This window comes from Cricetulus griseus, chromosome 2 (genome assembly GCF_003668045.3).
Source record: "Cricetulus griseus strain 17A/GY chromosome 2, alternate assembly CriGri-PICRH-1.0, whole genome shotgun sequence".
Taxonomy (NCBI): Eukaryota; Metazoa; Chordata; class Mammalia; order Rodentia; family Cricetidae; genus Cricetulus; species Cricetulus griseus.
In genome coordinates this window covers 135762944-135835032 of record NC_048595.1, presented here as the reverse complement: position 1 = coordinate 135835032, position 72089 = coordinate 135762944, and the positions used below count along the sequence as shown (strand labels likewise).

Genomic DNA, 72089 nt, shown 5'->3' with positions numbered 1-72089 from the left:
TATAAATGAAGTGAGTGTGATAACCAATGTGGCAGTTTGGATGATCTGCACTGGATCTGGCATCATAATGAAAGGACAACCATCTTCGACATCCTAGATATCTTAGAACTCCTGTTTCTATTGACTCTTGCCATCATACTTCTTCCATAGCAATGCCCAAACACACCCTAACAGACACCTGTAGCGCGAACGTTCCTTACAGACACCCATATGTTGTTCACCTCTTAAGCATCTCCAGTTTTCAAATGTGGAGATCCAGGTTTTCTCTGTTTCATTTGTTACAGAGGTGTGACATTAAACACCCTTACTCATGACCTATATAGTAGCAGGAATTTATGGTGCAAACGCATGAGTGCCAGTCCTCTTCATCCTCACTTAAACTAGTACCAGCCAGCTATGGGCATTTGACTCTCATACCTTTGCTAAGCCACTGGCATAGATCTTTTCCTAGGCTAGAAGAATGATGCATGAACAAACATGATGAAGATCTAGGAATACAGATTCCAAGATGCTGTTTAATTTGAATTATTATAACTCTTACCAGAATTCTCATAAAGAACTGACTATCCCCTTTACCAGGTAAGGAGCAAGTTTACTGCTCATGAGAACTAAAAAACTGAATAACTTTTGCTTTTTGTGTGGCAACTCAACCATTGTAACTAATCTTGCAACAATGTCTTCATACATTTTTTAAATCAAAGAATAATTTAAAGCATATGAAATTCCTTTCTTCTTCCTATATTTTATCCAAGAATATCAACGCTTGTCTTTTCCTGATAAAAGTCCAGTGGCTTTTTGCTGTGAAACTTCCATGAAGGAAAGTAAAATTATTAATCACTTAGGGCTACACTTTCTGTCTATGAGAAATTTACTATGTAGTACAAACCAGCCACTAATTTTGTGGGCCAACCAATATAATTCTTACCATGATGATTAGGACAATAAGAACATTAATGAGAAAATGAAACCAAACAAACAAAATCATTATGTAGCAAAAGTAATGCAAAATGGCTAAAATCTAAATGTGATTAATAAGCTGCTGAATAAACACCAGTCTTTTTCCTTGAACAGGTACAGTTCTGTGGCTCATAGTGATGACTACAGTAAGAGGAACATCTGGTTCAGACAGCTATATATTCTCGCAGGAAATGTTCACACTATCGTGCTAGTATATGTTGTTCACATTGATTTCAATTTAAAATAATACATGATTTATTGAATGAGCAAAGTATTTTATTTGACCATATGCTAACAAAAACCCATTAGTATAATCAGCTGATTTTCCCATGACAAAAATTAAGCCTTTGAATGTTCAGAAAGTATGGTGAACCTGGAGAAAAACTCTTCTACAGTGTTCAAAAAAATCTCTTAAGTGTCTATAGTTAGCACATGTGTCCCAGGGCCCTCATGGCATCATTGACCAAAGTTTCTAGGTGAACTGAGAAACCATAGAAAATACTGAAGACTCCAAAGGTGAGTCCATGTGAACATTTGTACAGGAAAAATTGTGAAAAAGACAGACAGAAATAAAATGACAAATTAAAAGTTTGGAATAGGAACATGGTAGTTTCTGTAAAGATCTGAGAGCCATGAAAACCCCAAAGGTGCCAAAGAAAAGCCAAGAGTTAGTAGAGAAAATATAAAAAGAAATCAGCAATTTCCAAATAAAGGTAAAGGGATTAAAGAAAAAAATGGCTAAATATTTACTGATTAATATTGTATCATATTATTTAAATTTGCAAGTGGTTCTTAGTCTATGCAGAGAGTACCAGGTATCAGTCCTCCTAAGCTTGTAGAACTATGGAATATCAGTGAGTGTAATGAGAGCCTGTAGGTTTAAGATATCTTTATTCAGATAAACACCAGCCAAATGCAAGCCAGAGTGTGCCAGGGGCAGCAAAACAGCCAGGCCAGAGAGAAGGGGCACCCATGTGCCTTGCTGCTTCTTAAAAACCCATAATGTGTCAATCTGACCTCACCGTGACCAGGTGGTCAGGAATACCTGTAGCCAGCCCTTAGTAGGTGTGGTTATGGTATCTCCCTACAAGTGAGTTTCTTCTTTCTCTTATCTATTTCAGAAAAAAAAAACTTCATGGAAACTTTACAATTATCAAATATCTAACAGAATGTAAGGAAAATCTGAGCTAACAACCTACAGACTGGATAATTATATAATAGAGTCCTTTGATAGAAATATCAAAAATAATTCTTTCAGTGTGCTACTATGAAAAGTGACTAGATTAATACATTCTTATTCTATACTAAGTACAATATTTTATAAATTACAACTGTAGGCAAATATACAGAGATATTTAAAGCCAATAAGTGATTTCCTAGTACTTATGGTAGAGGTACAGAGACGGCAGCTATGTTTGAAGCAGAAAATATTTACTGATTTCTATAGATTTTCTATAGTGGTGATGAAAACCTATCCAAATTGATTGGAATTCTTGTCATACAACTCATTGCACACAATGAAAATGTGTATTGGAATATGCACTTTCATTCGGTGAATTACACCCTCAAAAATGTTTTTTAAGAAAAATTCTTCTTGCACATCTTAGACCTTCCTCCTCTTACATAATGACAATTTCACAATCATTTTAAGGAAAGTGTTAAATATAATTTATAATTGACAGTTACAGATATTATCAAAAAAATAAAATAGCTGAAGACTTCTGGAAGAAGAAAGGAATAGTATGAATAGAGAGTCACCAAATATTCTACAAGGTCTCATGTGGTAGTGATTTGTGCACAGCTACATTTGAAAGAACATATCAATAGCCAATTCACATTTAAAATTATTAGATGCAACAAAAAATCCAAATGCCAGTTTTGAAACTAAGCATTTGTTTTTACTGTGTGCTATGTTCATAGAATTAGCAAACTATAATTGTTTTCTCCTCTATGAACTTGTCTTTTAAAATCTAAGCATAGTTCTCCTGCTTTTAATGTGAAATATGGTCACATCTCTTTGTTATTTGCAATTAGTTAATTTTTAAATAATACAGATTTTTTAATATTTACTCAGCTCTGCTTAGAAACATTTATTTTATAGTGTTATAGTTAGCATAAACATGTATCTTTTATTTCCTTAAATCAGTCACATGTCCTAAAAGGTAACAATTTCATAATCATTTCTTTCAGCTTTAAGTTACTAGCAGTACATTGTTTTTATCAATAGCCACCTTAATGTGCAACCTCACCAGAAATCATTCTATCTACTTGTAAATCAGTACCCACCCATTAACATTTCCACCAACATGTGCAATATGTTCACCTCTGATTTAGCATTCAATTGTCTTATTCTCTGATAGCAAACTTTTTTAAATTCTATGCATGAGTGAGATCATGTGGCACATGTCTTTCTGTTATTGGCTTATTTTAGTAAACCTAACAATATGTAGCTCCATCTGTGATATGGTAAATGATTTGATATCAGTTACTTTCACAGCCAAAATTTCAACTTATAATCAGTCATTCATTGTGTATATCTATTGCATTTATTTACTGACTCTTCAGTTGATGGACACTTAAGTTATTTGCAACTGTTGACTAGTCCAGGCATTGCTTAATGAACATGAGAGTGCAAATGTCATCTCATAATACTGATTTAATTAAAAGAAATATCAAGGTGTTCTACAAATGAGGCAATGAGGATGTTATGAAAGCAGATAGTTGCTAACTTTATACATCATATCTATTTATTCCACAGACAGAACCTCAAATAATCTACATATGTAGCATACATATATACATGAATAATATTTCAACATAATAGGTTTTAATACTGTTGACCCCTTCACATTCCCTATCCACAAGTGCTTTTGGATGAGTAGAAGAAATATTACAATACATCATTCTTCAAAAGGGCAAAGATTTGTGTGGATGTGGACATGCATGCATACACACATGTAAAATGTAGGTTGGGGCAGGGAAGAAAGAGTTATACAGTTCTCTGGTCATATATACCCTTCCATACACACATAATTTTATGTGATAATATGAAAGATGGTATCTCAAGAGTCTGATTGATAATGATTTCTATTTCTCCATGAATTATTTTAACAAATAAAATTTTAACAAATTCTGGTAAAAACAAATAATTTGAATCCAGACTGACAGAAATCTATGGATCAATAAATAAATCTAGAAGGAAGTTGAGATAAAGAATAATTCTAACTGATTCATATATATACTTTCTGAGATACTAAATTTTATTCATCAACTTGCCTGGGCTGAGAGATGTTCAGAGCACTGATATTGCGTTATTTATCAAGATGTCTAAACAGAAAATTCTAAACAGATTAACATTTTGTTAATTATTGTTAATTATTAACTATTAATCAAGTTAGTTGATTTTTTAAAAATGGTGACTCGCCTGTTAAGACCATCCAATTTCTTGAAGCATCATATAAATCAGTAAATTATATAGAAGAATTATTCAGAAAAAAAGCAGTTATGTGGTATACATTTTGCTCAAGGATGTAAATTCCCAAATTTTAGGCACACTCTTTATTTAGCAACTACCTTTCAAATAATACAGCATGGTCATTAGAATTAAGAATATCTTTTTAGAGAGGAGGATAACAGGGGGAGAGGAGGACATGAGAGATCAGGAAGATTTAGTCAGGGGAAGAACTGAGGAGAGCAAGAAAAGAGATACCACAGTAGAGGGAGCCAATATAGGTTTAAAAGAGAATTCTGTCACTAGGGAAATGTCCAGAGATATACAAGCATGACACCAACTAACAATCTAAGCAATAGTGGAAAGGTTAACTTAAATGCCCTTCCCTGATAATGAGATTGATGACTGCCTTATACACCATACTAGAGCCTTCATCCAGTAACTGATAGAAGCAGAGGCAGAAACCCACAGCTAAAACAGTGATGAACTCCTGGAATCCAGTTGCACAGAGGGTGGAGTGATGAGCATAGGGCTCAAGACCAGGCTGGAGAAAGCCAAAGTAACATCTGGCTTGAACAAGGGGGAGCTCATTGATCACAGACTGACAGCTGGGAAACCAGCACAGGACTGATCCAGACCTCCTGAAAGTGGGTGTCAGTTAAGAGGCCTGGGTAACCTATGGGGCTTCTGGTAGTAGATAAGTATTTATCCTTAATATAGGAAAGGACTTTGGGAGCCCCTTCCCCATTGAAGGATACTCTCTCAGCCTAGACATAAGGGGGAGGGCGAAGACTCAGCACCAAATGATATCACAGACACTGAAGATTCCTCATGGAAGACCTCACCCTCCCCAGGGAGCAGAAAGTGGATGGGATAGAGGGCCAGTGAGGGGGAGGATGGGAGGGGAGGGAGAGGGAACTGGGATTGACATGTAGAACATGTTTGTTTCTAATTTAAATAAAAAAATAAAAAAGTATAATTATGAAACCTAAATAAACCATGGGGCTTATTAATGGCATTGTATCTTAATGACTTATTAGTTGGAAACTGGCAAAATCAGGTATGATGATAATAACAACTAAGGAAAAACTATGTAGTCCTTTTCTAATTTTCCTTTAGACATAAAACAAAAATACCATCTCCTTAAAATTTATATACAACAATGCAAAGCAAATAGTTCTCTCATTCCCATGCTAAAGAGGACAGGACACTGTCCCTAAATCCTTTTCACAGTGTTCTTTAGAACACCACAAAATTTCCTTCTTGAGGAAAAAAATCTAAACCTCAAGAAAGAGTATAACCCAGCCCAACAGCATACTAAAAGTTGCCGGGAGTGTTTTTGCTATTTAGCTTCATTGCTTAAATATATATATTTGTAATGGCTGAATATAACCATCTCAAAGAATGTCTAAATTTTGACAAATGGTCCTTATTCAGTACAAAATTACAAATTGACATTAATCCAGTGTCCGTGTGTGTGTGTGTGTGTGTGTGTGTGTGTGTGTGTGTGTGTATGTGTGAATATTTTTCTCTATGCATAACCTGCTTGATAATATCACTTCTCTATATATTTTTAGGTCTGAGCATATGGCACTGTAAAAACAATTGGTGTGCTCTTCCCTGGGGATAGACGCTTCCAAGTTCTTCAGTTAACCATATTTCTTTGTGTAGTGTTGAGGTCTTATGGGCATTTCTCATCCATCTTGATATTTCCAATAGTGTCATCCTTCTTCTCGTCACATTTGTACAGTCACATTTCTAAAGCCATACGGATTTAGTCATTTTTAAATTTAGCTATAAATTAAAAATAAATACTTTAGTGGAGTAAAGCATAGTAGATACTTTGCTTTGTTGGTGCTAAACTTTGAATTTTTAAAAATACTTATATATTTAAATATATCGCACATGGAAATGTAGGTTTAAAACCTTTATGATCACAATAAGTAATATGAGAACAGGATTTTTAAATTCCCTTTTTTGAAGCCCATGTGTATATTTTCTATCTTGATTTATGACATTGGTCACTGCTCTACATCTGTGGGAAATGATCCATGTCAGTCTAATGCCTCCTACTGTCTGATTAATTGTCCTCATTACAGACACTAAGTGATGTGGTGTCAGCACATCTTCACCTGAGAACCCTTAGTGGCTCTGACACCAATATTGATCTGTCCCTTTACTGCTGTTATGAAATTTGTCCCAGTTTGCTTTGTAAGTTGTGGATCACCTAGAATCCTTTCCCTCAGCTCCTGCCAGTTCCCTTCTCACACATTGCTTGTGGTGAGCTTTATGTGCATGGCAAGTGGTCAGCTGCTCTATTTATTGGTTTTCATTTATTTATTTATTTATTTGCCTTGTTGCATTGATTGCTTACATCTTGCCCTTTGTATTAGATTTCTGGGAAAAAGATTTCAACAGCCTTAGCTTTAATACCTCTTTCCAAGATGAAAACCTGGATAAATTATACCACTAGTATTTGATCAAGTACTTTTCCTCTGACCCCAGGCACTTTCATAGGCTAAGATAATGCAATGTTCTTGTTTGTATTTGTGTATAGTTCAAAACAATTTAACAATTTTAGCACAAGTAGAATGCTAAAATATAGGCCAAGATAGTCTAACAGTGGAGCCAGTGTTTATCCCTAGAGCACAAATGGACTTTGGGAGTCCATTCCCTATGGAGTAATACTATTGCAGCCCAGATGCAGAAAGAGGGCCTGGACCCTCCCCCAAATAATGTGACAGACTTTGACACCCTCCATAGAGTGCCTCACTATCCCTGGGAAGTGTGTGGGTATTGTTTTGGGGGTGTTGGTGGGGAGCATGGGAGGATGGGAAGGTGAGGGAATGGAGGATGGGTATGTAAATAAGTTTGCTTCTAAAACTAAAAAATTTAAAAAAAGACCTCAAAATTAACTTTCAAAATTAGTGGTAGAAATGAGGAGAAAGAAAAAGTAAAGATTAGTTTTCTTAGGATCAGAAAATATTTTTAGGAAAAACATTTTAGCAAATGAAAAGAATGCCAATTAAGACTCCTACTTATTGGGGGGAAAGTTCTTTTCTTTTCATGAAATGCCATCATCTGGGAAATGGACTTGAAGTTATAAAAATCACTTACCATAGATTTTGGCATCTTAAAAATTGTTACTTGATATTTTAAATTTAAAATAGAAGAAATAAACCAAGTGAAAAAGAGTGTCTCTGAAAGACTGACTTCCAGCCCAGAAAGATCCTTTCAGTCCTCTCAAAGCCATGGTGGTTTATCTTGCCAATGCTGGTTCTTTTCAGAGCTTTACCTCATTCTGTTATAACTAAGTTGTGTGCCTGATAGATATTTAATGAATAAAGGGATCTAATACAAACTTATACAGGAGGCTATACATCAATTAATAATGTTCATAAAACATTAAAGGAAAAACAATCATCTCAGTATTTCTTTCCAGTGACTGATTTCTTTTGTTATTAATTAGTTCTATGAGTGTTTCACATTAAATAGCATTGCTTTGATAATATTTGTCATCCCCAAATTTTCAAAGATTCCCTCATTTCCCTATATGCTCAACTTCATGTCCAAAAGTGCTTAAGATAAATTTGTACTGCCCAAAGTACATATTCTTGGTTTTGTGCTTGCCATTGTTATGTGACCAACTCTTGTCTTATAAAATAACTCAATTTATCTAGAAAGCATTTAATCATGTATGACAAAACCACTGTGTTTTACTCACTCTGGAGCTTTTTGACATGAGGCTGATTTTCATTTCTATATAACTGAAAGGTCACAGGGAACAATGTGAATAGAGAAGTCTGAGTAACAATCTCTGTTCATGGTTTTCATATTTTAATTTGATTGAAAATTAGATGCAAATTACAGACTACCAAAAAATTCACATCTCTTTAAGTGTTACTTTAGAATGAAAATGGTTTTCATTGTTTTTCTCCAAATAATATAATTTTACAGCTCTTATTGATAAGATAGCAAAATAAAGGTATGAAAGTGTGTTCTAAGTTCATTTTTGCCACTCACTTGAAAATATGTGATTTTCTCACAATTTCACATAAATGTTAGAGCACAAGAATTTGATAATCTCAAGTTGAAGCCAAGGACATGGCTATATTATCTTATAGACTGTGATCATTCTTTGCATTTTGGAAAAATATACCTTGAGCTGCAGGACAGTCAATCAACAAAAATATTTTGATATTTTGTCAATCTTCTTTTTGCTTAGACAATGATTCTTTTTATTCAATTATAATTTTATGGAAGACAGTTATTAGTCATTTTACTTTCAAGACATTTTGGTTTTAGTGCTGTCATTTAATGGAATTTTCTCAAATGAGGTCTCACTATGTTTCATTTGGTAGCCTGAAATTCTCTATGAAGTCTAGACTGTCTTGTTTGCCTGATATTTCTTCTGTTTGTATTTTGCTCAAGCACTTTGAACATAGGTACAACCTCAATACTAAGAAAACGTTCTTGATGCTTCATTTGAGAAAAAATGCAATGACATTGATTCATTTGCTAGTAATGTTACCTTTGATCTTTTAAATAAAGTAGTGTGGCAGTTAGCCTGGAATATTGAAATTATGAGAGAGACAGCATCTCAGTTCCATACTGAGTAAAAAGGAGAATGTAAGAAGGAGAGCAGCATTCATTTCTCTTTGGTTTCTGGCTGTGGATTCATTGATCAGACACTATTCACTACTGTTGCTATGCTTTCTGCTCCATGATGGACTGAACCCCAAGTAATGATCCAACATAAACCCTTAATGTCTTGGGTGACTTTTGGAATATTGACACACAATGAGAAAAATAAACAATGCAGTGTTGTCTACCAGGTTTCTTCTCTAAGGAACTGCCATTTTCCACTTGGAATCAGTTATTGATTTGAACAGAAATAGAGTAAGTCTATACAGTTACTGATATCCCATCAAAATTCAACTACATATGTTAGTAGCTATTAATGAATACTAATTAAAATGGACCAATTCAATAATTTATCATGTATAATTAGGTATGTGTGTCCAACAGTAAAACAAAAATGCAGATTTATGAAAAGTACTATATATAATATAAAATTGTAATCCTATATGAGCAAGAATGTCAGAAAATTTAGGTGTGATTTCTTTTTTGAATTTTGAGACAAGGTCTCATCATGTTTCCTTTGGTAGCCTGGAATTCACTATGAAGTCAGGATTGGCCTTCAAATTCTAGAAATCTGCTTGCCACTACTTTTCTAGTGCTGGGGTTAAAGGTACATAACATCATTTCTAGCAGTTTGGCTCAAATTTGAGATTTATTCCCCTATGCAGATTAAATATGAGCTGAAAACTTAATGGTAAGTATCAATAATACATAATCTGATCACCAGTTTCCCAACTATTAATAAAAGCAAGAGGGGTAGATCTTCTTTCTCTCATAAATCTTCATAGATGAATAAATCTCAGACAGAAAGAAGAATTAGGCTGAGTCATAAATTAATAGAACTGTAGGATGTGAATAAAGAAGTAAACAATTTATGTCTACTAAGACCTTGGTAACTACCATAGATTTTATTCTATATTCCACTGAAGAGCATAGAAGTATACAAATGATGTGAACAGTCTAATCTGTTGATATATGGATATACTTTATTATAAACTTCCATTTTATTTGTTTTGTTTTGTTTTTCAAGCAAGGTTTTACAGTGTAGCCTTGGCTATACTGGAACTCACTCTGTGAACCAATATATCAGGCTTGGCTCAAAATCACAGAGATCCAACTTCCTGTGCTTCTTCAGTGCTGAGATTAAAGGTTTGTACCACCTCCCCCCCTGCCATTATTATAATCTTATATGAATAGAAACTCTTATGAAAATGTGCTTTTATTATTTGCCAAGTTTTATCACTTTTCTGAAAATTCTTTATATATTTCTTCATTTTATATTTGTAATACACATAATAATCAAGGGGAAACAAAAATATATATCATAATTTAAGTTATAATATTGCAATCAATACAGTCCTGACTAAGCAATGCATGTACACCACCTAGTCAAGTGTATAAACACAGTAATAATTAAAACATGAAAAGAAAAATATGGATAAAAATGACTGACAAAATATTCAGAATAATCATTTTCAAAGTCTCTTTTGTTTCTAGGTTTGAGAGAGTGATTGTTAATTTTACAGTTCTTTCTTTATGTTTCTTTTGAGGCTCATATATTACATGTTACTTAATATGGGATGAAGAATGACGGGTTCCCATATATCCTGATGGCTATTTCCCTTTCCTTGGTCAGTCAAGGTGAGTCTTTGCTCATCCATCATTGGCTTTACAAATCTAGGGCACAGTTTCTTCACAGCACCTTTAGTGTTCTCTCCTGCATGGTGATCATGTATTTTACAATTAATTGGGGGGATAGTATCAGCTTAAATAAAATTTTAGAGCCCCTAGTATGGTCTGACATCCCACGAAAATAGAAAGCATGGCCAGGGAAAAGATAGCTTTGTGTTTATTGCAATTTACCAGGGCAAAATTATTGCAGCTTATAGAAATTATTGAAAATGAATACAAAATACTTTGCTTTCCCACCAGTATTTCTTCAGCAGACTAGAAACTTAGTGCATAAATTAAGTGAAGTCTGGTGTCAAATTTCCATAAAATGTTATGGTATGGAATAACAACTTAAATATTTCCAAACTAAAGTCAATCATCAGAGTTTATATTTTATTATTTGTGCAAGTAATTTGTTTAATATTAATAATCATAATCAGCAAGCAAAAGTCACAGAATTTTGTATGATCATTTAGACTTTTACACCTGGAGAAAAAAAGTAAAATATTTTGTAACAATGGAAGCTGTTTTTTAAATTCAATATTTAGCAAACTAATGGAGATTTTACATATGAGAAAAGGAAGATAAAGAGAAAGTGAGAAAGGAAATTAAGGAATGACAGAAGATATTTTACAAATAAGCATAAATATGATAAAAGTAGAATGTCAGGAAAATGTAACTCAAACATTTTATTCTCTAATGTACTATCACATGATAGAGGGAAAACAAAACTGTAGTTGGAGTTAGGACTGTGTAGCAATGTAGCAATATCTTATTTATACTTCAAAAAATAAAGCTTGACTGAATATCACAGGGAGGAGCTAGCCACTAGTTAACCATAGAGGTCTGAATGTATGTACAGACAGGAAGTGATAATGGTTGGGCAGAGAGAGGAAGTGATAAGGCTGGAGGAGACAGGTCCTTGGTCTCTTTCTGGCTGGGAAGTTAATGAGGTAACTTGGTCCTTCATTTCTCTTATCTTTCAGCATTTTCCCTTATACGTGACTCTGGGCTTTTATTATTAAGGTCTATTAGAATGCCTGTGACATAGCAATGTCATATCAGCTGCATCAAACAGAGATAAGACAGCACACCCATCTGTAAAAAAAAGTGTGATTTTCTGCCCATCACCATGTCTGAAAAGTGAGAAGATGACTTAGTTATATTGTAAAAATTTGTCTTCTATAGTATGGAATGTGAGCTGCACTGTTACTTTAGGGAAGAGGTGCAGCATGTTTATGACACAGCTTTTATGTATGCCCTAAAATCATTAGTCATCTAAAAGGACAAAGACTCTGAATGTCCAATGAACACAGAGAAGAAACAAACCACATCATTTAACTCCTCTACAGATTCCTATAGAGTGCCTGGAAACACCAATCTGTAATAGGCCCAGCTGTGGATCTTGCTTCTTACTATTGTGGCCTGAGTGTTGTCTCATCATATACTGTGAAATTTTACATAGCCACATTGTTTTTGAGCCATATTTGATGCATTTCCATGCATAATGATCTCACAAGGTGGCATACAGCAAAATGAAATTAAATTCTTCATGTCATGGTCTGACTATATTTAGCAATGTTTTTCAAATTCTTACTTTGTCAAATTTCTAAACCCTGAGGATCAAAACACAGGATAGTAGGACAATGGACTATTACTTATATTGAAATGATAAATCATTTTTCATACACTTATGCTTACTGGCCTGTCTTGACTTAAATAATACACAGGTATCCCACTAGCATGTTCTATGTGCTCTCTTAAAATATGTATGATCATATTTCCATTTCTGCAAAACACACATTCAGTTTGTATGTTTCTTATGTTTTCTGTTCTATTATAACAACATATCCACATTAGGTAAGTTTTAAAGAATAAAACCTTCTTACCATCCTGGAGTCTGAGAAAATCAAGGATGAGACACTGCAGGTGCTGAAGATCTGATAAAGACTACATATTCTAGATCTAGAAGCTAAAAATCAGCCATGTGGGAAGTTGCTTGATATTATTCAAGGGCTGATCACCCTTTAAAAGCTTCCTGCCTTAATGTCATCACATTAGAATCACCTTAATTTTTAAAGAGACACCTTTAAGCTATACAATGTATAGAGCAAGGGGAAATACAAATCTAGAGATCTGTGTGTATAACAGACCATAAATTAAATGCTGCTGGAAGAGGATAATGATAGTGTTCTTGATAATGTTCATTTTTTCTGAGGCCAAGTTTTTATGTCACTGAAAAGTTTAATTCAGATAATATGTAAAGTGTTTAGAAAACTATTTGCACATTTAAGTGTCATATTATTAACTATTATTAATATTATTCTCTATAGAACACAATAAAGATGAAGTTTATAAAGTTGTTAATATGACTTTCAGTATTACCATCATTGAATTGTTAGAGATAGAATGCAACAGGGTGGAATGTTTTCAATATCCTCCTAAGTGGGGATATTTATGGGAGAAGGGAGGCAAAATAGTAGCATGTCACAGGAATAACACCCTACCAATATCTCTTCCCTAGAAACTAAGTCACTGCTAATTACAGATGTTATAAAGGCAGGTCTTAAAACTTGGCATCACAGTAGGTTATGCTATTATTACAGTTATGAAATACTGCTAGACTTTTACTGAAGTAAATAATGGTATTTACAGATTAATATTCATTTATTTAACTCATGATAGCATAAGACAATCTAACATGAAACCTTTTATCCCAGAGCTTCCATCCTGATATTAATTTCTCCCAATGAATAAAACATATTATATTTGCTTGCAGCAGAAAACAAAAATGTATGAAATCATAAAGTTTTTGTTTTTGTTTTTTGTTTTTGTTTTTTGTTTTTTCGAGACAGGGTTTCTCTGTGTAGCTTTGGAGCCTATCCTGGCACTCGATCTGGAGACCAGGCTGGCCTTCAACTAACAGAGATCCGCCTGCCTCTGCCTCCCGAGTGCTGGGATTAAAGGCGTGCACCACCAACGCAGGGCCAATCAAGGTTTGAAATGATGGAATGTTTATTTTCTTATTTGGAAGCAGTCTTTTTGATATTGATTAAATTTATATATCCTGTGGTTATGTAAAATCACTTTCAGTAATTATAGTGGTTTTTACAAAAATATTATAAAAATGAAATCACTCAACGTAAGTAGCAAGTAAGGGTAGGCATTGCAAAAGGGTTAGCATTTAGACCATACTAAGAAATTCAAACACTCATTAGCTATGCAGGTTTGGAATTCCCCAAGTCCCCTCTTGCCTGGCCCTAAACACCCCACCCCCACTACTTGTGATCTCTCCTGCTCTACTCCTGCTGTGGCCACTGCTGCTGCTTCTGAGTCACTGAGAGGCCCAAGTTAACTCACAGCAAAGACTGCTTTTGCATCTGATTCAGTTTCTTAGTGGTATTTTTGGGTTCTGTACTTGGGGCATAACAAGAAACAAATAAAAAAATAGAGATTTAAAAGCCCACTCCATATGGTGGGATACCTTGATCAGGGCTTGGTTCCCCCTCAACTTAGTATACCAGAATTTGTTGACTCTACAAGGAAGGCCTTAACCCCTCTGAGGAGTGGAGGTGGGAAGAGTGGAGGTTGGGGGGGGGGGGCAGGAGACAGGGAGGGTAGCAACTGGTGTAGGTATATAAAATGAAAAATATTTTAAAAATAAAAACCAAAACCAAAAATGTCATATATACTCTCTTGTTTATTATAACACTACATACAATAATAAAAATGGAAATAATGTCAATGTCTGTGAGTTGATTACTAGCTAACAAAGCACAATTATATGCATGTTAGAATATTCTGAAAACCAAAGAATGTTGGGTGGGGCTGAAGATTATTATGTGAAATTAATTGGACACCAAAGACAAGTATCCAGGGACCCATGATTCTGTTTGAATGCATTATCAAAAAAAGGTGATACCTTATATTTTAGGGTCCAATAACTGATTTCACAGAATTGTGACTAGTATAAATAATATAATATACACATATGTATATATGTACTTATAATATTTATAATTGGGTAATTGGGGCTTAGAATATTGCATTAAACTTCATCAAAGAAAGTAGTCTGGTGTGGGAATATGCATTAGAGTGACTATAATATTAAGTATGTGCAGCATGTCTCAAAATGATGAAAGAAGTTGAAAATCTTCAAATGAAAAATATATTCTATACACATATCACAACACCACATATTATCGTGTGTGTGTGTGTGTGTGTGTGTGTGTGTGTGTGTGTGTGTGTGTGTGTGTGTTGTGTGTTGTATATGCATACATATGCATACATGTTTTGGGGTTTTTTTATGTGTTGGTAAACATTTTCTGAACCAGAAACTATACAGTATAGCCGATTCCTTTCTTCCTATTACTGCCATCTGTTATCTTTACTTTCCTAAGAACATACTATGGATGTAGAATCAAAGTTGAACATTTTATTTCCTATTCTCTCTTTCTATGCCAAACATACTTTGGCATTTTAAGTACTTTATCTTTTCTTGAATAAGTTGTGGAGATTTTCCTGCAGAGGTTAAAAAAGTTAAAAATTGTGGCAGCAAAAGTTGAAGAGTTTAAATACATTAACTATGTTTAAAATTAATTTTGTATATTTAATAAAAATTATTTATTCTTCTTTTCAAGCAAATTTTGTGTCAGGGATAAAAATCACCCTTTAGCCCTGAATGAATAGGAATCCTTGCCTGTCTGGATTTTTTAAGCATTCAAATAATATTAGCTTTTAAATGTGGTAATTAGCTCAAAAAAGTTGTCTGACTTCCAAACAAAATATTCTGCAATTACACTTTATTTACTTTTACTAAATGATCATGAGTAATATACTAAAACAGTAGGTGCCATCTCTCTTTTATCATGGGTGATGTGGACTCAGCATAGCAGAGCCTCTGTAAATGAATGAGATGTGATTCTGAGCTTAGGAAATGCCCTGAGACTGAGATGTGGGCAGGTGATCATTACTTGTGTTCCCTACATACACAATCTCTGGCACCACTAATTGCATTGTTTAGTTCACTACTCTTCTTCTTTTCTTCTTCTTCTTCTTCTTCTTCTTCTTCTTCTTCTTCTTCTTCTTCTTCCTCTCTCTTTCTCTCTCTCTCGTGTGTGTGTGTGTGTGTGTGTGTGTGTGTGTGTGTGTGTGTGTGTGTGTGTTCCTTTCCTGGTTCTCTGTCTTTCAGCTATGCAAACTCCAATTACATATCCATTTGTTCACATGTTAAATTTCTCAGACTTGCTGTAGCCATTGACTTTATGGGACAATTGATACATCAAAGAACTGAGTCAAGAGGTCAGATAAAATTTCTCTTCCAAAGTTTCACACTGACTTTACAGAAAGCTGAAAGGATTCACAAAATAAATCTAGCCAGATAGCTTGAATAAATTCCAGTATTCAAATGCATGCTGCTATATGAAACTATTGAAAGCCTTTTATTCTTATTGGAAAATAATTTTTCTTCATGTAACCAAAGACAATTTTCTGCACTAAATATCTAAGAAGTAAAATCATCCTTGTCTAATGTTTACTATGAGAGATAATTAAATCTTAATTAGCTTCATCATGATACTGGTGAGTCATTCAAGAAATATAAAGTATTCTTTTTGATTGCTCTTCATACAAAATTATAACATTTAATCTTCTTATCCATTTTTAACATTTCAAAATTTGGTGATGAATTTAACAGGGGAAGATTAGGAAACACACACCTGATGAGATAGCAAGAACATCCACAGAAATATGTTTCATATGATCACTGAAGTAATTACTTTGAATTACAACCTGCAATTACATTCCCCTCCAACCCCAGCCATCTATCTGTCTGTTGTAAAGAAATTTCAACTCAGCAAATCAGAAAAGCTTATTGCTAATTAATTTCTTGCACCTATATTCTCCAATTCAATTATAAAAGTTCCATTCATTCCATCTCACCACCTTGAAATCCTTTTGTTTTACATCTAATTTAACTTGTGACATTTGGCAATAATTGTCAATTTACAAAATTTAAATAAACAAATGCCAAATGTACTGTTATAGAACAATTTCCCAGATTGTATGAGATCTTGGGTAAACTTCTGAGACTCTCAAACTACAAAAATCATTTAAATAGTTACTGGAAGTTTTGCTAATTGGTAACATGCTTGACTCACAAGCACCGAGTTCTGTTAGAAACATTCTAAAATGCAGGGCATGGTGGCTGATGCCTGTAATTCAAGAGTTGAGGTAGTTGAGACAAATGATCCCCATGGTTCTCACTGACAAGCCAATACAGCCTACCTTATGGCTTCTAAGAGTCATTATCTCCTAGGAGGTAGATGGTATTCCTGAGGATGACACCTAAGGATGACCTTTCTTCTTCTTCTTCTTCTTCTTCTTCTTCTTCTTCTTCTTCTTCTTCTTCTTCCTTTTCTTACTCTCTCTCTCTGTTTCTCTCTGTCTCTCTACACACACACACACACACACACACACACACACTTCAAAATTAATAATTTAAAGAGAGGAATTCCATTTTATTTTACCTTAAATCATAGATTTCCCGTACCCAACTTAAGATGTTACCTTATTTTGAATTCTGTCCCTCAAGTCATAGTTTTGTACCCAAGAAACATTGATCTGATATATAACTCAATCTAGTCATCCTTGCCACTCATTGTTTAAATATATATGTAAATTTTTATGATTGCTTGCAACTAAATTATACTGTTTCCTGTCTAGACTCAGATCTTACCATGTATCATCTGCTTTACACATGTTCTGCATACATATTTTATAGACACTTTTGACCATAGACAGAATAAAAGACAAAGCAAACTTAAAGGTTGGATCCTTGATAATGTTAAAATGCAGTTTTGAGAAGTATTCTATGATGGGGTGATGCAATACATGGCTATTTACTTCAAAGAGAGAGCTTACAACAGACTAAAGTAGGAATACTACCAAAGTCAAATTTGGTGAACCAATCAGTTTTATTGAGAGTATGTATGAGAATACGGAAGCAGGAAAGTCTCAAAGATAGCTGCAAATTACCAAAAGCCAATCCAAGTATGGGTGGTAGTTGTCAAATGCTTACAAAAAGAAGCATACTTCACAGCCCGCATGCAGCTCAAGGTTGGAGAGTATTCCATTCCTCCTGGTCTAAGACTCTTCCAGTCACCTTGGCTGGGATCTACTTCCTTCAGACTCCTCACCTTGTCTCAGAGTTTCCTTTGCACTTTGGCTCATCAGAGAGTGACTTTCAGTACTTTTTATTGTTTACTTTTGGGTGAGAGGGCTGGTAAATCTGGTTTGTTTCAGGAACTTCCTGAAAATATGTTGACTTGTGTACTTTCTGTTTTAAGCTTCTGGAAAACATGGGATGTTTCAATCTTGGAAGAAACTGAAGCTAGCTTTAGATACTTTGTTACAGGAAGTCTGCAATCATATTTTACAGGTCTATGAATGAGAAAAGGCTGCTTCTCATTTTATAACTTTAGCACTAAATATACTTTTAATAAAGAGTGTGAATGGATATGAGGTAATAGTAACTATGAAAAAGTCTAAGAATTATTATTGAAAATTTTAATAAGCATCAAGTGAATGGATGTTTATTTTCAGTGACAGGGTTTAACATTTTGTCTCAGTCCAAAGAGTTGTTTACAATTAACTATCGCATTTGATTCCCCCAACAGACTCACCACTCCCAGGAAGATTAAACCTACCATATTCCACATTTGCAACTTTGTAACAAGTGTGTCAGACAGCATAGCCCTTGGCCTTATTTGAAAAGGTTTGTTCACCGGCATTTACCAGCTCCCATCAAGCTTGTCCCTATCTTGCATGCCTATGAAGCTCACTTTTCTAACTCTTTGCAGGATTCATATTCTTTCTATCCCGAGTAAATCCTGGATGATTTAATAACAGCCTTCCCAGCAGCACCTGGCTCATTTCTTCAGGCATATTCTCTTTCATTCTGGAAGTGAATGTGGTTGGATGTATATAGGAATTTTTGGGAAATGAAATTTTAGTTTGTTTTCTTTTCTCTTTTGTTGCCCCAGAAGAATATTTCATGGAAGGCAGGTTACCTATTATTCCATAAAGATATACAAATAGAGACTAGTGATACAAAACTCTAGAGATATTTAATTTGTTTACTAAAATATGCTGAACAAAATATTGACAGGCAGAAGGTTTCACCTAAAGAGAAAGATGAAATTATCAAGCAAGGAGTATCCTGGATTTAGCTAAATAGTAGAGACTCACAAGGCTTGAAATAAACATGACATTGAGTACAATAAGAAACCTTAATTTTGGGAATATTAGCAGCTTTTTACACACCATCACCCTGTAGTGGAATAAAAATAGTACCAGAATAAATGCTACTCTGTATTGGCAATGCTGAAATCCATCAACAAAACCCAGAAAGATCAAATTACCTTTAACTGCAAAACAGAATTAAAAAGTAGCTAACACCTCAAGGTTTGGTGTCATCAAAATAAAATGTGCAATATTTGCGGGGCAAATTTATAATTGTTATTCATTTAGAGTAGCAGTTAACTAACTGCAACTAGGAATAAAAGCACTCAGTAAAAACAAACCCAGAAACTCAGAAAACAGATACTAGAAAACAGGATTAGTAGGTAGAAATATTAAAGGGAAGCCAAGGGCCTTCTAAGAAACTTTGCATGGTGCTACTCTGTGCCATTTCTCAGGTTACATAAGCACCAAGGTTACCTTAGAAAAGTGGTGTTGAGGAAGAAGTCAGTAAGTAAATAAAAGGGGAAAAAAACTAAAAGATTAGACCATGTAGGGAAAAAGAAAACTCATCAGTGCTAAGGTATCACAAAATTCTATATGTAGCCTAAACATTTAATACATACACAACATGACAAGAATTTCAGCTATGAGAAAACATGGTGTAAAATAATAAAATTATGTGTGTTTCCAGACTATGGCAGACAGGATTGGAGTAGTAGTACTGAGAAGAATGTGTTCCGGTTTCATGAATTACCCTAGTCCAACATTATCAAAAAGAATATATTAAAGGAATATGATATTAGAACAAAATTTTAATTTGGAGATAAAGTGAAGATATACATCATAACCAAATAAAAAGAAAGAGGTAAATATAAGTTCAACTGTAAAATGTATGTGTATTTCTTTTACTTTCATTTTAATTTTAAATTTTTACCTAATATTGTTTGAACATCTTTTTCCATGAAGCAACTCCTGCCAGGATCTCCTTATTGCTCTACTTACCCAAATTTATGTTCTTTTTCTCTTTCAACATAGAAAAAAATCCACAAAATCAGTATACATCTAGGGTCATGATTTAGAATTTTAAAGTACTAATAATCAAACTAAAAAACAAAACCCTATAAAACTTTAATTTTAACGTCAAGGTTATACAGTCTACTGAAAATAAAGAGCAAAATCTCAGGGTTAAACATTTCTTCCAAAATTTTCTTCTCCTAGAATTAGAATGGAAGACTGAGTGAAGGGTAGATTCTGCAGGGAAATATTGGAACTGATGTGGTCATTTCATATTGCTCATGGCTCTCTCCAGCCTTGTAAATGAACTCTTCCCACATGCCAGGACTGACAGATCCAAGGCTTCATCTTACTTTTTCCCACAGACCACACAACTAGAGGAAGTAATATAACTGTAGAAGAGATTAGACTTATGCAAAATATATACACATTTTTCTTGATAAACTTCCTCAAATGATACCAAAAAGGAAATGAATACCATAGAGAAGATGGATCAAGTGAAAAGAAATAGTGAAAAAGAGACCTTTAAGACTAGAAATAAATGGAACAAAATAAAAATAAATGAATCAGGGCAAGCAGCTTTAAATGTCCTGGAAAAATAATTAAAATTATATAGAGAAGACAATATACAAAGTTATTGTAATGGAAAAATTGCACAGAAATTAAAAGTGATTTTGATTATGATCAGAAAAACCAAGAAGTAAGTAATAAGGTGGTGGGATTTTAAGAAGAAATTAAAAATTGAAGATCATACAGATTATGCAAACAAAAGAGAAAACATAAAAAAGTGGGAAAATTTTTTTTGAAAAGTGTGGCAGCATAGAAAACACACACAATCAAAGTAAAGGAATGGTAGAAGTAGAAGATAGGGGGAAAACAAAAAACATCCTTAAATTAATAAGGACAATCAAAATACTTAAACTAAGTTTGAATGACTGATTTGTTAGTCATATCAAACTAAAGGACTCCATGAGTCTACAAGGAAAAGTCAATATGTGCCACACATTAAAAGCTTCAATTTTATACTTTTGTTACTGAAGCTAGTGGGAATATGTTTTCCTATATCTGAAGCAAATAATGAGTTGAAAAAGATTTATAGCAGAGAAGGAGATGAAATCATGCTTGGTTACTAAGAAGGAGTCTGGTAAAGTGGCAGACATAGAAGATATTTGCAGATGATGAACTTTTGGGATCAGAAAGAAAGAAAAATTGATGAGAGAGGTCAAAGAGCAAAAGTACAGAGTAGAGACATGTATTATATTCATTTCCAAAGAAATGATAGCTGTATGAGACATTCACCAACTAGAGTAAAACTCGTGGTCTACTGCACTGAACATGGATCATTCATTTTTGCTGGTCTAGTCATAGAGTACAGACTCAAATCAGGCTATATACCAGGAAGTAGCATGTAAAGCTAAACAAGTACCAGGCTACACAATGACAGAAATAATGTAAGAATGTAAACTAAAAATTCATGGCATAGAATAAGAATAAGATCATAAGGTAAAAACAATATTATATGAATAAAAATGAAAGTGCATTTTATGCTTGAAGAAAACTGAATTATTTTACATCCTTTTATCTTAGTTATAAAACTGACTTTTATGAGGCTGTTAGCTTAGTAATTATCTCCCTATAGTGAATAAAGATGTTTTATATCTAGTCCAATCTATACTACTAATGCTTCTAATAGAGTTCTTGTCAATAGGAAAGGGAGAGTGAAAACCTAGTTTTCCTTTGATTCTTCAACTATTGGATTTTTTCCTGGCTGTTTTATTGTTCTGTTTTGTGTTGTTTTTAATATTATTAGACATTATATGTTATTTAGAATTTATTTAGAAAACTTTCTAAATAATGCAGGAGAGCAAACTAAATGGATTAGTAAATGAAAAATAGTATCCTTATTCATATCATCCCCAAACTGTCCCATTCACTTATGACATTTTACTGATGGGCATATTTGATTTGGAATGAGAAATGTTTTTGATAAATGTTAGTGCCATTTCTGGGTAGGGGAAAGAAATCCTCCACAATTGCACTGGAGTACTGTAGCCCCATGCTGCATCCTATTCTGGGCTCCAAGCAGAAGCCAAGACTTCTTGACTCTAGAAAGACAAATGGGTCAGAGGAGAGAGGAGACAATCCACTTTCTGTTCCTAGTGCTCTCAGAGTATTCTAACTTCTCCTGGAAGCTCACCAGATAAGTTTTCTTTTTCACAACAGTCTCCATAATTCATCTCCCTCCTCATGGCTAAATGTAGTATATTCTTCTAGAATACAGGGGCTGGTGAGCTGGATCAACAGTTAAGTCTTGCTTGGGCAAAGGATACAAGTTCAGTTCTGAGCACCAGTGTCAGAAGCACAAAATGGCCTATACCTCAGATGCAGAAGCTTCAACACTGTCTTCTTGCAGATACATGTACACATACACATACACACAAATACCTAGACACACACACACACACACACACACACACACACACACACACACACACACACACTTAAAGTAAATCTTTAAAAATTATACATGAAGTAAAAGTACTCATCACTCTACAGTCACTCTATCAAAGCCCTGAATCAGTTGCTACTGGTTAAATTGGAGGAAATAGGCAATAAGGCTCAAGATGTGGAAGTCATTTGTCTTGATTGTCTTCATCATCTTGTAAATATATTTTTTGCCTTGTTCCTAATATCCCTCAGAGAATGTGACTCTCATGTTGTGGGCTTTGTCTGCAGAGCTGGGGAATTCTCTTGTGTCTCTTCCTCAGTATAATTGGTTCATGGGGAACAAAGAATTCTTTTCCTTCAGTAGAATTTCATTTACTGATTTGTAGGTGCTCCCTTGTGATCTTTGTGTGTGTGTGTGTGTGTGTGTGTGTGTGTGTGTGTGTGTGTGTGTGTGTGTGTTGTGTTTCCCACAAGCTTTTTAAATGAATAATTAAGCAGAACCAAATAGAAGGCATAGAGAGGGGATTCTGATGGTGGGCAACCCTTTCATAAAGAAGTAGACTAGTCTCCAAAGTGATTGACATTACACTTCCAAATGGGGCTATGCCCAGAATTTTCCTAATCCCATTTATAGTTATGCACCAAGCATGGCTCACATAGAATTCAAATAAAAGTGTCACAGTAAAAGCCTATGGGAACTTTAGTCTTTGAAGTATCAAGTTTCATAAGTTATGGGATTTGACCAAATTGCAGATAGAATGCATTGTTTACTAAAATTTAAAATAACTGTCTTTATGATATTAAAGCCATAGTCATTATTCTAATGAATCTTGCATTGTGAATTTTTTATGAGTTTTTATTTTAATATAACCAGCTAGGAATCATTTTAATTGTAGGAGAATAATAATAAATTATTCAAGGTCAATGTTTAATTGTTCAGCCAGCCATGGAAGCTCATGCCTGTAATATCAACACATGGGAAGTAAAAGATCAGGAATTCAAGGATAGAATTGTGAGACGTCAGACCATGTTTAGCAGGGTGAGAAAAAAAAAAAAAAAGCAGGTGCAAGCAGGGCGGTTGAGGACTTCTCAGAAACAGTCCCCTGCTCATTATACATGGAAATACCCTAACATTGAGATTGCATTGGGGAGGAGGAATGTTTCCCCACCAGATGATTACCAAAAGATAGCCAAATATGGAGCCAGCCAATCTTGATGAAGGGTACCGTGGGCCACCAATGAACTCAGCCTCTTGCTTGAATCTGCCTCAAAATGCCTAAAAAGATGTGTGATTTTGTTGATTGTGGTCGTCCTGTCTAGAGTACAGAAGATCCCAGTGCTCGCTGGAAATAAACCTAATGCTTTTGCAGTAGTTTCAGTCTCCATGTCTCAGTGAGTGGGCATTCATGGTTTAGGTCCCCTACTTGGGCCCTACAGCATGGGATGCATGAGACCATGCTTCATACAAACAAAAACTATAACCACTTAAAGTAAATTAAGCCTTTGCAAGATCTGCACACACTTTCTCTTTTAAAAGGTCATTAATTGACTTCTGAAACTTTTACAGTAACTGAGTTTAAGCTGGGCACAGTAGTTCCACCTTCCGGGAAAACTAGAGCCCAGGACTCAAGCCAACTTCAAAGCCACCACCTAGAACAAAATACAAGCCCCTATTTCCTTTTGTTTATGTGGCTTATGTAACCATTGAGTAAGTTTTCTTGGAACACTCTCTTTAAGAAAAATGCTAATGGCTTGACCACTATCTATACTTATGAATGCTGGGAAAATTAATTCGTGATCTTTCTTTCTCTAGCTCCACGGCTGATATGCTCCTTTGTGACTACTCACCAGTTTTCAGTCACATTCTGAGCATCCCCATCCCTGTTGGGACTCACTATCCTAATAGTGGGTAGCAGAACTTCCCTGGGGCTACTGAGTAAAAGAAGACATAGCTCTTTAGCACCCACTCCCAGGCCTACTTATCAATCCTCTACACTTGCCCTTCATTGTAATTAAACAGGAAAGAAAGACCATGAAGAGAAGGACAGTAAAAAATGTTTTAGCCGGGAGGTGGTGGTGCATGCCATTAGTCTCAGCACTCGGAGGCAGAGGCAGGGGGAGTTCTGTGAGTTCGAGGCCAGCCTGGTCCACAGAGGGAGTTCCAGAACAGTCAAGGCTACACAGAAAAACCCTGCCTCAAAACAAACAAAGAAAAAAAACCAAAAATGGGGGAAGGTGATTTTAAGTAATTTTTTTTTAAAAAATCACCTTCTTAAAGACCATCACCATTTGATTTTTCGAGGGTACACCCGGAAAGGTTCAGTTCTGCTGCCTGGGATTTCACTTCAGATCTAACCATAATGATGTTCGGGATTGACCCAAGGACTTCAGACACTCAAGAAGCTTCGTTTCAGCCTGTATGGCTCTCAACACATCTGTATTACTGGAAGGGAGTTCAGGAGCTGAAATGCTTGAGGAGATTCACATCTGTAGGCTTTAGAGTTTTTGTATCTGCCACATTCACCACCCAACCAGGAACAAGACCAAATAAAATATGCCTTGGATCCTTCCCACTGCTGAGCATTCTCAAAAGTCCATGTTTTGTGATATCGGGAAGAATATAGCTACACTTCATGGCGATTTCAAGTCTTGCTTGGGGAAACTTGGGAGGATCAGCCAGGTACCCCTGTTTTTTTGCATCTGTGTAATACAGCACCAGTGCTTCAGTTGGGAGCATTCGCTTTGGAATGGGCTGTCCCGGAAGAAAGAGAGGAACAGGATTGCACAGGATTTCCGTATTTCTTGGGTGATAGAAGGTTGTAGTAACAACACCTTCATTTCTTTCAATTGCAACAATTGCTAATTGTGAAGCCAACTGCTCATCAATATTCACCTTTGGCTTGAAAAGTATCAGTACACTCTTCAACCAGCTGGACCCCATAATCCCTTTTAAGTGGTTGGATAGTCACACCTCTCCAATTTACAAGGTAAGTCAATAGGTTGCCTTGGATCAAATCACCCTAAAACACTGAGATACTGCAGTCTCCAGAGACTCAAAGGTTGATACTGATGCCTTCATGAAATCTGTATTTTGGGATTCAGATGTAGAACAGAAGTCTGCCCTCCCTCAAAGCCCAGCCAGGACCGAGTTCCTCTCTGTGTTTCTCCTCTATGGCCTCTACCACATTTCCCACCTCTCGTCTGATTTCTTGGACATTGTTCCTGTTTTCTGGAGTCAGTGTTGAGCTTCAGGTTGGCCAGTCTCACTCGCGGCAGGAAGCAGAGCATTTTCATAGTATGTAATTTTACTGCCAAGGGAAATGTTGAATTTTTCCATGGGTTTATTGATACCGTAAAAACCATTTTAAGAGACTTTTGTTTTTAAAGAGAAAATAATATATACGTGAGTCTAAAGTCACAGTAAGGGAAGTCTTCTACTTCTATATATTGATAAGTTAAGGAAACACTTGTTTTCCTTCCACTTGCAAAGAGACTAGGAAACTTCATTAAACACTGGTTTGGCTCAAGGAAAGTGTCATCAACTCAGCAAGATATTTTGCTGAATCATCGAAATGCACAGAGCTAAAAGCATTAATTTTCCCTGAAAAGTATTCTGGAAATCTGTGCTGTTACAAAAACAGAAGCAAAGTCAGCTGAAAAAGTATAACTTTAAGTGGAAATATCTATATATATAAAATCAATTTTGAGTAAAGTGTTGTTATTTATTATGGGACAGAATTTAATCCAACTGGGTTTTTATGGAGGCAACTTAATATAGTACTTGATTCCATATACCTTTCATATTGAAATGTTAGCCCTACTTCTACAGTTCACTAGACCACTTCTTTTTCTCAGTGGTTCCAAGGAATGCATTCCAGAAGCCATGACTTTCTATAATATAAAGCCAAAACAAAACAAAATGACAGAGACAGAGACAGAGAAGCAACTTTTAAGTGATAAAAAATAAAGATGACAAAGTTCTCATTACTGTTATTCTCAAAGTTTCTATCCTTGCTTGCAATACAAAAATAAGTGAAATTTAGTTTAGACTACTAATAATGGTGAGTAATTTACACCACTTCCTATTTCCTGTAAATTCAAAGCAATTAAGATGAATAATATTTCTTTTTGTTTGATTTTAGCAATTTTCTCTTGTAATTCTGATTACAATCCATTTTAATCTCAGTGGCTTCTGTCTGATATGGTTTTCCTGAAACAACACAAGAAATTATGTAAAGGGAAAGAGGAGGTGCACAGCATAATTTCCATAGACCTATAGTCACATAAAGAATATTTGGATCATGATGCAAAATGCCTTATTGTACTTAAATAAGAATATGCTCATTTCTGAAAATTCAGTGTCTATACTTAGTAGACAATACTTGTGTCAGGTTAAAGATAAAAACCTCCATGAAAGGTTTTGGTTTAAATAAATCCCTTGAAACCTGGAAAATAAATTTACATAAAGTCTTCATGCAGAGGTCCAACCTAGGCTCAGGTTCAGGTATTGACATGGGAAATGAGTGTCAGTGCAAGGAAAAATTCAGACCACTAGGTGGATTGTAGTCATGTGGCCCCAAATAGCTCACACCATCTCTTTTTATATTGAAACACAATTTTTGTTACTGGAATTACCTCAACAGTTTTGTTATTGTCTTCTATCTTTGATTTTAAGAAATACATCATATTTTAAGGAATACATCATAATCATTAGAAAAGCCTCCATTGCTCCCTTATTTTGTAATTTTTTTATTAGTTCAAATTAGGACCAAGCTTTCATCATGTGTCAATCCCACCTCTCTCTCCCTCCCATCCCCCCAACCCTCCCCCAACCTCCCAGCTGCCACCCCAACCCCAGCTGGGTAGGGCTCTTGATGGGGGACTTCCCAAAGACAACCATATCATCCTGGGCCCAACCCAGACCCTCCCCCACATGTCCAGGCTGCTTCTTGAACATAACACCAGTAGCACAGACACTGAGATCAACAATTAATAAATGGGACCTCCTGAAACTGAGAAGATTCTGTAAGGCAAAGGACACAGTCAGTAAGACAAATAGACAGCCCACAGAATGGGAAAAGATCTTCACCAACCCTACATCTGACAGAGGGCTGATTTCCAAAATATACAATGAACTCAAGAAGCTAGCCACCAAAACATCAAACAAATAATTTAAAAAGTGGGGTGCAGAACTAAATAGAGAATTCTCAAAAGAGGAATCTGTAATGGCTGAATGACACTTAAGAAAGTGCTCAAAATCCTTGGCCATCAGAGAAATGCAACTCAAAACAACTCTGAGATACCATCTTACACTGGCCGGAATGGCTAAAACCAAAAAACACCAATAACAATCTATGCTGGAGAGGATGTGGAGAAAAAGAAACACTCCTCCATTAATGGGGGTTGTGTTGAATCTGTAGATTACTTTTGGCAAGAGTGTTATTTTTACTATGTTGATTCTACCTATCCAAAAGCATGGGAGATCTTTCCATTTTCTGTATCTTCTTTAAATTCTTTCTTTAAAGACTCAAAGTTTTTACTGTACAGGTCATTCACTTTTTTGGTTAGAGTTAGCCCAAGATATTTAATATTGCTTGTGGACATTGTGAAAGGTGATGTTTCTCTGATTTCTTTCTCATAGAATTTATCATCTGTATATAGTAGGACTACTGATTTTTTTGAGTTAAGATTGTATCCTGCTTCTTGACTAAAGGTGTTTATCAGCTCTAGGAGTTCCCTGGTAGAGTTTTTCGGCCACATATGCAGACAATCATATCATCTGCATATAGTGAAAGTTTGACTTCTTCCTTTCCAATTTGTATCCCTTTGATCTCCTTTTCTGTTCTTATTGCTCTAGCTAGAACTTCAAGTACAGTATTGAAGAGATATGGAGAGGGTGGACAGCCTTGACTTGTTCCTCATTTTATAGGAGTCACTTTGTGTTTCTCTCCATTTAGTTTGATGTTGGCTGTTGGTTTGGTGTATATTGCTTTTATCATGTTTAGATACGTTCCTGTTATTCCAGTTCTCCCCAAGATCTTTATCATGAAAGGTTGTTGGATTGTGTCAAAGGCTTTTTCAGCATCTAGTGAGATGATCATGTGGTTTTTCTTTATGAGTTTGTTTATATGGTGGATTGCATTGATGGATTTTCGTATGTTGAACCATCCTTGCATCCCTGGGATGAAGCCTACTTGATCACAGTGGATGATTTTTCTGATATGTTCTTGGATTCGATTCACCAATATTTTGTTGAGTAGTTTTGCATCAATATTCATAAGGGATATTGGTCTGTAGTTCTCTTTTTTAGTTGAACCTTTGTATGGCTTTGGTATCAAAGTGATTGTAGCCTTGTAAAAAGAGTTTGGCAATGTCTCTTCTGCTTCTATCATGTGGAACAATTTGAGGAGTACTGGTATTCGCTCTTGTGCTCTTGTTTGAGTTTTTGGTAGTATTCTGAAGTGAAGCCATCTGGCCCTGGGCTTTTTTTGGTTGGGAGTCTTTTGATGGCTGCTTCTATTTCATTAGTGCTTATAGATGGATTTAAACTGCTTATCTGTTCTTGGTTTAATTTTGGTAAGTGATATCTATCCAGAAAATTGTCCATTCCCTTTAGATTTTCGAATTTTGTGGAGTACAGATATTCAAACTATGACCTGATGATTCTCTGGATTTTCTCAGTGTCTTTTGTTATATCCTGCTTTTCGTTTCAGATTTTATTAATTAGCACGCTCTCTGCCTTTTGATTAGTTTGGATAGAGATTTGTCTATCTTTTTGATCTTCTCAAAGAACCAATACTTTGTTTCATTGATTCTTTGTAATGTTTTCCTAGTTTCTACTATATTGATTTCAGCCCTCTGTTTGATTATTTCCTGGCATCTACTCCTCCATTGTGAGTTTGCTTTTTTTCTCTCTAAAGTTGTCAGTTGTTCTCTCTGTTCTCTGTGTGACTATTGTCCAGTTTCTTCATGTGGGCACTTAGTGCTATGAAATTTCCTCTTAACACGGCTTTCAGTGTGTCCCATAAGTTTGGGTATGTTGTGTCTACATTTCATTAAATTCTAGGAAGCCTTTAATTTCTTTTTCTATTTTTTCCTCTACCCAGGAATGGTACAATTGGGTGTTATTCAATTTCCACGAGTTTGTAGGTTTTCTGCAATTTGTATTGCTGTTGAATTCTAACTTTATAGCATGCTGATCTGATAAGATACAGGAGGTCATTTCAATTCTTTTATATCTGTCGAGGTTTGCTTTGTTGCCAACTATATGGTCAATGTTAGAGAAGGTTCCATGTGGTGCTGAGAAGAGGTATATTCTTTTGTGTTTGGATGGAATGTTCTATAGATATCTGTTAAAACCAGTTGGGTCATGACTTCTGTTAGATCCTTTGTTTCTTTGTTAAGTTTCTGTCTGGTGGTCCTGATTAGTGGTGAAAGCAGGGCATTGAAGTCTCCTACTATTAGTGTGTGTGTTTTTATATGTGGTTTGAGCTTTAGTAATTTTTTTTTTTTTTACAAATGTGGAAGCCTTCATATTTGGGGCATATGTGTTCAGGATTGACTTAATCTTGATGGACTTTTCCTGTGATGAGTATGAAATGCCCTTCTTCATCTCTTTTGATTGATTTTAGTTTGAAATCTAATTTAGATATTTGAATCCCAATTTAGATATTAGGATTGCTACACCAGCTTGTTTCTTGGGCCCATTTGATGGGGAAAATTTTCCCAACCTTTACTTTGACGTAAGGCCTTTCTTTGAAGTTCAGTTATGTTTCGTGTATACAGCAGAAGGATGGATTCTGTCTACGTATCCATTCTGTTAGCCTGTATCTTTTTATGGGCAGTTTAAGACCATTGAGGTTGAGGGATATTAATGTCCACTGATTGTTGGTTCTTGTTTGTTTTGGATTTATTTTTGTTTGGTGGTATCATTGTGTATGGATTTTGCCCTCCTGTTTCTTTTAGTGTTTTGTAAAATTGGATTATCTATTGCCTATGTTTTTATGGGTGTAGTTATCTTCATTGGGTTGGAGTTTTCCTTCCAAAATTTTCTGTAGTGCTGGATTTGTGGATATGTATTGTTTAAATCTGGTATTTTCATGGAATATCTTGTTTCTCCATATATAGTGATTGAAAGTTTTGCTGGGTAAAGTAGTCTGGGTTGGCATTCATCCTCCCTTACTGTTTGTAGGATATCTATCCAGGACCTTCTGGCTTTCAAAGTTTCTATGGAGAAGTCGGGTGTGATTCTGATATTTCTACCCTTATATGTTACTTGGCCTTTTTCCTTTCTGCTCTTAAATTCTATAGGTTTGATGTTTTGATTATTATTTGTCGAGGGGACTTCTGTTTGTGGTCCAGTCTGTTTGGTGTTCTGTAAGCTTCTTGTACTTTCATAGGCATAACCTTCTGTAGTTTGGGGAAGTTTTCTTCTATGATTTCGTTGAATATGTTTTCTGTACCATTGATCTGTATTCCTTACCTTCTTGTATACCTATTATTCTTATGTTCAGCCTTTTCATAGTGTCCCATATATCCTGGATGTTTTGTGTTAGGGATTTGTTGGACTTGAGATTTTCTTTCATTGATAACTCAATATCCCCTAGAGAGTCATCAACACCTGAGATTCTGTCTTCCATCTCTTGAATTCTATTGGTTATACTCACATCTTTAGTTCCTGATCATATATCCAGCCTTTCTATTTCCAGCATACTGTCATTCTGTGTTTTCTTTATTGTTTCTATTTCAGCTTTTATGCCTTGAACTCTTTGGAGTGCTTCCTTCACTTGTTTGGTTGTTTTTTCTTGGCTTTCTTTAGATTCTATAAGAGATTTGTTTATTTCTCGAATATTTTATTTGTCTCTTCCTCCATTTCATGTAATGTTTGCTTGTTTTTCCTTCTATTTTTTAAGCTTTTTTCTTGTTTCCTCTTAAAGGTCTCTATCATCTTCCTATGATAATTTTTCAGGACCATCTCTTCTTCATCCTCTATGTTGGACTTTTCAGATCTTGAAGGTGTGAAGTAACTAGATCTGGTGGTGTCATATTGGTTTTTCTGTTCTTGAGTGTTTTCTTGTTCCGTCTTCTTCCAATGTCTTCTTCAAGTGGGTGGAGGTGGGTATTATCCATCTTCTCTTGCCACCTGGTGGTGTGTGGGGTCCCAGATTTCAATGTCTGCACCTCTGGATTGTCTTGCCTCTCCTGGTACTTTCCTCCCTTGGTAAGGGTTGGGGAAGGAAGAATTAGGTGTTTCCAGACTCAGGGAGGTCCTCCCTTTCTGTGTGGGTCTCCTCTAAGCAGGCACAGGCCCTGAGAGATCCTGGGTGAATGGGAAGTTGGGTAGGAATAGGACAGGAGCAGAGGGTACACTCACCATGGTAAGGGTCAGGCTGGCAGAGTCCATTGTTCCCTTATGCTTCCCAAAATGTACTTTTCAACCCCATACAAATGTCAGTCTGTGTATGTTTATCCTATTAGTTATTGAATAAAGTACTGTTGGCCAATGATGAACCAAGTTAGGAGGGACTAGGAGTCAAGGAGAATTCTGGGAAATATAGTAAAATATTGTGACACACACAGGAAGTGGCATAGTAGGCAGACTCAGAATATAAGCAGGAAATCTCTCTTGCTCTTCCTCTTCCTGTTGGGCTGTCTTCTCTATGGAGCCACCATGTGATCCACCAGCAAGAGAGGGAGTTTACTGCCAGCATTCTCCATAAGATAAGTCTTATGTTTATGTCTGATAATTAAGACTGAGCTAGCAGATAAGAAATCCTTGGCCCAGCAGCATTTGAAACTAATTTAAATCTCTATGCAGTATTTGGGGCCCTAACACTGCAGGCAGTACTTGGGTGGAACCCGGGCAGCTGGCAGAAAGCACCCACATGGTGGCAGGGCTCTGGCCACTTGGCAGAAAGACTTATCCTTACAACATCCAGTTCAGTATTTTTTCAGGCTTAACTAAATATCAAGCCAGACACATACTGCTCTCACAATACTTATGCCAGCTTGCAGCTGTTGTAGTTACAAAGTTAAAATGTAATATACATAGGCACAATGCTTTAAGGAAAATAATATTTAAACTCAAACAATTCTTTCTTGTCTGCAAGATACACTTTTATGGAGTTCACTTTTCTACAAGAGGATCCTATGTCTCAATCTCTCTGTAAAAGGCAGACTTTGATAAGGCACCCTTTTCCCATCCCACTATACCTTCTTTCTTTCTTTCTTTCTTTCTTTCTTTCTTTCTTTCTTTCTTCCTTCCTTCCTTCCTTCCTTCCTTCCTTTCTTTCTTTCTTTCTTTCTTTCTTTCTTTCTTTCTTTCTTTCTTTCTTTCTTTCTTTCTTTCTATGTCTGAGGGCAGAAAACAAGGCTTCCTGATCATGAGAATCCTGATGAAGATTCTCCTCATAGATTGATCTTGGCCTCCAGCCTTGGCTGAAGAGGAACAGGATTCCCCACAGCCCCATGGAAAAAGGTCCATATACCATACTTCTTCAACCAGTATAAACTCCTGTGTATGGTAATGATGGATCTCTCCATCCTATATTTTACATTGCACTTCTCCCATTGGATCATACTAGATTTTGTCTATGCTTCCATATGCTTTGTGATCAGAGAACTTACTCTCAATTGTTGGCACAATGCATATTCCTGAGGCTTTCCCTCTATTCTGTATATGCATGCCTTACTCTCCTCACCAGTACTGTGAGACATGGTCAGTGTTGCAAGTGTTATTTTCTATTATATACCTGTCTATATTGAGTCAGAAAAGTAGGGAATTAGGAGTTGTAATTAGTAATTCCAAATAAGAGATTTGAGAAACATTATCCCCCTGATAAATCTTAAGGAAAAATATTCAAGAAACAACAGGATTTCTTGGGAAGATTTCAGCTATTGCATGTGTGACTGACAAACTAAAATTAAAATGTGCCCAAAGAATGGTAGTATAATGACAGAGAAAAGAGTCTGGAAGTTGTATGGATTTTCCACATTCCTGTGCTGTCCTGTGGACTACTTGATCCTTGCCACATGAGAGTCTGATTCCATTGGTGCCTCGCCCCAAGGAAACCGGTGAGACAGGTTGTCATATGTCTATCCCAGACTAGGCTGCATAGCTCCCAACACCTACAGATGGAATATTTTAAGTAAATCTATGCTTGTTTAACTCTTTTGGTCATGACCATGAAGTAATTCTCTCTTTATATGTGGATGTAATATTTAATATATTTATCTTTTTAATTGATGCATTTTTTCAACCTGGATAAATGCATAATCAAAATTATTTTTATATGACATTAAGTGATATTCCTTATTTTGTAAAAATGTTAATTACTGTATGGCTATATCTCTTGATCTTTGAAACATAGTCTATGGCACTCCTGAAAATTTGGAGAAAGTTCTTGAAAAATATTTTCAATAGCAATTGAGACCAAATATTTCAAATAAAACATCTACTTTATCTTTTTGCTAGAGCCTTTCATAATTTTTTCTAGCTTCCACAACATGAATATTTAATTAATAAGTTTAGTGTATCATTAAAATACATTCCGAACCTGAAAAATAAATCATGAGATAGGAACTTAGCCATTAGCAGTGGCTACCTTAGCCATTAGCAGTGCTACCTTTCAAGCATGGATTCTGGGTTGGACTCCTAGAACACAGGTAAAATTGCCTAGATGGTGATATGTGTTTGTAATTCTGATACTGGGCAGAGGAAGAAATAATTGATCCCTGGGATGCACTCATCATTGAGTCTAACCTAATAAATTAGTAGCTTTGGACAGTTAAAATCTCTATATCCCAGATGATGTGAATGGTGTCTCTGAGGACAACACACTAGGTTGTCTCCTGGTTCCCATTCTGACAAGAATGAACACAAATTCACACACACACCCACACCCCCCCACACACACACACACACAAACTCTCTGTCTCTCTCTCAGGCATACACACAAGTTTTAAAATATTTTTAAAAGAAAATAAATGCATGAGGGTCTCAAAATAGAATATATCTTCTTTGGTGATTTGGGAATATGTCAAAAAGAAATCTCTATTTTTAATTCAGAAGATTTTTTAATTGTTGTTGTTGCCTTGTTTTTTTAAGACAGAGTCTCTCTGTTTAGCCTTGACTGTCCTAGACCAGCCTGGCCTCAAACTCAAAGAGATCCACCTGCCTTTGCCTCCTGAGTGCTAGGATTAGGTTAGAAGATTTATAAATGTTCAGGAATGTTCATTCACCTTTGAATAATTCCTCCAAGTGAGGAATTAGCAACTCACCTCAACCAGAGTAGAAATCATCCTTTGTTCCATCATTGTATAGCAATATTGTTTGCTCTGTAGATGTGTTTTTTAGACATGCTGTCCTGTTCTTGTTATATGAATAAAGTTGACTATGTTGTACATTTTCTTATCTATCTTATATTTTAAATAATATATTTATTATTTGGTAAATTCATTTAATAATGTAGAACTCAATTTGATCATAATTGTCTCTAAAGTCTCATACTCTCACCCTCCAGCCTACCCACTCCTTCTAACTTTGTGTCCTTTCTGTGATGAAGGGTATCCAATTTGTGTTGGCCATATGCTCATAGGTGTGGACCCATCCACTGGACCATAGGTGATGCACCAGGAGTTGCAGCTTACTGAAAATGGACTCTGTGTTCCCCAGAAGTCTGCAACTGTTATAACTATACAGATTACTCTGGTGGGGGGTGTTCTTTTCATCATATATTTTCATTATTCATTTATGTAAACAAATTACTGAAATACAATTGAATGTTACCTTGAAAATACCTTGAAATACAAACATACTAACAAATCAGCCATCTAAGAAGTGATTATAAATACCTTCTGTATGTCCAGACTGGCAGGGCAAGACAGATTTGCAAGGCATCAGAGCTTGGTGTTTGGGAGTTTTTCTTATGTTTTCTGGATGCTGAAATATCTGTTGAAGCATACTCACTCTCCATCGTGAGGTCCACTGTCATCCTCCTTTGTCTGGGTCTGTGAGATTCTGATTGTACAACCTCATGCAAGCACCTGCCATGTTCTGAATACTTTGATTTTCTGAAATCCCTATCTACTGTGAGTTTTGTTTTTAACATCTATTTGTTCCTTGAAAAAATGATCACATTGAGATAGAATGTAATTTTACTTAATATCCTTTAGCAGTTTTTGAACATATAAGCTGAATCCAATATTACCTTTGTGGCCACAGAAATTTTACCCAAGTTGATTTGCTTGGTATTATTTTAAACTTAAAAATGCACGTCATATACGAGTTGTAATTTATATTACTTGTATGACACATTTTATTAAAATACAGGAAAAAAGTAAGTCTGAGGAAGTTAAGAGCTTGCCCTGAGGAATATACCAGACACAGTTATAGTTGAAATTCTTACTTGCTTCTGGCTTTCTATTTCATAAAAGCTGAATTGATTTTTGTATATTTTCATCTTAATTTTTAGAAGCCTTCGACTCTCATGTGTGTTAAGTATTGCAGCTCTGAGTGGAAAGTTTTCTCTGAATGTTGCAGCTCTAAGGGGAAATCCCCCAATGTACATGTCTGAGGGACAGTTTCTCCTATATAACTGTTGTGGCTCTGAAGGGGAAACTATCTTGGCAGTTGGAAGCCAATGAATATCACAAAGTCATACCCCAAAACAAACCTCACACAAGAGGGTGAAGGAAGTGGCTGTCTCTGGTCTAGCCAGCCGGGAATTCATTAGGGGACAGACTTACATAGGGTTTATTGGGGAAGGAGATTTCCAGGGTGGAGGTTGGGAAATTTCAAGTCCTGTACTTGGAGCAGGGCCAGGAATTGGTGGGTTTTTATGCTCAGATATTGGTAAGTTTTTTCACCAGGAGGTGAGCTTTTATCCTAGAATACCCTAAAATATGTAATGTGTATGTATGTAGATACATAATAATAGATACATTCTAAGCCGTTATTATCTATCAATATAGTGCTCTATTTTAGAATATTCTTGAATTTTTATTTAAACAAGTGTTTAATATACCCAAAATATATTGAGAAAGAAAACATTTACTTATATAAAAGGTACATTTTTCTTTAAAAATTAAAAAAAAATGCTTGTGAGCCTAAGAAAGAGTAAGTACCTTTAACAGAAAGCAAACAGATGCTTTGTAACAGCAGGAGATGAGAAAATGGCAACCAATTTAGATGCTGCTTTTATCGGTACCACTTGTACTGGCCTGAGGGTCGAAGGCCTAACTCAAAAATGGGAAAATTGGAAAGCCTCCACAGGGACCATGAAAATATGTGTATTAGTCAGGGTTCTCTAGACAAACAGATCTCATAGAATCCTCCCCCTGCATCTCCCTTTCTCTTCCCCTCTCACCCCTTCACAATATATATATTGTGACTTGACTTACAGGCTGTGATCCAGATAATACTGGATCCATATAGCTGACTATGAATGAAATGTCCAAGAATCCAGAAGTTGCTAAGTCCACGAGACTGGATGCCTCAGCTGATCTTCAGTAGATGCTGGAATCCTGAAGAAGTAGGATCTAATGTGCACAAGACTAAAGTAAGCAAAGAGCAGAAACTCCCAGATTCCATATCCTTATATAGGCTTTGAGCAAAAGGTGTGTCCCATAATAAAGGCCTTTGTCTTTCTGCCTCAAGATTCAGTTTAAAGGTGTGTCTCTTCTAGCTTCAAGGTCTGGAGTAAAAGTGGATCTTCCTACTTCAAATTAAGCAAAACAAATAGATAAATAAGGAAGTAAACATACCTCATAGGTGTGCCTCCATTTTTACATTTAGTTAATTCCAGATGTAGCCATCTTCATGACCAAGAATAGCCATCCCAGGGTGATTCTGGGAGAAATTCCAGAAAACCACTGGGCACTGCATTGTTTGTGATCCATTTTCTGCTGCCTCTCAAATTCAGTTACTGATTCCCAAGAAATAGCTGATGCTATCACTTACCTGCTTGGATGCCATAGTATAGATGCAACTTATGAGCCTCCATTGGTACATAAAACTGACAGTTTCTTTAAAGATCTTTAAGAAGTCATGATGGCAAGAAATACTGCAAGTTGGAAATCCAAGAAAACAGGCAGGTGTACTCAGTTCACAGTATGATGGCAAGGAGGTCCTTTTCCATTATAGGCCTGGGAGCTCAGAAATTTATGGCTATGTTGATCCAACCTATAAAATGGACAAGCAAGGAAGAATGTCTGCAGTTCACTTTCAATGCTCACATTTCTGGATGGAATCAGAGGTCTCTAATGGAAGGATGATGTTTGGCAGGCATTAAAGAATCAGGAGTAAGCCAGTTGTGGTGGAACACACAGGTAGGATTTGCTGAAGAATCAGGAGTACATTGATGAATACTTTTAAGAGGTCAGATACTCAAATTAACCATGGCCACTTTACCAGCTCCACAAATACTTGTAGTCTAGGGTGCAACAAATGATACTCATACTGATATAAAATAAGGGAGTTTGACAATCCAAAAAAACAGAAATGTATTTATTCACAGGATTGTGAGAAGTCTCACAATTGTGACACAGACGACAGGTGCCTGAAACCATTAGAATTGATTCAGGTGACATTTACTTTACCCTCAGACATACAATGGTAATTTGTGTCTACATGTAGGTACATTATTTCCCTATGGAGCTAATGGGAATCATTCTTTATCAGTATTTTTCTGAAGGAGTTGACTATACTTCTCCCCTTGAAAGAATTTCAAAATTATGCAATAATTTCATGATCAGAGAATGAGAGAGGCCCTAGTGGGAAGGGAAGGGAAGGGAATGCTTGAAACACCAGATTGTAATCATAGATTAGTGACAGCATGTACCTGCAGGGTAATTTTATAGAGATATCCATTACATTTCTTTATTATATATTCAATAGATAACAAACTCTTAACTTCTCCTGTCTGGGTCACATTTTATTTATGTGTTTAGACATAATCACACACATACGTATACGCATGTAACAACAACAGCAACAACAAAAAAGAGGCCATAAATTAAGAGGGCAAGAGCATATGGGATGATCTAAAGAGAGGAAAAGGAAGGGGGGATTATATAACTATATTAAAATCTCTAAAATAAAAAAATTAAAAGTTACTAAAAATTTTAAATAATAAAGACAACTCTGAAGAGAAACCTATCTACATCCCTTTGGCAAGAGTATTTTTGAAAGTAGAAATGCACATATGGATATTATACTACTTTAACAGTATAATAAATTATGTTCTAAGTAAGAGTTTTTTGTTTGATTACTTAAGTATAAATAATCTTTTTTTTTTCAAGACAGGATTTCTTTGTGGCTTTGGAGGCTGTCGTGAAACTTGCTCTTGTAGATAAGTCTAATCTTGAACTCAGAGATCCGACTGCCTCTGCCTCCAGAGTGCTGGGATTGAAGGTGTGAGCCTCCACTGCCCAGCTAAGTGTAAATATTCTAAAGGTGTTAAATACTGACAGTCAGCATACAGACTACTATACAGTATATGGTGATGTGTGGTAGAGGTTGTCACTGGACTTTGTCACTTAGTTAATTCAGCTAAGAAAGTGGCACAGCCTCGTATTTATTTTGAATGCTCCCTGTGAATAGTTTGAAAAATTAACTTTGTATCAGAAGTTTCAACATTACCTTTCTTAATGAAAAATAAAAATGCTTAATTATTCGTCAATACCAGCTACAGCATATTTTTGAGAAGTAAGCACATAACACCCATTTTAAATCTAAATACCCACCTATACTAGTAAAATAGATGAATATTTCATGCTAATTGTGTCTAATTATTAAAAATATCTGGTAAATGACAATGATTTTCAAAGCATCACATTTCACATTCGTGCATTTATAAATACTTCATTGAAATGAGTGGCACTAAGCTGATGCAAATGGACTAATATTTATAACTGAGAAAAGAAAGATATCTATGTCTCAGTGCATATACTCTAAGTGATCTTATGCCTGCATGTCAATTATTACATAAACTATGAAGATGGTGATTTGTGACTTGAAATGAAGATGTCAGGTTCTATTTGTTTTGGCTTGTAAGCATATTGTCTCCTATATAGAATATGCTGCTACTTGCAGTTACTGATCAGATGTGGACAGTATCTCAGAGCATCAACGCACAATCAATCAGAGTACTGGAGATGAGACCAAATGGGATAAAAGGAGCATGAAGTAAAAATATTATAAGGATGACTTTGAACACTACTTTTTTACAAATTTTCACTTTTAGGTAAATTATTCTTAATTTCCCCTATTATAGATATGCCAATATCCATGCTTTTAAAATAAAATTGGGAAGATAAGAATTCTGGCTCAGTGGCTAAGAGCACTGACAGCTCTTCTAGATAACCTGGGTTTGATTCATAGCATTACATAGTGGCTTACAATCCTCTATAGCTCCAATTCCAGGGGAACCCACACACCCTCTTCTGGGTTCTGTGGGCACCTAACAAACACACAGTGTGCAGATATACAATACATCAATGCACATAAAATAAAAATAGCTTAAAATAAAATGAAATAGATAAGGTTCTTTTTTCCTGATGTCCATGTGGTATTTCTCGAATGTAAAACCATCCACATTGGGCATTAGCCTTTAGCTTGTGAGCATATTTCAAATTCTTCAGTTGTTTTAAGCTTTCCAAGCTAGTTTCACTATTTTATACCAGGAGTGGCTGTGTGTTCTTTATAGTTTAGAATGTTTCCAAAGATGGTAACATTGTTTTGTGGTATTTCAAAATGTGGTATTGTGAACTAAACACTCAGCTCAGCGTTTGCTGTTTTATCTCACTTCTGATAAACAAAAGTTTACAATATGTTTTTGTGCTTATAGGTCACATACTAGTAGGGTCACATACTAGTAAACTTTACTACTGAATAACATCATAAAAAGCCATCCAAGAACCTTAGTGTTAAACAGGCAGTTATTTCATGCTGACTTTAGCTCCCATTTAGCCTCAAGACTTGGATTTGTTGTCTGTTGCAATCCTGTGGAGAAGTGGTCCTTGTGATATATTGGGCAGCAGAAGCTCTTCATAGACAAGGTAAACTACTAGGTCAGTAGCTCCAGACTCTCAAGCCTCTACTCTGATATCTCAGGGTTTCTTATGTATATTGATCCAGCATTTGTTTAATGAAAACCCTCAAAAGATAATTACCTCAAAGTGGCAAAGGACCATGTATCCTTTTCCTTTAAGTGTCAATTTGTGGTGATATATTGTTGTTGATTTAATTAAGCTTGCCTGGGATAAGAAGGCAAAGCCAGCCACACAGCTAGCCCATAGAAGCCAGACAGTGGTTTTACACACATATAATCCTAGGATTTAGGAGACAAAGGCAGATGGATCTCTGTGAGTCCAAAATCACCCTATGCTACAGGAGAGTGAATCAGTCTACAAGAGTAACAGAGGTCAAGACTTTAATCCCATCACCAGAAAGTATATAAGGAAGAAGAAAAGATCTCATGTGAGATTCAGTTTCCTGTCACAGGGAACCCAGGAACTCCATTTAAGCCTTAGTACAGGTAAGAGCTACTCTTTGACTGCTTTGCTTTTCTGATCTTCAGATTGAACCCCGATGTCGGTCCCTGGGTTTTTATTATTTGTGTTACAACAATGAACATGGGTAGGCAAAGGGGCTGTTCACAGGAGGCAAAACACACACAGACTTCAAAAACAATAATGCAGTCTTTGCCAGGACATATTCAATAAACTTCCCTCCCCTCCTCCCCATTTGCCTCCTCTCTCCTCCCCTCAATTCTTCTCCCCTCCTTTTTCTTCTCCTCAGTCTAACAGAGAAGTAACAAGTGGCAATTGAGCTTTTGGAGTTCAGCTCACCAGTAGGCAAGGCACTGATGAGTAGATCTCAGATAAGCAAGGCCCCAAGGGCTTCCACTCCAGAATGTCTCTTGCTACTGCTGTGCCTTTACATGTTTGCCACTGCTACTTTTAATCTGATATGTGGCATGGTGTGAATGGGTGTGTGGGGATCACTACTGCCTTAATGCAGTGTGACTACCTCCTGGAATATCCTGTACCACTGTGCATTTTAACCTGTGGATTATTATGAAGTTGATTTCTTCTTAAACTGTACTGTTTAATTGAACTAATGATTTATACAATAAAATCTTATTTTAACATTTTGATGATTAAGGACTTTTTAGCAAATGTAATAAGGGATTCTAATAGAGGTTAGTTTCGTAGGAAAATAAATATAGGTAGAGGTAGGATTAAGTGTTGTTCCCACTCCTGATAAAGCAGGGGATGCAGAGGATCAAGAATAAGAACAAAAATGTGTCTCACAGCTAGGACATATGAGATTCACTTTGCATAGACCATGGTTTAGGTTAATCATTAAGGAAAACAAACCAATCCTAGGAATTAGGCTAACTCAAGATCTTTTTTAATATTGGGAAATATGTTCATGGATTTCAGTGTGCATCATAGCTAAAACAAAGCTTTAGACAATTGACTTCATGTAAGTTAAAAACAAAGGATTGGATGGTTAGTTAAGATATATTTGCAGAACTCTAAAATATGAAAATGAAACAAATAACCTGTTTTTTTTTTTTCTGACAATTATGAAACTACTGCCTATGTGAGGAATTGTAGCTGAGCGGCTCCAAATCTTTGAGAAATCTAAAATAATGCTTGTATAGTGATTATGTAGAAAGTGTAACTTTTTGTTATAGGGGGAAAATTCCTCCTATTTGTAATGAACTTGGTGTGGGGGATGTAAAAAGTGTGTCTGAAAAATAAAGAAGTAGAAGGAGCTTTTTTTTCCTCAGTAAAGAAGTTGTGTGTTTTTCTTGCCAACTCTGCATCACATTTCCTGTCTTTCTGACCTGAAAGGCTGGACTCTATGGACCTTCTAGGAACAGTATTTAATTCTTTAGTGCTAAAAGTGCTCTTCTCTCCTCCTGTCTTTCTTTCTCCTCCCTCTTTCTCTAGATACAGGTTACAGATTCTTCAAGAAATTATCTTCCCCTGCTACTTTGAGATTGGTTTTTCATAAAGTGACTTTCTCTGGCTCTTAAGGTGGTCTTAAATTTGCAGTTGTTGGGGTCCATGAGATGTCCCATAAAAGACCACCAGCCATGTATGCAAGCAGCAAAAACTTTTATTTGCTACACCAGCATATTCAGGGTAGCTCACCTGTACAATATGGTAACAACCCTGAGGGGAATATGTAGGCTCCTTTTAAGCACAGCTAAGGGGAATCTCAGAAGCAGTTAGGTCATTTTATGATTGGTTTAGCAACAGCAGTTTTATTAGTACATTTCTGGGTTGGCTGGTGGCTGGGGCTGGCAGGGGCTAGCTGGGGCAACAATTGCTCCATTTTGGGCATTTATGGTCAAGTTTCAAGGTGCAGGTAGAGGATTTGCCCCTGTTTGATCATCAACTTGTGATACTGTAGGAGGTGGCCCAAGCTTGGTTTGTGCTATCTCCCTAGTCCCTGTTGTCAGGGGCATAGAAGACTGATTATCCATTGTTGGTGGTTCTTTCAGAAACTGCTTTCTCAGTCTCAGAAAAGTGAAACTGAGACCTGATCTCTGACAAAAGACTGAGCACCCTATTATGGAGTCTGCTTGGCTCTCTCACAGTGATCCTCTTGCCTCAGGCAAACAATGCCAATATTTAAGAATATATCATATACTACTGTTAACTAAACATGTAAAGTTCCTATAGACTTAATATTTGCTTTTAAGTAGATGTAGGAAGCTTTGCTCACTTGTGAATCATCTTTACTGCCTTGGAATATGCAAAAATACCTTTGAGATGAACTGTTAAAATGTAACTACAATAGTAAAACATTTGTCTTTATTAAACTGTCTTAATATTTTTTGGAGTATTTTCTCTTATCTTGTCAAATGCAAATGGACTAGACATTGTTAATGTATTCATTGTCTGTATATATGGTATATAGTTATTGAATTTATTGCAAATAGTTTTTATATTAGTTATAGCTTTTTTCATTTTAGAAATAAAAGGGGAAATGTGATATTTTGTTTGTAATCTAACAAATAAAGTTTGTCTGAAGAACAGAGTACGGAGGTAAGCCACTAGTTAGCCAGACAGGATGAGCAGTGGTAGCCAGGCAGATGGATCTCTACCAGTTCAATGTCACCATGGGCTACATGAGAGTGAATAAGTCTAAAAGAGAAACAGAGCTCACACATTTGATACCAGCAGTTGGGATGACAAACTTTAATCCCAGCACTAGAAGGAAATATAAGGCAGGGGCTCAGTGCAGTCTGAGGTTTGGTGGAGAGCATTGCAATCTACAGTCACACTGAGTACAGGATTGCCCCTTTTTGGTCTTAGCCTTGGTAGACGTAAGAACTCTCTAGTGGCTTGGCTACTTTGCTTTTCTGATATTCAGTTTGAACACCAATATCTTTCTCTGGTTTTTTATTATTCATGCTACAATTTTTAATTTATCTTTGAAAATATTGTACATTTACCTAATGTATTTTAATAATTTCCATCTACCATTGTCTCCTCCTTCCTCTTATTGCCCCACAGTATATCTCCCTCCTTACTTTGTGTTCTCCTTTTCATCGTTTTTAATAAACCTGTGTCAATTACTAGTGATTCTTTATGCGTGAATGATTGGAGCTATTCTATGCCTGGCACCAAGATTTATACTAAATAAATCATGTCCTCTGGGAGTAGCATTTAATTATTTACTGATAAAAGTTCTATAGAGTATCTACCAAGACCACATTTTTCTTATTCATTCTTCCACTGTTGGTTTCATAATTTAGTTATTGTGAAGAGTGTTGCAATAAGCACTGATATGCAAGCATTAAACTCTGATAAAAAGAAATGATAGCAAATCAAAAATTGAAAATAATATTGATCTAAAAAGACTCAAAAATGAGGAGGAAAATACATGTTTGGATGGAAGACATTTATCTAAACTATTAAGAAAATCTTGCAATTCCAAATGAATATATTTTTATTTTTTATTTTTATTTATTTATTTATTTATTTTTGGTTTTTTGAGATAGGTTTTCTCTGTGTAGCTTTGGAGCCTATCCTGGCACTCGCTCTGGAGACCAGGCTGGCCTCAAACTCACAGAGATCTGCCTGCCTCTACATCCCGAGTGCTGGGATTAAAGGTGTGTGCCACCAATGCCCAGCTCCAAATGAATATAAAAAAAAAAAAATTGATGAGCAGGTAGAATAGGTAAATTTGCTGAGACCAATGATATATTCAACAAATTTTATATTTATACATTGTCCTACAGGATTTTTCAGGATGAACAAAGCATTAAATTAAATTAAGATGCAAAACCAAGCACTTGGAAGCTGGGAGCACTAGAGAAAGAGTTTAAAGTTAGCTAGCCTCAGATACTTAGTGAATTGGAGGACAGTCTGGATTAAATAAGAAACCATTTTTTAAAAAGATCCATACAGTTTTTAATGTGTTATGAAAAAGAAGAAAAAAACTAAGATAAATAAAGAAGAAACAATGTATATATTGGCAGATTTGAGTTTTACTTAGCGCTTTGATTTATATGCTGAATAAAACCAAGAAAAACCAGTCTGAAATGTGAAGCAACAGTGAAAGAAAAACCAATTATATTGTTTCCTTACTGCCCAGTACAATCTGAGAGCAAGCAATTTCCAACTGTATAATTCAAATTGAAACATGATTAGAATTTCATGACAGTAATACCTTTAAGCAAAAAGCAGGACCTCTCCTAGAAATACTTTCTAAAATTAGAGTGTATATTTAATGTGAGCTTCAAAAATTAATATTTAATTATTCTACATAATATATAAATGTATGCTGTAGCATGTTTTCAGAGAATTATTCTTTCTCTTAAAAACTAATAATGACCAACTGTTATTTAACATGAATTCTGGAAACATCATACAAATTCTTTAAATTCTACTAAACAACTTTGTATATGATTGTTTATGTGCATGAATTACTCCTCAAAATTTATCAGATAAAATGTGTCTAGTTAATCTAAGAATGAAACAAGCTTGCTTCACATGTCAATCCCAGCTCCCTCTCCCTCTCCTCCTCCCACTCCCCTACAATTCCCCCAATCCCCCATCCCATTCCCCCTCAGCTCCCCAGAAAGATTGGGGCCCTCCATGGGGGAATCTACAAAGTCTGTCATATCATCCAGGGCATGGCCTAGACCCTCCCCCATGTGTCCAGGCTGAGAGAGCATCCCTCCATGCTTCTTGAACACCTTCATTCATTGCTGTTGGCTTGGCCAGAATAAGCTGAGCAAAAAATTTAGAAAGGGATTAAAGCATGATTCATATGGCAGGAGGTAAGTACTTCAGGGAGATACTGGTGCTAATTACACCAGTAATTAATATAAAGGTAATGGATTCAGAACTCTCTCATTCTCCAGATACCCAGAGATGATGTGATGCACTTACTGGAAAAGTGGGTTCTGTATTTTCTCTCCTCTCTCCCTCCCTCCCAAAGTTCCTCTGTAACATTGGGGCATCCACCTTCAGCCTATAGGTCACAGTATGTCTAGCACACTTCTCCATTTCAACAGGAACCCTTCAGTACTGTCTTGTTTTGTAAGTTCAGCAGTCACTTTCTTGTGGGTCCAGCATGTCCAATTTATACAGCAACAAACAGTCCAGGCAAGAACAGTTTCTGGCTCAAATGGCTAATCTTGCCATGTTGAAAGCAAACTCCATAACGAGTTTCTTTAATGCCCATCCTCCTTTCTGACATAATTGGTGTGCCAGGAGCAGTTGTGTCTCACTGCCGAGAAAAACCCTAAACCATTTAAATGCCATATTTCTGTATGTCTGTGAAAGGTTTGAAGAAAACCTATCCATCTCAAATACATCTCTGTAAATCTAGAAAATCTAACTAACCTAATTATAAATTCTGACTATTATAGGTAACTATATAACCTGTATTTAATTATGTATATCATTTTAAAAGGTCTGTATAAACACAATACCTAAACAAGAGGAGACATATATATATATATATATATATATATATAATATATAGTGGGAAATTACCAATATGGAGTCAGGTAGAAATATAAGGGTATTTAATAGGGAAAAGCCTTACTTACAGAGCAACCTAGCCAGCCGGCATGGTAGCAGTCTGTACAGCAAGCAGCAAAGTGAAACTGAAAGAGCAAACACAGTCACACTATGTCACTCTGACCACGCCCTCACAAGCATGGTCAGGCACACCTGTAGCCAGCCCCTAAGTAGGCATGGCTACAGCTTCCCCTACACATATACATATCACAAAATTGACCTTAAAGTTGTATCAATAAGTGAAAATCTATACCAACGCCAAGTATTCATTCCTATATCCTATTCCCCATTTTTCCTTTAAAAACTTCACTATGCTCATTATCATTTATAACCAACCCCATTTAAATGAAAACCAACATTTATAACAATATTTGGGAACATGGTTGTCATTCATTCTAAACTGTTTCCTGCTGATTGAGGGTGATGTACATACCATGGGAATCATGATAAAACATTGAAACCTGACCAAGTCCTTGTTTTTGTAGTATGTAAGGCTGTATCATCTCAGCTTCAGGGGTTCCTGGGTGATCAAACCATATTAGTCTGGAAGAAATCCATAGCTTTTTATTTTCTTTGGAAATACAAGCAAAACCTGTATTTCTAAGTAGCCTGGTCTTAAACTTAAATTTTGAAGTTAGAGCATTTTTAAAATGTTTAAGTTGGATTAATTTAGTAGCATTTATAATCAAATGTATTTTAGCAGTAGTAAGTCTTTCCTCAGCAATCAATTTAAAGACAACAATATGGCATATAGTATCCAGATTCTCTGTATATTTTCCATCTTTATGTGGCTTTTTTTTTATTACTTTATTTTTACTTTCTTGTCTCCACCAGCCGCTCGAGTTCTGTCTGCCGTGTGGATGGACAAAATAATACAGAGACATATTAGGTACAAAACTGCTTGGTCAATGACTAGGATTCTCATCTGTTAGCTCAGTCTTATGTTGTTGTTGTTTTTTGGTTATTGGTTTTTCGAGACAGGGTTTCTCTGTGTAGCTTTGGAGCCTATCCTGGCACTCGTTTTTCAGACCAGGCTAGCATCGAACTCACAGAGATCTGCCTGCCTCTGCCTATGCCTCCCAAGTGCAGGGATTAAAGGCATGTGCCACCAACGCCTGGCAGCTCAGTCTTAATTATCATAAATCTATATATTTTATAAGACTTATCTTATCAGAAGCCTTATTGTCGTACCTTCTTGCTGGTGGATCACATCCTGCCTCTTGAGGAGGAACAGGAAAAAGAGAGAACACTTCCTGTTTCCTTGCTAAATGTGAGTCTCCTTGCTATGTCACTTCCTGCCTGGATCACCACTTCTCTACTACATTCCCCAGAATCCTCTTTGACTCCTAGTCCCATCTAACTTGCTGTCTCATTGGCCAAACAGTATTTTATTTAACAATCAATAAGATAATCATACACAGAAGTACTTCCCCCATCAAGGAACCTTGTTCAATATTCAGACAAATTTAGGTTCAAATCTTGAATGTCAAACATGTTCTTGGGAGTGTTATTTAGCCTAAACTTTGGTAGTTGTTTCTATAGTGAAGGCTTGTAGCTTCTCTATGAAAAGTTGTTTCACGTGCACCTGCTATAGCCACAGATAAATAGTTCCTACAAAAGGCAGAGTAGTGTGTAATAATATCACAGGATGAGCACTGCTTGCCTTCCTGTAAGATAGAGAGGTGAGGCAGACATCTACATCCAAAGCAGCCAGCTTGCTGCCTCCCAAATTCACCTTCCAATTCTTCAGTACTATAGTTTAGTTTCTCTATCTTCCTCTCCTCATGCTACTTCTAATCTATAACTCAAATGTGCCTCTCAAGATGAATCGGAACACATTTTTAAACTTCATACACAGGTTAGAACCAAGGCTGACATTCATGTTTGCCTGACTTTTAGGTGCAAAAATACTTCTTTCTAATTTCATATACATTCATGTATGTAAGTAAATTGATAAGTACCAGGCTAGACCAGGCTGCTGTTGCTGTCCTTTCAACTAGGATACATCCATATCCCATTCAGAACTCCGTGTCTGTGAGATACTTACATAGCTCAAATCTAAGCTATAACTTCATTATTTTGCTGTTTGTGTTACTGTACTCTTGAAGTTCTAATAAAGCTTTGTGGATAACATTTATTCTGGGTATCAAATAACATTCAATCATCTGTACCATAGTAACCTCAACTGAAAACCATAGGAGTCAAATTAATACATGTTATTTACTTCTCTCTTTAGAAATGAAGCCTAGAAGCTATTTGAGCACAAAAGTAGGAGAAGGTAATTCACTATCCATGAATTATTTGAGCATTTTGATCAGGTGAAGTCCAAACAATGACTGAGAAAATGAGTACTGGCTGTCAGTCACCAGGGAATTCATGCTTTAGACTCTGGAACATGTTTCCAGATTCACACATACCTCTGGGGGAATTCCATACTTCATTTTGTTTTCATTGTAAGTAGAAGTTAAAAGAGCTTCTTTGTGTATCTCATTTATATGATATGTAAATATCAACAATAAGTCATTTATAATCATTTTCAAAATAATATATAATAAAATTTGTTATTATAAGACAATTGCTATCAAAAGTATATGTACATCTAAACTCAAATAGCATTTGAAAATGATAATAAAGGATAATCTACATGAATATTCATGAATATCTCTTACTACACCGATCTCTAGTTATTGGCCTAATGTTTACAACAAGGAAGTACATGTGAGTTGGAATTTCAGATAAATATAAAACTCAAAAATCAATAATCCCACCTTAAAAATAACTTACGGGATGAAGGCTCTAGGATGGCATATAAGATATTCATCAATCTCATTATCAGGGAAGGGCACTTCATCCAGTAGCTGATGGAAGCAGAAGTAGAAACCCAGAGCTAAACAATGAGCTGAATTCCTGTAATCCAGTTGCACAGAAGGAGTGATGAGCAACACGGTCAGGACCAGGCTGGAGAAACCCACAGAAACAGCTGACTTGAACAAGGAGGAGCTCATGGACCACAGACTGATAGCTGGGAAACCAGCATAGGACTGATTCAGACCTGAACGTGGGTGTTAGTGAGGAGGCCTCAGCAATCTATGGGGCCTCTGGTAGTAGGTCAGTATTTATCCCTAGAATACAAAGGACTTTGGGAGCCCATTCCATATAGAGGGATACTTTCTCAGCCTAGACACACGGGAGAGGGCCTAGGTCCTGCTACAAATGATATGACAGACTCTGAAGATCCCCCATTGAAGGCCTCACTCTCCAGGTGGAGCAGAAATGGGACTGGATAGGTATTTAGTGGGGGGCAGGGGAGGATGGGAGGTAGACAGAACTGGGATTGGCCTGCATAACAAGTTTGTTTCTAATTTTAAAAAATAGAGAAAATAACTTATGGGCATTTCTGAAATTATTTTTTCTGGCCAAATTTCATCTACAGATTCATTCACTTGACCTCAGTCTCTCTCTCTCTCTCTCTCTCTCTCTCTCTCTCTCTCTCTCTCTCTCTCTACTATCTCTTTCTCTCTCTCTCTCCAGGTATCAAGTACTTCATGTACCTGGCTTAGACTCCTGTGTGCTTATCCTGTGCTATTTCCCAAGGCCTGTATTCTCAAATGCCACAGACTACAGGATGAGAAGACAATGGAAATGTCTTCTTAAAAGATATTGGCATCCCTTTCTTAGAAGACTCTTAGCTCATACTTCTATATCTGCTGTCTTAAGAAAAAGAACCACACCCTGAGAAATATGCTAATTACTATACAACCTCCAGTGTTGATGCTCACAGGTAGAAACAGGTGCTACATTATTCCTAGAATTAGGAAATTTACATTATAATTTTCAAAAAAATTGTTATTACCTTTCTTCTTTTTTCATGTCTTGATAAAAAAATGAATTATTTAGCCTGGCTGTCCTAAAATCCTGGTATATTCATCTGGGACAGCCTTATACACTTATGTGGCCCCCAATTGCACCAAAGCACTCAACAATACAGGGATCCTATTTGGCATTTGGGAATTTCATTTTTGTAAGATAATACACTTCCTTGTCTGAATCATGAATTTTATGTTATTGCAACCAAAAGCATTGTAACAGGAAGACAATTGCTAGAAATTTGCCACAGAATCCTCATTGCCATAAAGGAAATAGAATTGTATTTCTTTTTCTTATTACAAAAGTCTGTGGTTAAGCAATTCAGGGCAGGTATGTGGTGTCATTAATGATGGACTTTTATCTGCTGGAAGATACCATACCCAACTCTATTGGTTTTACAAAACACAGTTTCAAATGATGTTAGTTAAATAAATCAGTAATAGTATCAACAATATTCAGTGTTAAGAGACACTTTGAAATAAGGCTCTGTCAAGCATAGCTTTGGTAGGAAAACAGTGATTGTTATAGATTATGTAGTTCCAGTACACTAAATTATCAGTAAAAACAGACCTAAACCATTAGGAAGCATGTTGATATTAGTAAATTTTTTAAAAAAATATTCCTGGATGATGGGGGAAGTCCTTCTGTTTATATTTTTTTGGTTGATAAATAAAGCACTGTTGGCCAATAGGGAAGCAAGATAGGCAGGACTAGGAGAGGAAGATTCTGGGAAATGTAGGAAAGACAGAGTCTCCATGTGATCCAAGGAAGAGAGGATGCATAAGGCCGGCTTTCTCAGTAAGATAAGTCCTTATATGGATTAATATTTATGGTTGATAATTAAGGCTGAGCTAGGAAATAAGAAGTCCTAGTCATTGGCCAGCAGCACTCTAACTAATAAGAGACTCTGTGTGTTATTTGCTGGCCCTAAAGCAGAGGCACAACCCAGGCACTGGCACAAAGAGTTACTGTTACACCTGGGTTTCAATCTTCCTAACCCAAAAGCAAAACATGATTGACCTTTTTATAGGAATGTAACCCTATTAATGTGATTTTAGAAACAGCTGAACCAGTAACTGATTTTGAAAGCAAGTTCTATGGTTATATTACAGTAAATAATATTTGTTTACACTTTTCAAGACTGAAAGTACTATGGTTCTTGCATTGTTGGTCTCACTGGGTTTTTTGAAAAAGCAAACTTCAAAGTGCAACATTTCCACCATTACAATACAGACATTGTGTTTTTATCTAAATATAATGCCCAATACCCAGGTAACTGTTCAGTTACTTCTCTCCATGAAGGCTTTTAAGAAATTTGAAAATGATGCAATGGCTACAAGTAGATTAATGAATAGAGAAACATGAAATTGTTGCTTTCTTTGGTGATGCAATAATGGCATACAACTTCTATGTCATTATCCAGGATTTAAAGAATATGAAAGGGGATCACAGACCAGACCAGCGCCATCCACCCAGGTCCCTCCGGGCTTGTCCCTGCTTGAAACAGACACGCCCAGGCAGGGAGGAGCTCCAGAATCTGGATACAGGACACTCTTCCTTCCCCTTCTGCCGACTCATCACAGACCAGACCAGACCAGACCAGACCAGATCTGCCAGGAGGATCCCTATGGAGGCCTAACTCCTGCAGAGTGAGCAGACTACGAGGAGAGGCAAGACCATCCAGAGCTTCGGACATTGAATTCCTGGCCCACACACACTACAGAGTAACAAGAGGAGATAGAGAGATCCTTCCTGCACTCACTGGAAAAAGACATGGGAAGAAGACAGAATAAGAACTCACTCAACAACAGAAAGATCAATATGACACCACCAGAATCTAGGGACTCCACTCCAGCAAGACCTGAAAAGCCCAACATAGCACCTGAAGATGAGATGGACCTCAAAAATTATCTCAGCAAGATGATAGAGACCTTCAAAGAGGAAACAAGAAAATCCCTTAAAGAAATAGAAGAAAAAGCAAGCAAAAAATTACAGGAAATAGAGGAAAAGACAAACCAAAAAATTCAAGAAATAAACAAATCTCTTAAAGAAGCTAAAGAAACCCAAGATAAAACAACCAAACAAGTGAAGGAAGCTCTTGAAACAGTTCAAAGCATGAAAGCTGAATTAGACACAATAAAGAAAACACAGAATGAGGCGATGCTGGAAATGGAAAGACTGGATAAACAATCAGGATCTAAAGACGTGAGTATAACTAATAGAATCCAAGAGACAGAAGAGAGAATCTCAGCTATTGAAGACTCGCTAGAGGATATACATTCATCAACCAAAGAAAACCTCAAGTCCAACAAATCCCTAACACAAAATATCCAGGAAATATGGGACACCGTGAAAAGACCAAACCTAAGAATAATAGGTGTAGAAGAAGGTGAAGAAACACTGCTCAAAGGTACAGAAAACATATTCAACAAAATCATAGAAGAAAACTTCCCCAACCTACAGAAAGATATGCCTATGAAAGTACAAGAAGCTTATAGGACACCAAACAGACTGGACCACAAAAAGAAGTCCCCCCGACACATAATAATCAAAACTCCAAATCTATAGAATAAAGAGAAAATATTAAGAGCTGCAAAGGAAAAAGGCCAAATAACATATAAAGGCAAACCAATCAGAATCACACGTGACTTCTCAATGGAAACTCTGAAAGCCAGAAGGTCTTGGATAGATACCCTACAAGCACTAAGGGAGCATGGATGTCAACCCAGACTACTGTACCCAGCAAAACTTTCAATCATTATAGATGGAGAAAACAAGATATTCCATGACAAAAACAGATTTAAACAATACATATCCACAAATCCAGCATTACAGCAAGGTTCTGGAAGGAAAACTCCAACCCAAGGAACATAACTACATGCACAAGAACACAGGCAATAGATAATCTAATTTTGCCAAACACAAAAAGAAGCAGGAGGGCAAAATCCACACACAATGACACCACCAACAATAAATCCAAAACAAACAAGAACCAACGAACAATGGACATTAATATCCCTAAATGTCAATGGTCTTAATTTACCCATAAAAAGATATAGGCTAACAGAATGGATATGAAGACAGAATCCATCCTTCTGCTGTTTACAAGAAACACACCTCAACTTCAAAGACAGGTGATACCTCAGAGTAAAAGAATGGGAAAAGATTTTCCAATCAAATGGCCTCAAGAAACAAGCCGGTGTAGCAATCCTAATATCTAACAAATTGGACTTTAAACTAAAATCAATCAAAAGAGATGAAGAAGGGCATTTCTTACTCATCACAGGAAAAGTCCATCAAGATGAAATCTCAATCCTGAACATCTATGCTCCAAATATGAAGGCACCCACATTTGTGAAAGAAACATTACTAAAGCTCAAACCACACATAAAACCACACACACTTATAGTAGGAGACTTCAACACCCCCCTTACACCATTGGACAGAACCACTAGACAGAAACTTAACAAAGAAACAAAGGATCTGAAAGAAGTTATGACCCAACTGGGTTTAACAGATATCTATAGAACATTCCATCCAAACACAAAAGAATATACCTTCTTCTCAGCACCACATGGAACCTTCTCAAAAATTGACCACATAGTTGGCAGCAAAGAAAACCTCAACAGTTACAAAAGTATTGAAATAACCCCCTGTATCTTATCAGACCACGATGCATTAAAGCTAGAATTCAACAGCAATACAAATTGCAAAAAACCTACATTCTCATGGAAAATGAATAACTCCCAATTGCACCATTCCTGGATTGAGGAAGAAATAAAAAAGAAATTAAAGACTTCCTAGAATTTAATGAGAATGTGGACACAACATACCCGAACTTACGGGACACCCTGAAAGCAGTGCTACGAGGGAAGTTCATAGCACTAAGTGCTCACATGAAGAAACTGGAGGAAAGTCACATTAGAGAATTGACAGAACAACTGAAAGCTTTAGAGCAAAAAGAAGCAAACACACCAAGGAGGAGTAGACACCAAGAAATAATCAACCTGAGAGCCGAAATCAACAAAGTAGAAACTAGGAAAACAGTACAAAGAATCAATGAAACAAAGATTGGTTCTTTGAGAAGATCAACAAGATAGACAAACCTCTAGCCAAACTAATCAAAAGGCAGAGAGAGAGCATGCTAATTAACAAAATCAGAAATGAAAAGGGGGATATAACAACGGACACTGAGGAAATCCAGAGAATCTTTAGGTCATACTTTGAAAACCTGTATTCCACAAAATTGGAAAATCTAAAGGAAATGGACAGCTTTCTGGATAAATATCACTTACCAAAATTAAATCAAGATCAGATAAACAGTTTAAATCGACCTATAACCCCTAATGAATAGAAGCAGACATCAAAAGCCTCCCAACCAAAAAAAGCCCAGGGCCAGATGGCTTCACTGCAGAATTCTACCAGAAATTCAAAGAAGATCTAATTCCAGTACTCCTCAAACTGTTCCACACAATAGAAACAGATGGGATATTGCCAAACTCCTTCTACGAGGCTACAATCACTTTGATACCCAAGCCACACAAAGATAAGACTAAGAAAGAGAACTACAGACCTATATCCCTCATGAACATTGATGCTAAAATACTCAATAAAATATTGGCTAATCGAATCCAAGAACATATCAGAAAAATCATCCACCACGATCAAGTAGGCTTCATCCCAGGAATGCAAGGATGGTTCAACATACGAAAAACCATTAATGTAATCCACCATATAAACAAACTGAAAAAGAAAAACCACATGATCATCTCACTAGATGCTGAAAAAGCCTTTGACAAAATCCAACATCCCTTCATGATAAAGATCTTGGAGAGAACAGGAATAACAGGAACATATCTAAACATGATAAACGCGATATACACCAAACCAATAGCCAACATCAAACTAAATAGAGAGAAACTCGAAGCTTTTCCTCTAAAATCAGGAACATGACAAGGATATCCACTCTCTCCATACCTCTTCAATATTGTACTTGAAGTTCTAGCTAGAGCAATAAGACAAGAACAGGAGATCAAAGGGATACTAATTGGAAAGGACGATGTTAAACTTTCACTATTTGCAGATGACATGATAGTCTACATAAGGGACCCAAAAATCTCTACCAGGAAACTCATACAGCTGATAAACACCTTCAGCAAGGAAGCAGGATACAAAATTAACTCAAAAAAATCTGTAGCCCTACTGTATACAGATGATAAACTCAATGAGAAAGAAATCGTGGAAACATCACCTTTCACAATATCCACAAGCAACATAAAATATTTTGGGGTAACACTAACCAAAAAAGTGAAAGATCTGTACAATAAGAACTTTGAGTCTTTAAAGAAAGAAATTAAAGAAGATACCAGAAAGTGGAAAGATCTCCCATGCTCTTGGATAGGCAGAATTAACATAGTAAAAATGGCAATCCTACCAAAAGCAATCTACAGATTCAACGCAATCCCTATCAAAATCCCAACACAGTTTTTCACAGACATTGAAAGAACAATACTCAACTTTATATGGAAAAATAAAAAACCCAGGATAGCCAAAACAACTCTTTACAATAAAAGATCTTCTGGAGGCATCACCATCCCTGACTTCAAGCTCTACTATAGATCCATAGTTCTGAAAACAGCTTGGTATTGGCACAAGAATAGACAGATAGACCAATGGAATTGCATTGAAGACCCAGATATTAATCCACTCATCTACGAACACCTTATTTTTGACAAAGGTGCTAAATCCATACAATAGAAAAAAGATAGCATCTTCAACAAATGGTGCTGGCACAATTGGATTCGGACATGCAGAAAATTGCAGATTGATCCATACCTGTCACCATGCACGAAACTTAAGTGCAAATGAATCAAAGATCTCTCCATAAATCCAGCCACACTGAATCTTCTAGAAGAGAAAGTGGGAATAACCCTTGAACAAATTGGCACAGGAGAACGATTCCTGAACATCACGCCAGAAGCACAGACACTGAGGTCTGCAATCAATAAATGGGACCTCCTGAAACTGAGAAGCTTCTGTAAGGCAAAGGACACAGTCAGTAAGACAAAACGACCACCCACAGAATGGGAAAAGATCTTCACCAGCCCCACATCTGACAGAGGACTGATTTCCAAAATATACAAGGAGCTCAAGAAGCTAGCCACCAAAACACCATACAATGAAATTAAAAAGTGGGGTGCAGAACTAAACAGAGATTTTTCAACAGAGGAATCTGAAATGGCTGAAAGACACTTAAGAAAGTGCTCAAAATCCTTGGCCATCAGAGAAATGCAACTCAAAACAACTCTGAGATACCACCTCACACCTGTCAGAATGGCTAAAATCAAAAATACCAATGACAACCTATGCTGGAGAGGTTGTGGAGAAGAAGGAACACTCCTCCATTGCTGGTGGGAGTGTGAACTTGTAAGACCACTTTGGAAATCAGTATGGCGGTTGCTCAGAAAAATGGGAATCAATCTACCTCAAGATCCAGCCATTCCTCTCTTGGGTATATACCCAAATACTGCATGTCCATACAACAAGGACATATGTTCAACCATGTTCATAGCAGCATTGTTTGTAATAGCCAGAACCTGGAAGCAACCTAGATGCCCCTCAACTGAAGAATGGAAAGAGAAAATGTGGTACATTTATACAATGGAGTACTACTCAGCAGAAAAATGCAATGGAATCTTGAAATTCGCAGGCAAATGGATGGAACTAGAAGAAACCATCCTGAGTGAGGTAACCCAATCACAAAAAGACAAACATGGTATGTACTCACTCATATATGATTTTTAGACATAGAGCAAAGGTTTACCAGCCTATAATCCTCTTCCCCAAAGAAACTAGAAATCATGAATGACTCTAAGGGATAAATGGACCCCAGGAATGGGAAGTGGCATAAACTCACAAGCTAATTGAGAGCATGAGGGTAGGGGAGTGGGTGCTGACACAATAAGAGCACAAGAAGAAGAGGAGAGGAGAAGAAATGGAGGAGCAGATATATTGAGTTGGGGGAAGAATAGAGGAGAGAGAGCAGGATGAGAGATACCATATCAGAGGGAGCCACTATAGGTCCGAGAAGAGATCTGGAACTAGAAAGATCTCCAGAGACCTACAAGGATGACATGATCTGACAGTCCGGGCAGTGGAGGAGAGGATGGCCTAGAAGCCCCTCCCCTAGAATGAGAGTGATGACTACTCTCTATGCTATCCTAGAGTCCTCATCCAGTGGCTGATGGAAGCAGAGACAGACATACACAGAAATACACTGAGCTGAATTCTGGAACCTAATTGAAGAGAGGGAGGACTGAAGAACCAAGGGGTCTGTACCAGGTTGGAGAAACCCACATAAACAGTTGGCCTGAAAAGGGGAAAGCATATCGACCCCAGATGCTCTTTGGGAGGCCAGTACGGGACTAATCCAGCCCCCTGATCATGGATGCCATCGGGGAGGCCCCTGCACTCCTGGGAGCCTCCGGAGGTGGACTGGCTTTTTGCCATGGTGTATGTGGGGGACTTTGAGAGCCCATCCCACTTGAAGGGATGCACTCTGTCTCTGAACACATGGGAAGGGACCCAGGCCCAGCATAGGAAGATTTGGTGGACTTGGTGGTGCCCCGGTTGGGGGCCCTACCCTGCCTGGGGAGTGGTGGGTGGATGGGGTGGGGGGTAGGTTGGAGGTGGGGGAGAAGGAATGTGGGTAAGGGGAGGGAGAGGGAGAGGGGAAGTACATGTGAAACAAGCCTGTTCCCTAACTTGAATTAATAATAATAAAAAGAGAGAGAGAAAAAAAAGAATATGAAAGGGAGATAAAATTAAAATATAATTTAATTTTACCTAGGAAATCATAGTATGTTGCCCTAATAATCATGATATTTAGTATATAAGAAAATAAATGTCTTTTCAACATTCCTCAGCTAGTTTCTTTTTAGCACTTACCACATCACAATGATATTAAAAATAAGCATTCTTAGTCTCTTCAGAGAGGAAGTTTCAGAACCCAACATTGCCTTCAAATGATTCAGCTCATTATTTTCTACTATATTTTCAGCACTATATTTTCTACTATATTTCAGTGTGTGTGTGTGTGTGTGTGTGTGTGTGTGTGTGTGTGTGTGTATTGTAATCGTCTACATGTCAGCCATAATGTGTCTTTATTAAAATTACAGAAATATATCATTAGAAATGTTGAGGTTAATATGGTTATACAAAGAGAATAAGACATTTCCTAGATAGTATAACCATTTTAAAGTGTTTTTTATAGATGAGAAACAATATTGCAGCTTCAAGGATCCAAAAGATTTAAAATAATATAATAGTGGTTTTCAAATTATGCATAAGAGTAATTAATTCAGGTAGCTTTGCATCTTTTCATGTTTATTCTTACCAATCAACATTCAAGTATTCATTTTGCATTATTTTACTATAAGAGATATAGAAATTAAACTTTGGAAAATAGTACACAGGACCTAAGAATTCTTAAGCCACTGTTATCATCATTAAACATTCAAACTATAGGCTGGTTGAAATTTTATGAAAGCCAACTTGCAATAAATTGCTGTATTATATTATTAGTTACAGTATTTGGACCATTATTCATCTTCCTATACTACATGGAGAAGCCTGAAACAATATCATTTTAGCTTAGGCTAGGCTGTGAAGCACAGGTAAGTTTATGTTTCTGGTTCATAACATCACTAAAATATATAGAGAGGATTTAAATAGTACTCTCTTTGAGTATGAGTTAATCCACCAACATCATTACTCTGAAAAACATAGGAATTAAGAAAATCTCAAATTTGAGCTTCCTAGAACTTAGAAATCCTCTAAGGATCATGTCAGCAGTAATGGCAGAAAAATTTATGATATAAGAACATAAAAGCACAACAACTAAATAGGTTTTACCCTCACAGAATTTTCTTTCCTACATCAAATTCCTTTTGAACATCTTTGGCTAATTGTATTTTTTTATACTTTTAATCTGATGTTGTCATATTTTTAAAAAGCCAAATTACAAACTGTGAAAATAATATCATGTATTTTTGTCTATTCACAATTAGCTATCAACATTAGACTTGCTTTTTTGCCAAGGTAAGTAATTCCTCAAAAATATTGAATAGCAGCTTTCTACAGAGAACATACATGTGTCATCAGTGGGTTGAATCTGAAACGTTAGGCACTTACAATTAAAATCAGAGTTTCAGTACCTTGCTTAACTATATACCCTTGTTACACATTCTCTGTGTGATAATGATAAGAATTTGAGGGAAATGACATCAATACAAATGCCACTTTCTGCTACTCCTTTGTCTTATCTAATGGTAAGTGAATACAGAAATGTACTACCAGGTCTCTCTATCATCACATTTTTATGCAGAGAGTTGTTCAGTTGAATATACTAAATTCATCTTCAGGCAATCACCATGAAAATGACTAAGTACTGCATGGAGCCCAAAGCAAATGTGATTCATCACACCCTTTAAAATGCCAAAAAATCAAGGTTTCCAATGCATTGAGAATTTCTCAGGTTTTTCTTTACATTGGCAATAGGATATTCTGGGAAGAAGACAATGGGAATAAGAATGACATAAGGGCCGATTGTAATTTTTCCTTTTGACTAGTATCACATAGTCTGTGTTAGCTACATAAAACATTGCAGCATTAACCAATCACTTATTGTGGGGGGAAAATGGGATTTTCCAAGTAACTTTAAATATGTCTTTCACAAAATGCTAGAATATAAAAATTAATTCAGCTGAACTCTGGAATCCAGTTCCAGAAAGGGAGGAATGATAAGCAAATGGCTCAGGACCAGGCTAGGGAAATCCACAGAAACAACTGACCTGAACAAGGGGTTGTTCATGGACCCCAGACCGATAGCTGGGAAACCAGCATAGGACTGTTCCAGAGCCCCTGAACAAGGATGTCAGTTTGGAGGTTGGGTTAATCTATGGGACCTCTGGTAGTTGGATCAGTATTTATCCCTAGTACACTGAGAGACTTTGGGAACCTACTACCATAGAGGGATACTCTCTCAGCCTAGACACATGGAGAACAGGTCTAGACCCTGTTCCAAGTGATATGAAAGATTTTTAAGATCCCCATGGAAGGCCTCACCCTCCCTGGGACGCAGAAATGGGATGGGATAGGTAGTTAATGGTGGGCAGGGGAGAAGAGAAGAGAGAAAGAACACGTAGACAAGGCTTGTTTCTAATTTAAATTTTAAAAAAGGAAAAATATAATTGGTCTGGAAAAAAGAAATGATGCAATAGTGAGGTACCAGGTGTTGATATTAAGTACATCTAAATATAATACCCCAATCCCACGAAACTATTCAGCTAATCCATACATGAAGGACTTTAAGCCACTTGAAAATGATACAATAGCTACAAATGGATTAATGAGTATAGAGACATCACGTTGTTGCTTTCGTCTGTGATTTACCTATTACTAGATAATGACATAAAAATAACTTGTAATCATAACTTCCTGAATTAAAGGAAACCATCATCTCCAACAAAAATGTTAAAGAAAACTGTTTACTGTATTCCTTCTCCAAGATAGGGCAATGCATGCAGGTGAGAGAGGTCATGCTGGCAGGTCCTGGGCTGCTTGGAGAAGGAAGCATTAGGCTCCCCATTAAATCTATTGAAGGCCAGTAGGAGATCATAGACAAGAGAAAGAATGGGTGTTAGTAGATAGAATGACAAGAAGAAACACTGGAATTGTATAAATGTAATTTCTTCAATTCCTCAAAACTCATGTGGTAAAATTTTACTCATATATGATGATATTAAAAGGTATACATTTGTGGAGTTGTTTAGATTATGAGAGTAAAGATCAAGTAAATATTTCATTTTATTTATTTATTTATTTATTTATTTATTTATTTTTGGGGGTTTTTCTAGACAGGGTTTCTCTGTGTAGCTTTGGAGCCTATCCTGGCACTCACTCTGGAGACCAGGCTGGCCTCGAACTCACAGAGATCCGCCTGCCTCTGCCTCCCAAGTGCTGGGATTAAAGGCGTGCCCCACGAACGCCCGGCAAGTAAGTATTTTAAATTAAGATTATTTGCTAAATATGTTCCCTCTCTTTCTTCAAGTTTTTTCCTGGTATTAGTAATCTTCTTTTTGAAATCTAGCTAAAGCATATAAAAAAGTAAAAACTTCAAATATTTTGTAGAATAGTACATAGACTATATCTTTTCCTGTCTCCGACTTTCCCTCTGCTAAGAAACATTTATACAATGCATTTTGTACATTCCTGTTACCTCAGTATACATTTATAAAATATTATTTCTTTTATATAGCAAATACTGCAGTTGCACATTTGTCCTACATGTCACTTGATATTAGCAAATGTTTCAATCATGTTTTATTGTTATTGATTCTCCATCTTTCAGTGGGCTGTTTTTATGCATGTATGCTGTTATCTTACAGAAGATGGAGCCTTAATCTTATTTAATTTGTAATAATGCTGACAATATTTTCATATATCATTTAAAATTTGATATACTACTTTTTACTATACTTATGTGTTTTCTTCAAATGCTTACTTGTTTTTGATTACCCTTGTTATTCAGAATATATTGCTTTCCTCTGATATACGTATACATATACATATGATATTTTCTGGAATATTAGTCCCTTTTCATCTCTATTCTGTGAACTACAGTTCATTAATATTTTACAAATCATCATATTTTATAATTAAATGTTATAGTTCATGTGTCTTTATTAAGTTATCATTGTTAGTGTTACATGGTCTATGTTGACCATGATTAAATATTTAACTTTAAATATACGTGGTTGTTGCCAATTATTGCACGGCAAGTTTGATGTGAAATGTGAACACACTATAATGCTCTAAGTATATAACTAATAGATAGATACATTATACCAATATAACTTCTATATTACAGGGCATTATATAGCAATGCCATTGATTCCATCTCATGGTCTCTACTTTACAGGCACATGTAGTTTTCATTTACAACATCATCTGTTAATGCTTTCCTGTTGTTAATTTATAGATTAAAAATAATCTTGTTTCTTCATTTTGCTAGTTGTTTCCTTGGGCAACCCAAGTTCATTGTGTTTTCATTACACTTAGTGGAAGTATTTTGTGTTTATTTGCTTACTCTTGGGGTCTTTGGAAATATCTTTATTAAGTAATTTAGAATTATTCCCAATTGTTCCTCCTAGATCCAGCCTCTGACTCTTAACCCCTTCCCAATATGTTGGCCTCTTTTTATAAATATATAATAACCCACCAAGACCAGTGTGTGCCCACACTACTATTTTTTTCCTTTTTTAATTTAATTTAGAAACAAGCTTGTTTCACATGTCAATCCCAGTTCCTTTCCCTCCCCTCTTCCCCTGCCCCCTTCAACCCCCTGTCCCATCCCCTTTCTGCTCCCAAGGGAGGGATCTTCAAAGTCTGTCATATCATTTGGAACAGGGCTCAGGCCTTCACCTTTGTATCTAGAGAGAGTATCCCTCTATATGGAATAGGCTCCAAAAATCCATTCTTACACTAGGGATAAATACTGATCCACTACTAGAAGCCCCATAGATTGCCCAGAAATCCTAACTAATACCCATGTTCAGGGAGTCTGGGTTGGTCTTTTGCTGGTTTCCCAGCTATAAGTCTGGGGTCTGTGAGCTCCACCTTGTTCAGGTCAGCTGCTTTTGTGGGTTTCCCCAGCCTGGTCTTGACCTCTTTGCTCATCACTCTTCCCTCTCTGCAACTGGATTCCAGGAGTTCAGCTCAGTGTTTAGCCTTGGGTGTCTGCTTCTGCTTCCATCAGCTACTGGATGAAGGCTCTAGGATGGCATATAAGGTAGTCATCAATCTCATTATCAGGGAAGGGAATGTAAGTTACCCTCTCCACTATTGCTTAATTTGTTAGTTGGTATCATCCTTATAGATCTCTGGACATTTCCCTAGTACCAGATTTCTCTTTAAAACTATAATGGCTACCTCAATTATGGTATCTCTTTTCTTGCTCTCTTCCATTCTTCCCCTGACTCAATCTTCCTGCTCTTTCATGTCCTCCTCTTTCCTCATCTTCTCCCCTTCTCTTTCTCCTGATTCTCTTTCCCCTCCATCCTTATTCCCAATTTCTGCAGGAGGTCTTGTGCTTTTCCCCTTCTCTGGGGGACCATATATGTCAGTCTTAGGGTCCTCCTTGTTTCCTAACTTCTCTGGTAGTGTGGAATGTAGGCTGGTACTCCTTTGCTCTAAGTCTAAAATCCCTATATGAGTAAGTACATACTATGTTTGTCTTTTTGTGACTGGGTTACCTCACACAGGATGGTGTCTTTTTGTTAAATCCATTTGACTGCAAATTTCAAGATTCCATTGTTCTGTTTTGGTATTTTTCCCCATTGAGTAGTACTCCATTGTGTAAATATACCACATTTTATGTATCCATTCTTCAGTTGAGGGGCATCTAGGTTGCTTCCATGTTCTTGCTATTACAAATAATGCTGATATGAACATAGTTGAACAGATTTCTTTGTTGTATGAATGTGCTTCTTTTGGGTATATGCCTAAGAATGGGATTGCTTGATCTTGAGCTAGACTGATTACCAATTTCCTGAGGAATTGCCATACTGATTTCCAAAGTGGCTATACAAGTTGGCACTCCCACCAGCAGTGGAGGAGTGTTCCCCATTCTCCACATCCTCTCCAGCATAAACTGTCATTGGTGTTTTTGGTTTTAGCCATTCTGACAGGAGTAAGATGTTATCTCAGAGTCGTTTTGAATTGGTAACATCCTGATGGTGAAAAATGTTGAACACTTTAGAAGGCCTAATATATTCTTAAGAATGTGGGGTCATCCACTAGAGCATGGTTGACTTACCAGGATCCACATTTCATTATTTATTTATTTATTTATTTATTTATTTATTTATTTATTTATTTATCTATCCATCTATCTATCTATCTATCTATCTATCTATCTATCTATCTACTTACTTACTTATTGGTTTTTCGAGACAGTTTCTCTGTTTAGCTTTTCAGGCTGTTCTGGGACTTACTAAATAGACCAGACTGGCCTCAAACTCACAGAGATCCACCTGTCTCTGCCTCCCTAGTGCTGGAAGGAAAGCTGTACACCACCATTGCCCATATATGGTCCAATTTTTTTCCTCAGTTATGGGTGGAAGCTCCAAATTCCTTCCACTCCCCTGCTAAAATGGTAACTGGAATGAGCTTGTGCTGGCAACCACATCTAATGTGATCTCAAGGTTAGAATAGTCATTTCATGTACCATAGACATTGTTTAGTTTTATAAAAGAACAACCTTATTCAAATATCAAGAAATACTTTTCTCATTTATACTATTAGCTTCAACTTCTATGAGTCTTATTGTTAAATACTTAATATATAAATGTATTGAGTTTTCTAACTTCTGAGAGATGGGAGTCTCCATCAATTCCTCATGTGGATATTCAATTTTTTGGTTTCACAAAATAAGAAGGTTGCAAAAAGAATGCTTGGGTGGTGTTGGTGCATACCTTTAATCCTAGCCCTCGGGATTCAGAGGCATTTGGGTCTCTTTAAGTTCAAGACCAGCTGGTCTATAGAGTCAGTTTCAGGACAGACTCCAAAGCAACAGAGAAACCCTGTCTCCATGAACCAAAGGAAAATAAAAGCAAAACAATAAAACCAAAAACAAAAAGGAGAGATGTTTGCTCTTTAATGTGTATTCTCAGCAGTTCTGTTTGGAGTATAGTTGTCTTTCTGGATTCTACCACCATCCTTCTGTGTCATTTTTAATGCCCTTACATCATAATTCTGGTAACTGAATTTTTATACTATCTTGTGGTACAGTCAATATGATGCCTGCTATAGTAAATGGTTTTGTTTGTTTGTTTTCTTGTCTTACAGTTCTACTCAAAATTTAGGATTTCCCAAACCCCAAGTTCTTTGAAGAGTGTTGTCATTTCAGTGTGGCACAGGACCCTAAATCTGTAAGGTAATACAGTCATTTTAACAAAATTGATGCTTTAATCCATGAGCAGGTTTTATCTATTCAGTTTGTTTCCATTTCATGTCTATTAGTGTTTATAGTTTCACTTTAGAACTTTTTGGTTAAATTTCTTCTTTAATGTTTAATCATAATTTTCCACAAGTATAAATGGGGTTAGTCTTCAGTTTCTGTTTCAGATAATTTGCTATTGTGCTACCTAATTCTATTAATTTTTGAAAGTAAAATTTAATATCATAAAACTTTATTAAATTAATTTATTAGATTTAATAGGTTGGGCTGATTTTTGGAGGTTTACTTTTTTACAGATACAATTGTACCATGTTCAAACAGAAAATTCATTTTTCTTTTTTTCAGCTTGAGAAATGCCTTATATGATTGTTTTCTTTCTTTACTATTGATAGGACTTTCATGATATTGCTGGAAAAAAATATTGAAAGTAGGCATTCCTGTGCCCCAGCGACTAATTGGGCTCAGGGCTTATTAATAACAATAGAAAAAAGGACATAAAGTTGTGATTGAGGCGTGAGACATTGGAACAATAGGAGGGGGTAATGGTCAATAAATATGAGCAAAACAGACTATATAAATGTATGAAATTTCAAGTAATAATTTTAAAATATTTGTATTAATTACTTTTCCATTACTATGAGAGATCGTGACCAAGGAAACTTAGAGAAGAAAGAATTCATTGCACATACAGTTTTCTAGGGTGAGTCCATGACAATCATGGCAGGGGATTGTGGCAACAGGAAGGCACAGTGCTGGAGCAGTAATTGACAGCTTATGTCCTGATCAGCAGGGTAACTTGGTATATCATGGAGTTTTAGAAACTTAAAACCAATTCCTAGTGATACACATCCTTCAACAAGCTCATACCTCCCAATGATTCTCAAATAGTTCCACCAACTAAGAATCAAATATTCAAATATATAAACCTATGGGGCCCTTCTCATTCACGCCACCACAACATTATCTTTAAAAAGGAAATAATGTAGATACCCTTCTCTATTTTCAAAACTCATATAGCCAGTGGTTTTGTTCATTCAGTAAAATGTTTTCTTTCATCTTATTAAGCATGACCATTGTTTTCGAGGTTTACTCCTTTTATAATTTTGTCTTCAGTATGTTGATAATTAGAAATTTTTAATCATTGTAAATATCAATCTGTGTTATTTAAATGTTCATAGTTTTATATTTCCTTCTATGAATATATGTTTATTTATTGAACTTTCTTTGTTGAGCAAAATTTTCATCCCTAGGTTGAATTCTAAGTGGCCATAATGAATGATATTTATAATGAAAGTGTAATATTGATTTGATATAACTTTGTTTCCATAATAAAATTTGATTCCCAGTATGAATGCAAAGAAAATTCTCTGAAGCTTACCTGGAACTTAAATATGATGTACCAGAATTTTTAGTAGAATATTATGTTCATACATTTTAAGGACATCCGTATATATTTTGTTGTTTTATCACTTCCCAACATTAGGATAATGAGCCCTTAGATAATTAATTTTGAAGAATCATTTCCCTTCAAATAATTTAAAGAATTAATTAAGACTTCTACCCCTTTACATTTTTAGTAGACTCTATTAAGAAGGGGCACAATTACTGGGTAAATGTAAAATAATATGCTATAAAATCAACTACTGCAATATATAATCTGTACCATGGGAACTTAATCTGGATGCTGATTGCTTTTTGTATTCAGGTGTGCTTGATATGAATACTAAACTCTTGTGATACTGACATGTATATTAAAACCGACACAGAGAATGGTAAATCATAAACAGTTTAATGAATTGTATGGATGGGACTATGCCATGTGTCACCTTCTGTATTATTAAAGCTATTGTTATATGACACTTTTATTAGAAAACCATGCCATGACACTGGATTGTATAGAGAACATTAAGAAAAGAAAATATAGTGAGAACATTTTACAGTATGGATTTATCTCATTGATAATAGCAAGAATTTGGAAACTCCAATGTCTACCTTTTTATGCCAAATCTATGAATGCCATTTTGAGAGCAAGCAACCAGCTATTTTGGAAGCAAAGCTGAGGGACTCAAGACAAACAGACAACATGTGGAAAGTATCACAAACAAATGTAGCAGCTCTTGAAGTTGCTCATTTGGTAACATTTTTTTTTTTTTATTCTAGCAAATTTTTTTGTTGTTGTTGTTGTTAGTTCAGATTAGGAATAAACTTGCTTCACATGTCAATCACTTCTCCCTCTTCCTTCCCTCCTTCCCCCCTCCCCCTCTCCCCTCCCCCATTTACCTTCCACCCCATCCACCATGCACTCACCCGGAAGGATAGGGCCTTCAACGGGGCCTCTCAAAAGTCTACCATATTATCCTGGACCTGGCCTATTCCCTCCCCCATGTGTCCAGGCCAAGACTACATCCCTTCACATGGGATGGGCTCTCACTCCCTGCTTACCCAGGGGAAAAATACTAATCTACTACCAGGGGCCCCCTAGAGTGCAGAGGCCTCCTAATTGACATCCATGTTCAAGGGTCTGGATCAGTCCTGTATTGGCCACCCAGACAGCATTCTGGGGTCGATGTGCTCCTCCTTGTTCAGCCCAGGTTTTTCTGTGGGTTTTCCCCAACTTGTTACCTACCCCATTGATCTTCATTCCTCCCTCTCTGCAACTAGGTTCCAGAGTTCAGTTCAGTGTATATCTGTGGGTGTCTGCCTCTGCTTCCATTAGCCACTGGATGGGGGCTCTGGGATGGCATAAAAAGTAGTCATCAGTCTCATTATAGGGGAAGGGCATTTAGGTTATCCTCTCCACCATTGTCTAGATTGTCAGTTCATGTCATCCTTGTAGGTCTCTGGAAATCTCCCTAATCCCAGATCTCTCCTTGGACCTATAATGGCTCCCTCTAATATGTTATCTCTCATCCTGCTCTCCTCTATTCTTTCCACAACTCAATATTTCTGCTCCTCCATTTATTCCTCTCCTATTCTCATCCTCTCATTCTTGCAACTCTCTCTCCCCTACCCTCATGCTCCCAATTAGCTCAGGAGTTCCTTCCCCTTCCCATTCCTGGGGTCCATGAATTTTTCTCTTAGAGTCCTTGTATCCTAGTTTCTTTGGTGAAGAGGATTGTAGGCTGATAACCCTTTGCTCTATGTCTAAAATTCATAAATGAGTGAGCACATACCACGGTTGTCTTTTTCTGACTGGGTTACCTCACTGAGGATGGTTTCTTCTAGTTCCATCCATTTGCCTGCGAATTTCAAGATTCCATTACTTTTTTTCCGCTGAATAGTACTCCATTGTATAAATGTACCACATTTTCTTTATCCATTCTTCATTTGAGGGGCATCTAGGTTGCTTCCAGGTCTGGTTATTACAAACAATGCTGCTATGAACATGGTTGAACATATATCCTTGTTGAATGGACATGCATTATTTGTGTATATACCCAAGAGAGGAATTGCTGGATCTTTAGGTAGACCAATTCCCATTTTTCTGACCAATGGCCATACTGATTTCCATACTGAATTTTCTGATTTGTTCTTGGATTCGATTCACCAATATTTTGTTGAGTATATTTGCATCGATGTTCATGAGGGATATTGGTCTGTAGTTTACTTTTTTAGTTGTATCTTTGTGTGGCTTGGTATCAAAGTGATTGTAGCCTTGTAAAAAGAGTTTGGCAATGTCCCTTCTGCTTTTATTGTGTGGAAAAATTTGAGGAGTACTTTTACTAGCTCTTGTTTGAATTTCTGATAGAATTCTGCAGTGAAGCCATCTGGCCCTGGGCTTTTTTTGGTTGGGAGGCTTTTGATGACTGCTTCTATTTCATTAGTGGTTATAGGTCGATTTAAACTGCTTATCTTTTCTTGGTTTAATTTTGGTAATTGATGTCTATCCAGAAAATTGTCCATTTCCTTTAGATTTTCGAATCTTGTGGAGTACAGGTTTTCAAAGTATGACCTGATAATTCTGTGGATTTCCTCAGTGTCTGTTTTTATATCCTCTTTTTGTTTCTGATTTTGTTAATTAGCATGCTCTCTCTCTGCCTTTTGGTTAGTTTGGCTAGAGGTTTGTCTATCTTGTTGATCTTCTCAAATAACCAACTATTGTTTCATTGATTCTTTGTAATGTTTTCCTAGTTTCTACTTTATTGATTTCAGGCCTGTGTTTGATTATTTCCTGGCATCTACACCTCTGTGGTGAGTTTGCTTCTTTTTGCTCTAAAGCTTTCAGTTGTTCTGTCTATTCTCTAGTGTGATTATTCTCCAGTTTCTTCATGTACAGTTAGTGTTATGAATTTTCCTCTTAGCACTGCCTTCAGAGTGTCCCATAAGTTTGGGTGTGTTGTGTCTACATTCTCATTAAATCCTAGGAATTCTTTAACTTCTTTTTTTATTTCTTTCTCAACCCAGGAATGGTGCAATTGGGTGTTTTTCAATTTCCACGAGTTTGTAGGATTTCTGCAATTTGTATTGCTGTTGAATTCTAAATTTAAAGCATGCTGATCTGATAGGATACAGGGAGTTATTTCAATTCTTTTGTATCTGTGGATGTTTGCTTTGTTGCCAACTATGTGGTCAATTTTAGAGAAGGTTCCATGTGGTGATGAGAAGAAGGTATATTCTTTCATGTTTGGATGGAATGTTCTATTGATATCTATTAAAACCAGTTGGGTCATGAGTTCTGTTAGATCCTTTGTTTCTTTGTTATGTTTCTGTCTGATGGTCCTGTCTAGTGGTGAAATTGGGGTGTTGAAGTCTCCTACTATAATTGTGTGTGGTTTTATATGTGGTTTGAGCTTTAGTAATGTTTCTTTCACAAATGCGTATGCCTTCGTATTTGGGGCATAGATGTTCAGGATTGAGACTTAATCTTGATGGACTTTTCCTGTGATGAGTATGAAATGCCCTTCTTCATCTCTTTTGATTGATTTTAGTTTGAAGTCTAACTTTTAGATATTAGGATTGCTATACCAGCTTGTTTCTGGGGCCCATTTGATTGGAAAATCTTTTCCCAACCCTATACTCTGAGGTAACACCTGTCTTCGAATTTGAGGTGTGTTTCTTGTATACAGCAGAAAGATGCATTCTGACTTCATATCCATTCTGTTAGCCTGTATCTTTTTGTGGGCAGGTTAAGACTATTGATATTGAGGGGTATTAATGTCCATTGATTGTTGGTTCTTGTTTGATTTGAATTTTTTGTTGGATGTGTCATTGTGAGTGTATTTTGCCCTCCTGTTTCTTTTCATGTTTGGTAAAATTGGATTATCTATTGCCTATGTTTTTGTGATTGTCGTTATCTCCATAGGCTTGGATGTTTCCTTCCAGAACTTTCTGTAGTTCTGCATTTGTGAATATGTGTTGTTTAGATCTGTTTTTTTTTTTCATGGAATATCTTGTTTTCTCCATCTATAGTGATTGAAAGTTTTGCTGGCTACAGTAGTCTGGGTTGGCGTCCAAGCTCCCCTAGTGTTTTAGGATATCTATCCAGGACCTTCTGACTTTCAAAGTTTCCATTGAGAAGTCGGGTGTCTTTCTGATAGGTCTGCCTTTATATGTAAAAATATGGAATGCTTCACCAATTTGTGTGTCATCCTTGCACAGGTGCCCTGCTAATCCTTTGTGTATCATTCCAATTTTCATATATTTGCTGCCAAATCAAGCACTCACTTGGTAACATTAGGCATCAGCAGTGCTATGCAATATCACATCCTTTCTGAAGATTTACTGTTGCCAGCAATTGAGTACAATTTCATTATCTGATGGTACTGTCTGTAGAAGAATGGATGATATGTCTGCTGTTATTTTGATCAGGTAATCCAGGTTAATTCTTTGGCACTTCTAATAGTATCCAACTTGATGACTGCAGACATTTTCAATATTCAAAGTCACTGTTTTTTTTGTAAGGTTTAGTAATGATGTAACTTTGAGGATGAGTTCTGTTTTGCAAACCCCTTAAAGTAACCACCACTGCATTGGATGTATTTGATACATATGATTCATTTCAAAAAGAGCAGAAGATCTTTTGGAAAAAGATTTCTGGTGTTTGCATGGATGGTGCTTCAACTTTGCTAGGATGTTGGTCAACATTTGTTACTAAATGAGTTATCGAATGTCATCAGAACTCACTATATGATTTATTGGCAAATTTGAGCAATGAAGATGAAGATACAAGTGTTATGCAAAGTAATGAAACTCATAAATTCTGTAAGTTTTATATAGATGTGCATCCTTGTCCTGCGCGCTCTGTATTTCCTCGCCAGCAAGAAATACACGCAGGACACTCGGATCCTTCTGCAGACAAGCTTTAATGCATTTTGAGAGTGAAAGAGCATAAGCTTCCCAGAGCGGAGACATTGAACCAAGAAAACCATCCCTTATAAAGGCTGGCCAGCCGCCTGGGACGTGTTACCCTATGAATGGCTTCAGCTCCTCAGGCCAAATGAGCCACGGGATAGGCAGAGATCAAAGGAATGGAGATTACCCAGCGCCTGTTGAAGTAATTTACATCTTGGTGTCTTCAGGCACCTATAATTGTAATGGATAATGCAGGAACCGGCTTCCTACACATCCTAAACAGTAGACTGTTTTGCAACTATGTAATGTGCTGGCTGCACTAAACAATGCTCTGCTATTTCACATTGAAGTGACATGGTCATTGAGAGGAAACTGGTTTCATTTGCTTGTTTTATTTTGTTTTTATATATTACATCCTGACTGAAATTTTTC

The 72089-nt window shown here is 36.4% G+C and overlaps 1 long non-coding RNA gene, 2 other non-coding genes and 1 pseudogene across 4 annotated transcripts; all 4 read right to left on the bottom strand.

Annotated features, from left to right (window-relative positions):
* Positions 1-24712: 24712 nt before the first annotated feature.
* On the bottom strand, positions 24713-26333 carry LOC100773681 (annotated as a pseudogene).
* Positions 26334-32770: 6437 nt separating this feature from the next.
* On the bottom strand, positions 32771-32903 carry LOC113833812. The gene has a single exon (XR_003481963.1).
* Positions 32904-35721: 2818 nt separating this feature from the next.
* On the bottom strand, positions 35722-47708 carry LOC103160411. Of its 2 annotated transcripts, none has more exons than XR_004768298.1 (3): positions 47672-47708; positions 37383-37604; positions 35722-37271 (listed from the first exon to the last, which is right to left on the bottom strand). It is a non-coding gene; the product is annotated as an uncharacterized LOC103160411 (long non-coding RNA). The 2 variants fall into 2 exon arrangements; XR_003481909.2 differs by having other exon boundaries at positions 35722-37140.
* Positions 47709-70919: 23211 nt separating this feature from the next.
* On the bottom strand, positions 70920-71022 carry LOC113833805. Its single transcript, XR_003481955.1, has one exon. It is a non-coding gene; the product is annotated as a U6 spliceosomal RNA (small nuclear RNA).
* Between the last annotated feature and the right edge of the window lie 1067 nt (positions 71023-72089).